A 72,089-nucleotide genomic window follows, 5' to 3' on the forward strand; every position below is an offset into this window, starting at 1 on the left:
CCGCCTGCGGGGGGGGGGGGTCCTCCTTCCCCCTCTTCTTGCCCGGTCCGCTATGCTCCATCCTTACCAATCTCCCGGATCTCCCCCCCCCCCTCCCGCTGCTGCTGGTTCCAGATGTCACCCCCCCCCCGCCACCCCTGCTCTGCTCTGCTGGCAGAGCCAGCATTTCGGTACTGACCTGAGGAGACCCAGGACAGACCTGTGCACCTTCTCTGGGCTCACAGTAACCAGGACAGCTCAAGGAAATGGTGCTGCGCAAATGTGGGTGTTGGGCACAGGTATCCGCAGCAGCAGCAGCAGCAACAGCAGCAGGACTAGCTGGCGCGGGGGCTGGTGCCCACGTGGGCACCAAGCCAGTCACGTGAACAAAGCGTCACCCTAGCTAAATCCACCCCCCCCAACTGTCACCCCACCTCGCATCCCCAGAGGATCTGGGTAGCGATGCGCAGTTGGAGGGGTATGGAGAAAGGGAGGAGTGCCCCAGGAAAGAAGGAGGGGAAGGCTTCATGACTCCAAGAACCTAACTCGCTGTCTTCTCTGAGAACCCCTGTGAGATGCCCATTCTTACCAATGGTGACAGCCTAATTAGAGGGCATAAACAGCTTTCCCAAGAACACTCAGCTCCTGAATCCTTAATGCAACAGTTCTCAGTACAGAGCCTGAGGATGGTACCCTCCATGAAGCAAGCTTTCACTTAGCGGGTTGGTGTTCTCAGGTTTCTGTCCTCAGCCTCCTAACTCTTCAGTTCACGTGGTGCTCCCACTCTCTGGATGATCTCGGTCTTATTCATTTCCCTTTAAATAGCAATTATTCGTCAACTTGCATTTCCACTGTAGTCTCTCTTCCACCTCAATCCTGCCTCAGTGACTGGCTACTAGATACCAATGCTTTGCTGACTCTTTAGAACTTTGTTCAAAGTCCATGTACTCTTTTCATTAGCTTAATTCTATCTCCTTTGATCTCGCTCCACACTGAAAATGAGCCCTCCAGTATTTGTTCTGCTTCTATTAAGAAAGAATGACACACAACTAGTACAAAAAGCATTAAAATATTTTTTGATGTAGACCTCATGTGCAACTTCAAAACCATTAGCTTCTGAGTCCTATGATCAACTTCTGTATTTCTTCTTTCCTTTCTCACATTTCTCTTTCTTTCTCTTTTTAAAGGTCTCACTATGTAGTCCTGGCTGACCTAGAACTCAAAATATGAACCAGATTGGTCTTGAACTCAGAAATTCACCTTTCTCTGTTTCTGGAGCATAAAAGCCATTTTCAAAAGACACTATCGTCCTCCTTCTTGTCCTTCTTGTCCTTCTTCTGCCATTGCCCCTGAACAAGAAGAGAGGTATGATACAGATAACGCATTTCCTACTGAACAACTCAGTTGCTTTGAGACTCTGTATTAGCTTCTGCCTGTGGCCCAAAGGAGCTGCACCAATTTATGTTTATAAAGATGAGTGTTTAGAAGGTGGCTTGATATTATTATGTTCATTTAGCAAAACATTAGCATTAGCAGTAGGTTCTGTCCTAGGGCCTAGGGCTCCCCCAGTCACAGGGTCTTGCCCAGATTTTAGGGTATGAAGTATGAATTTTGCCTCGTGGAGTTGGCCTTAAATCTAACTAGCAGGTTGTTGGCCTACCCCCTACAACCTTCATTCTACCATTGCACCTCTGGACAAATGCTGATGGGCTAGTTCTTATAGATGGCAGGATTCACAGCTGAATAAATCTATTGATCGCTGTCCTCCCAGCACCCTGCCTAACTACCACGAACATACCCAATCTCATCTTTTACTATTCTTTCATGCCCTTCAGTTTTAATCAACCCTCATCCATTTCCTCATCTCTACCACCATCCATTCCTCCCCTTATTTGAACATTTACACCTCAAATCGGTCTCTTCTGCACCTGCATTTTACCTATAGTGTAATATCCTCCCTCCTTTAAGGCAACGCCCCTCCCCCAGTTTTCGCTTTTTGGTTTCCACAGGTACTCATGTTGAGCAAAGATTTGAGACTAAGGTCTACACATAAAAGAGAGAACAGATACCCTGCAGTGAGTGTTTCTTAGATTGGGCTTGAGTTGTCCCACTCAGCATAATTTTTGAAAATTTCATACATTAGTATACTGTATTTTCACAACTTATATCTCCCCTCTCCCTCTCCATCTTGGATTTAAGACCTTTTTTTCCAATTTAATAATCATACACTCACTTAAGTAGCAAATCCCAAACAATCATAGCAATAATTGAGAAGCACAAATATGCAAAGAAACAAGGAAAAGTGAGCCACAGAGATCACAAAAAAGGAATCTACATGCACACACACGCACACAACACAACACAACACAACACACACACACATACATCTTGCTGAATTAATTTAGTGTCACTCTTATATACATGAGTTTGAGGCTGACAACCTACCTGGGATTAGGGCTCATTCCCAGAGAAAACCAATTACCCAAATCCCCAGCAACCATGGACTACCTGAAGCTCTTCATCTAGTAATGGGCTTTGTGAAATTTCTTTCATCCTCATTTGCACGTCAACTGGTGTTGTCATTTTGCAAGTTTTTCTTAGACCATTTATACTGTTGTTGATATTCATGAGTGCAGCATCACTGTCATGTATAGAAGATACTGTCTCACAGCAGGCATCTTGGTCCTCTGGCTCTGAGAATCTATCTTTTCACCCCTTGTTTTTGCTATGTTCTCTGTACCTTAGGTGTGACAGCTGTGCTGTATATGGACAAATTGGAGCTAAGAGACCCACAGTCACCTCACTGCATTTTGACCAGCTGTGTATCTTTGTAATAGTTTTGATCTGCTGCAAAAAGAAGTCTCAAGATTAGGGTAGAGATAAGAGCTATAATTATCTTTGGTGATAAGAATACATGTTTAGAATACACTTAGAGACTATATTGATTTAGGAAAAGGATAGCAGTAGTTTTTCCCTAAGACCTATGACCACTCTAGCCATTGGTAGTGATTTGGCTAGGATTACAGTACCATGGTAGGTTCAAAGTCCAATAAGACTATTGGTTCTTCCCAAAAATGTAAGTGCTACTATTGCACCATTGAAATATCTTAAATAGATGGCCATGGCAGTGGTTCCATTATTTTTAATATGGTCAGTTTTATATTGAGTTTTTTAAATTAATTTTAATTTTACCACAATTCCTAAAAATATATTCACTGTTTATCTTACACTTTTGTTGAAAATTTAGATATCCATTTTGTCTATGCTTGTATATTTGAAGGTATCCAAAATTCTCCATGTCTTTCTATATTTTATTCTGTTTTCTCTGTCATACATTTTTGAAAAAAATGTTACCTGGAATAAGAAAATTCATACTTACAGAAAGAGAAGTGGTTATTAATAGCTATAGGAAGAAGATGAATAATAAATATGTGATTTTTTTTACAAGTAAAATTTTCAGTTTCAAAAGGATGAACATTTTTGGATATAGTATTGGTATAATTTTGTAATTGTGAATATTCTTAATGATTCTGAAGTGTATGGCTAAGATGTAAATTTTTTAATTACTTGTGCTTTCCACAATAAAAATATTCACCACTTAACAGATTAAGTAGCAGCACAGTAACAGTACATCATTATACTGTGTAACTACTTTGGCCTAGTTCAGTCTAGGTCCAATATAATTGTTATTGCTCTAAAGCAAAATTTTAGCAAAACAATATCTGAATCATAAAGTAATTTCTATCTATTACCCTTTCCCCAAGGTCTCCAAAATCACCCATCTGTGTTTGAACAGGTACTACAGTTTATTGGTGCTGTTAAAATAAAATAGCTCACACTAGGTGGCTTGAATTACAGAAATAGATTTTTCCCAGTTCTGCTAACACTTTGAGTTAGCAGAAGTAGTTTGGGTTTTTCCTCTTTAAAATTTATGATAATAGCTCTCCCCACACCCGCCAAATTTGAGACTGGGTCTCATGATGCAATCTTACCTAGCCCGAAGTCACCGAGATCCATCTTCCCCTCCTCTCGAGTACTGAAAAGAAAGAGGCAGGCATACATCACCACGCCGAGCAACAGATGCTTTTGTATTCTGTTATCTCATGCTCTTATTCTCTGTGTGAACAGAGTAACATTTCTTCATCTGTAATGAACCCTTCACCAGGAAAACCCCAAAAGTCCCTGTACCTAGCTCAGTACCCATAAGCAGCACATCAGGACCCATTACAGGTGATATGGAGACTTGTGGCCACAATATAAAGAACTATATTCTGTCTAACAGAATTTCTCACTGTATGAAGCTGTCTCAAGCCACAAGGGCATCACAGAAGTATGCGGATGATTCCAGCCTGTGTCTTAATCTGCCCTCTGCCTTGTAGATACCCAAATGCCACACTGTTGCAGAATTTCTGGCTGCAGTCCAGACTACTCTAACTCCCACAAACTGAGACAATAACAGCAAGAGCCACTAGCCGCGTGCAGAAAAAACATAGAAGTCCTAAATCATTGCTTAGAAACAGCAGTATTTTCTCCAGTATGGCATTCAGCGCCAGAAAGAATGCTGTACAAGTGGCCATGGGTCAGTGATTTGTGGATAAGGTATAGGGGTCTCATTCCAGCACCAGATGTAGGCTTGCAAAGACGGACTACTTTTAAAAAGATTTTTACCAGATGTTCCTGATTAAGACATCAACTTTAAAATTGTATCAGATTTGGGCTTCAGTTATGGCCTCCAGGTTCCTGCCTTGAGTTCTTGCCTTGATTTCTCTCAGTAATGGATTGTGCCCTGAGAGTTGTAGATTGAAAGAAATCCTTTCTTCTCCAACTTGCTTTTATTAATGATGTCATCACAGCAATAGAAATACCAGCTAAGACATAAAGTAAACAAATAAAATATAAAAAAATTTTAAATACAAAATGTGGGGATATGGGAAAGAGTGAACTCCAAGTTGTGTTTTTTTTTTAAGATTTATTCATTTATTATATATAAGTACACTGTAGCTGTCTTCAGATAGACCAGAAGAGGGCATCGGATCTCTCTCTCTCCTTTTTTTAAAGATTTATTCATTTATTATATATGAGTACACTGTAGCTGTCTTCAGATACACCAGAAGAGGGCATCAGATCTCTTTACAGATGTTGTGAGCCACCATGTGGTTGCTGGGAATTGAACTCATGACCTCTGGAAGAGCAGTCGGGTGCTCTTAACCGCTGAGCCATCTCTCCAGCCCCCAAGTTGTGTTTTTAAAAATGTTTATTTTGTATTTTTCTTTTCCCTCACCCTCTCTCTTTATGAGTTCCGGGGAAGAATGGACTGCAAGGACTTTACTTTTAGTATTTTCTTCTGTTATTTTCACACCCAATGTCATTATCCTTTCAAAGTAACTTTTCTATAATGAAAAAATCTTTTTCTTAGCCTAATGCTAGTCACCCAACAAAATTTTATAATAACATCCAAATAATATTCACTGAATCAAAACCCACTAATAGGGAAGTCATTTCACTATGAGAGAAGATTGTGGAAAGGGGAGTAACTACCAAGAAAAACAACTAACAGAAAAACAGTAACAAATGTCAGTACTAAGACCTTAACTATCAATAATTAATATAAATATAAGTGGATGAAATTCTTTAACAAACATAGTAAAAGCTAATATATTAAAACAAAAATGACACTAAAATGATCTGTCTACAGGGAACTTAATGTCACTTTTAAGATGTACACATGCTGACAGTTTAGAAACGGATGTAGCTCACATTAAACCCAAATAAAAAGAGAAGTAATCGTGCTTATATGAAGTCAGCTTAACTGCTTATATTTAATGCAAACTCTTAGTCAACTTGGCTTAATTTATCTCTGGAAATGCATTCCATTTTTGGAAAATTGCAAACTTGCTACATTGAAGTTCCATAAAAGGGTGCAACCCCTACCTAGCTGACGAACCTTCTTTTCTCAAATAATTATTTTAGACAATGTCACCATGAATATGTGGACTAAATATCACCAACTGTACATCTGTGTTAAAGGCTGGAAAAAAATGAGAAGGCAGGCTGAGCAAGCCAGTAAGCAGCCATCCTCCATGGACTCTGCGTCAGTTTCTACCTCCAAGTTCCTGCTTTGAGTTCCTGCCCTCGCTTCCCTAGATGATGCGCTGCAAACTGTAAGATGAATTAAACTCTTTCTTCCTCTACCAGGTACTTTGGATCACAGCAATAGAAACCCTAAGACAAGCCTCCAACAACCATCTCAATCTTACCATCTTTCAACCTTCCTCTGGATTTGAAATATACGAGTGCCTGCTAATTCAATGGCAGTATGTGTTTTGCAATATGCTTTTTAAAAAAAATTCTACTTAATGTCTATGGGCATTTTGTTTGAGTTTTATCTGTACACCACATGTGCACAGTATAAATCTATTAGCTCTGTAACTAGAGTTGTAGATGGTTGCAAGCAAATACAAGGCCCACACAACTGGCCTCATGAACCTTGCTGTGAGACGTGGAAGATTAAGAAAGACAGACACAAGTGACAAAAGCAAAACTGGGATCAGTTAGACTGCACACTCTCTGATGGATATCTACCAGCACGCCAGAAACTTAGTGTCTTTAGTTTTGGAATGGAATTTCCCTGCATGAGTGAACAATGTTGCTTCCAGAGGACCGTGGTTTTTAAATGCAAATCACAGTGCAAGACATGGGATGCATACCTATGTTATTTGTTAGACAGTACCCAGAGGTCTCAAAAAAAACCCAAAAAACAGATTTTGTCAATTGCCTTTGGTTAATGACCATAACCATATGTAAGTTTCTATTGCTGAAGACACCAAAAATTGGCTATAGTACATAAACAAATAAATCTTGAGCAGACCTGCCAAGTTCTTCCATTATTCCAGGAGTTCATAGTATTGGAGGTGCTATGCAGGCTGATGGGAGAGAAAAGATATCAGTAGTCTTGCCTAGCACAAGAGCGTGTAAGTATATCAACCTACCTGTGAAGAGCTATTCACTTGTATAACTGTTATGGGAATCACTAACTACTTTCTGATTGGCTTCGAGGCTTACTCCACAGAAATATGTTTCATGCCTAGTACTATAATCCAAATCAAAAGACCATAGCTTAATGGAAATTGATTAGAATGCCTAGGGTAGAACTTGCTATTGTTAAGTGATCGTGTTGTCAAGTTACATTCTAAATATATATTTTTGTTCCCATAGATTTGAACTATACAGAATCTTGGGCAGATGTTCTCTTTTGCAGTGGCAGTAGTAGTAAGACTCCTAAGTGGTCTACAAGATGAGAATATGTGACTGTTAGGCACCATGTGAGAAGTTTTTATCAATATTCCCTAAGCTCTCTCACTTGAGGCTTAGTAAGCATGGCAAAAGATGAGGTAGAAAACATTAATAAGCAGAGGCTGGGGAATAGTGCTGTGAAATCTTGCCTTCAGGATGCGACACATTCATCATACCCAAAGACTCACAACTGTGGTTGTTACCTGCCCAAGACCTATACAAGATCAACTTAGCAAAAATCTGCTATGGATTGGGTAGATGGTAACTTCTGGAGGAAGGAAAACTATTTGAGATGTGGCCACTGGTAGGTTTCTGATGTTCCAGCAGATGCCTCTGGGTCATATATATATTAGCAACATTATTTCACTTAGTGGATTATATTTTTAAAAGGAAGACATGAATTTGGGAAGGGGATTATGTTGGCAAGAGTATGAGAGCAGTCCAAGTGGGAAAATAGTCAGTGAATGTTATCATATTTCATTTTACACATATGTACAACCCCCAAGAATAAAGAAAAATACCCACAAAGGCTAAAATGTTCCAAACAAAAGAGCCAACAACTACACTAAATAGAAAAAATTTAATTTGTATACATAAATATTTATTTCATATACATGATACATAACATATGAATATGCATGCCTTTAAATAAGGTAATATATCATTTGCCTGAATTTAAGCCTACTGCATTAACTTTACAAGCTATATCATTCCATGCAAGTTGTTGAAATGCTCTGCTGATAGAAGAAACTTAGAGACTGAGGCAAAATTAAATTTCCAGCCATAAATTAGAACATCGAAAGTGTCATTATGAAAAATGCATCAAGAAATTTTAAGTTTTTAAACAGGGCATATATGATTATTGACCTAAAGTTTTCAGGCAAAAGCCAAAACTCATACTGATTATGAGGAGAAAGATTCCCTGTAAAACACACAGGTTGCACGGAAACTAAAGCTTGATAAATTTTCTTTTTAGGTATGTCATCTCCTTTCCTGAACTTTTCTATATCATCTGCTCCTCCATTTTTCATATCAATGTTATCAGCCTATTTGACACATCCACTCCAAAATCCTGCGCAGGTCTCTCTGGTATATCTGCCTTGACTCCTTCTTAAATAATAATCTTCTTCATCTGAAACTGGGTTAGATTCTGTAGTTTTGTCTGATAGTCATTTATCAAGGTTATTATGTTGTGGTTTCATCTTTCTATGTGATAAGAAACAAGAAACAGAATTGAATGACTGTTTTAGAGCAGGATTCATAGTTTTCTCACAGTCTCCTAACTAAGAGACTTAAATGCTTCTTTTATGGTGCTCTGGAAGCACCTCTGCCTCAAAGTCCGCCAAAAGCTTTCTCCAGGCTACACATCTGCCCATAGTAGGGTGGGTGGGAGGTAGAGCAGCTATTAAGGGTCTAGGCCTCAACTCTGAAATTCTAATAAAATATGCACTTCAGTTCTACATACTGTTCTTGTACTCAGTCCTTCCTACATGAGTCAAAGGTTGGTTGTTTTGTTCCGATTTTCCTTGATTTCTACCATGCCTGGAAAGTTGTGGCTTTCCTGGATTCCGGTCTGGTTCCTGATCCCCTTACATGCTATGCACAGAATAGAGGCAATTTTTATCTCTTAGCCTTGAAATATGCTTAAAGAAATGCTCGCAGTGGCCAGGGTTTATCATTTGATTGATGTATAGTAATAGTGACCCCAGCTCTAGTATTGGTTTTGGCTTTTTCTACTTGATCAGATGATGAAATCTTCTGTTTTCCTCCACTCTGTCTCAAGGTTTATTTTCCCATCGTATGAGAAGAAACTTAACTTACCCAAGTAATTCTTTTTAAATTTATTCCCTTCTCCAGGCTTTTGTTTCACCACTGTTTCATCTCAATTAACAAATGACCACTTCTCTGATACAGGAGTCACCCTTTGCAATAGAGGCGTCAAGAGAGTTTGCTGATTGGATTAAAAAATCAATCTGCTTGCCAGTGCCCTGTAAAATCCGTTGCTTCCTTTAAAACCTACCCTTCTCCTGTCACTACCATCACATCAAGGTGAGTGTTAGGAACAAAAAATGTGTGGACATTGCCAACCAGTATCCAATCCAGTCTTTTCTAACCTATTCTTACCCCGCCATGCCAAAACAGTGCCTGGGTTTCCACCCATCTGCAGACATCAGAAAGAGTTTCTCATTCCCCACACCTTTTGTCAGAAGCTTCCACACAAAGGGACTTGTATCCCAGGCAGATTTCCTTTGCCTTTCCTCAACAGCAACCCCACTCTCAAATGTCTAGCCCTTTTTGGCCCCAAGTCAAGGGAGAGCGAAAAGAATATTCTGGAACTATAAATTTGGTCCTATAGGCAGAGTCTGCCTTTCCCAACTCCAGAGCTGCAGTTTCTCTGCACTGATGACTTCCTTTCCACCCCTTGTGGTCATTTGTCTCTATCAAGTATTTTCTGTTTGCCTTCCAGAAGATCCTGATTTGTTCCCTTTTTCACTATGGTGTCCTTTTGGGGCTTCTTGCTCTAAGTTAAGCATTTATGGCATCTTAGGGGTATGCCTAATGGATAAGGCAAGGAACTCGGCACTGGCCCTACTTTTGTCTGTGTTCCTTGTCACTCCCACTCTGGTTAGAGCCCACCACTCTGCTGGATTTGACCAGCATCTGTCACTTCCCTCCTCACCTGACCAGACAGCTATCCACAAATGGCTCCCAAGACCACAGTTAGGAATGGAGACTAACTCATGGAAAGATCTAGGTCTTGTAAAAGCCCAATCATGATGAGCTCAGATTCTTACCTATTTCACTTTATAGTAACGCTTAACCTTGCCTGAAAAGTGGAATAGTAGTGATATCTTCCTGTTCAGAAGAATAATTGAAGAAGCTACACTGACATACAGAAGACTGAAGCACTATACATGATCAGGAAATACAGGGACCAAGAAAAGAGAAACCCCCTATTCATTTCTAGTTCTGATTTCATCTCCAGCTGGCCGAAGTTTTCAACATAATTGAACAGAATACCCGAAGGGAGATCTGTACCCATTTCTCTGAGAACCACACAAAAGAGACCTTTTTAATGGCTACTGAACTGTATCTTAAGTCTATCCTCCCTTGACTTATGCATATAAACACGTCTTTGACTAAGGTTTTATCTCTATTTGTGCTCCCTTCTTGAGCAGCAAGCCTACGCAATGTACCTAAAAAGTTCTCCCCCTCAAGGACAGAACTCCATAGATAAGAAAAAGGAGTTGAACAGCACATACTTTAACCTCTAAACAAAGTTTCTGAATAACTAGCTTCAAAGCCTCAAATCATATATATAGCTGGTGCTAAAAATTATGGCCACAGCTGATTCTCTTTAAGTACATCTTGTCTTCCTTCTAAATCAAGAAACTCACCAACTTCACTTCACTGTAACTCATGTGTCTCCTGCACACCACACACCTCCAAACCCCGTGGCAGTCCACAGACCCAAATGCAAGTAAGTGCCTTTCTAGGATCTGAGGGAGGCTCTTCAGGTGGCGCTGCTAGCAATGTTGAGTTGCAATTTCTGGGGCTGCTGACAAAACTGCAACATTAAAACAACCCCTCACAGAATAAGTACAGAATGAATAGGGTCTGCTTGTGGGAGAGCATCAGGTGCTAGCAGCTTGCAGCCCAGCCTGATGACCCTTAGAATCCATGTGATAAAAGATTGAATGGACTCTTGAATGTTGTCTTCTGACCTCTACATGCAGGCCATGAGACACACACATGCACACGTCCATGCACACACACACACACTCTCTCTCCCTCTCTCTCTCTCTCTCTCTCTCTCTCTCTCTCACACACACACACACACACACACACACACACACACACAATAAATAAATAAATGTAATTTTCTTTAAAAATAATGAATGAGTCAAAACAGAAAATTAATCACCAGCCCAAATACTGAAAAAAGTGATGGTAAGATAGATAAAACCTCTTAAGTGAATTAGGAAATATTATACTATTGAAAAATGGTACTGAGGAAAGTGAAAAATGATAATTCGAAAAAAATTGCAAGTTGATGTCCTATACAACACATTTAAGTAAGCCACTTACTGGTTGCAAAAAACACATAAAACAGCAGAATGTATTACATGTTACTTTATATAATACCTTACAATGAGAAAATAATCTTTATAAATATTACATCAGAGATGACCATGGCCCGAAGCTAGCTGGTTCAAGTTTTTTAGAGAACTCTAAATTTTGGTGATGAATACAAAATGTGCCTCAAAATTACCCCAATTATTGATTGGAAATTGGAGTATTTATCTGAAAACATGAGGGTTTTTCTTTGGTATCTGTTACCAAGATAACTGTACAATTTCCATTACTTCCAGACTTTCTAAGACCTGGTCTAAGAAAACTCCTGAAATGGCAGAAAATAGCTCTTTGTAAAATTAGATACCATAGGTGCAATTGAAGGGTATAATAAATTATTCACAATTTACTCTAAATTACTGATATTTCCCTTCAAAACAAAGAATACACAACCAGTTAATCCTGTATTTGGATTATTTTTACTATTAGAGTAAATACCAAATGAACTTTCCTCATAACAGGGTTTGGAAATAAAAATTGGTCTTAAATTTCTGGAATTTTCACTATTGATTATGTTTTTGTTATTTATATTGGTCATAAAGTTTTTATTGTCTCAGTTTGATTTCTGTGAAGTATGGAAAGCAAGGTTCTTCATTGTTCAAAAATACTGCATATTTCTTGGTTTGTTTTATTTTTTAAATGTTTAATTCCCTTCTTGTTCGCTTTTTTCTTCTCAAAAAGAATAATTTTAATGTTTCTAAGTAATGTTTTCTGAGCCCATCACTTTATAGGTTAAGAGTACCACATACTAATAGACAAATTTATTGTAAAAAATCAGTCAGATCCAGCTATCTCAACTTAAGTTCTTTGATTCTGCTGGGCATGGTTACACACACCTATAATCCCAGCACTGAGAAGCAGAGACATGAAGATTAACCCAGGTCTGAAGCCACTTTGGGCTGCATAGTAAGTTACGTTCAATCCAGGACAATTCAGTGAGACCTTATCTCAAAACATTAAATATAACAAATAGATAATAAAAGTAAATAAATTACTTAATACTTCACAGGTAAAGCTGTGAAACTCTGTTACAGATACCAAAATAAAACAATACAAAGAAAGAAAATCCGTCATAGTTATATAAACAGTCCTACAAATGTTATGAAATAATTTTGAAATATTCAGAGTGCTGTTGAAATATATTATAAAACAAACCTCTCCACATATATCATATTTCTCAGCTACTAACATTTTGATAAATTTATTTTATATTGGTAGCTCTCTGTGTACAGTTTTTTCATTAATTAATTAATTAATTAATTAATTCCTTTTATATCCCAATCGAAGCCCACTTCCTCTACTCAGTACTACACTTGCATGGCCCCACCCCTCTTCCCCCACCTGTTCACTTCTGAGAATGGGGAGGACCCTTCCTGGGTACCAACCCACCATGGTACCTCAAATCACTGCAAGACTAGATACATTCTCTTGCACTGAGGCCTGACAAGGCAGACCAGTTAGGGGAACAGGATCTACCAGCAGGCAACAGAGTCAGGGTAAGCCCATACTCCAGTTGTATAATGACCCACATGATCTTACTATAGGACAGATCACAATGAGCATGCCTCCAGTCCTTACCACAATGGTGCTGTGTGTCAGGAAGGAATCAATGGCTACTCCTGCTTCTGTGTGCCTTAATACCAAAATAGCAAGGCGTTTTGACTTGGAAGTAAATGCATGCGTTCCTGGTCCCTGCATGAATCAGGCTAAATGCCTCAATGGGATAGGAAGATACATGTGTGTCTCTCTGCAAGTGTATTCTGATGTGAACTGTGAGCTGGAAATTGGTGACTGTGGATCCCAGCCAAGTTTACATGGTACCATGTCTCAGGGTGCTCTTGGGTTGGAGTCCTCTGGCTTCTGCTACACTATCAATACTGTAACCTCAATGGGACTCCTCTCAGATATCCCATCTTTTATCCTGTGTCATGGAGATCCTGCACCTTTGGATCTGTAGGAAGGGTGCCTTTACTCACTCCAGCTGTCCATCAATATGGTCGATGTTGGGGTATGCTAATTCAAAGCCCTGGATCTGGGCCTGGTAGATATCCAAGTTGGTCAGCCCACCAGGTCACATGCATTCATATCACCAGCTCTCCTGCTCACACACCATCACTCTCCAGCACTGCCCTGGCTAGCTCACTCAATGCTACAGTCAGCAAGGGGCAGAGCCAGCTCTCCATCTCGCATGCCCTCAGGGACAGCTCATCTGTGCCCACACCATCAGGGTCATCTCTATTGTGCTGTCCAGGCAAGGTGCAGGGTCTGTTTCCTCTCTTGTGTGCTGCAGCAGGTGAGGGGCAGGACCAGTTATCCCAACTCTGATGATCTCGGGGCTAGCCATAGGTAATGAAGGATGAGGTGGGGAGGAGGAAGAGGAGGAAGAGGAGGAAGAGGAGGAAGAAGAGGAGGAGGAGGAGGAGGAAGAGGAGGAGGAGGGTATTTTTCCCTCATCCACTCTACTTTAAGACACACAAGTTGCTGTGTCAGCTCTACTTTGCTCCCACCCTCAGGGCCGCTCGCCCACATCTCTGCCAACAGGGTCAGCTCTATTACACTGCCTAGGCAAGGTGCAGGGCCTGCTCACCCCTCCTGAATGCTGTGGCAGGTGAGGGACAGGGACAGCTCTCCTGCTCTGATGACCTCTGAGGGCCAGCTCTTCTGCCTGCTGTACGTGACAAGGGGCAAGGGCGGGGGGAGGCATCTCTCCCTTGCTCATATTGCATCTGTAGAAAAGGTGAGGACTCAAGTCTCCAATACTCATGCCCTTGGAGCTGGCTTGCCCATGCCCCTGCCACCAGGTTCAGCTCTACTCTGGTGCTGCCCAGGATAGGTACAGGGTCCAATCTCCTCTCAGGGGTGCTACAGCACATGAGGGGAAGAGACAGCTCTCTTGTTCTAATGATCCCGGGGTCAGGTCTTCTGCCTGCCACAGGTGGCAAGGAGTCGGGGTAGGAGCAGAGTACCTCCCTTTTTTCCATGGCACCACACAGAAAGCATGTGGCAGCACCAGCTCTCTCAGTATGAATTACAACTCCTACAACTAGGGACAGCTCTGCTGTGCTTCCTGGCTTCTTTCTTGATACTGCAGCTGGCTAGGAATGGGGTCAGCTCTCCTGCTCACACACCCTCAGGGCCAGCTCTCCCACGATGCCCAGGTGAAGGGTGAGCTCAGTTCTGCACAGCTGTCAGATGTCAACATGGACCTGGGTCAGGAACATCTGCCTGTCCTTTGGTGGTAACAGATCCCTGCTGCTACAGGATCACCAACTCAGACATGGTCCTCAGTGGCACTACAGGCAGGACCCTACTATACTTCCAGGTAGACTCAAGAGGCTTAGAATCAGGAGACAAGGCTTATTGTCACGGGAGGGGCAGATAGACTCAGGGGGCGTGGCTTAGACACAGGGTTATGGCAAGTAGACTAAGGAGGTGTGGCTTAGACTCACAAAGTTGTTAGACTCAGAGGGAGGGGCATATAGATGTGGCTTAGGCCAAAGGGAGGGTGTTACACTCAAAGAGAGGGGCAGGGAGACTCAGGAGGCATAGTTTAGACACAGGGGTATGGCTTAGACCTAAAAGGAGTGGCTTAGATTTATAGGCGTGGTTTAAAATCAGGGGGCGTGACAGGTAGACTCAAGAGACATGTGTAATGTGTAATATGTAATATAAACATATACATATATACACATAAACAAATTCTCAGAGATCTACCTGCCTCTGCCTCCCAAGTACCAGGATTAAAGGTGTGCAGCACCACTGCCTAGCCATATATAAATATTTTACATTCCTAAATGTGTATGTATACATATGTAAGAGCATGTGCACCCACATAAGAGTTTCTTTTTTCTTTTACTTATTTTATTTCCTTAACTTTATTTTTTGATGGTTTCATAAATTGACATAATGAATTTTAGTCGTTCTTCATTATCTTTTCTCATCCCTCTTGTCATGGGAACCCTTTTTCTTCCCAACAATTAACCCCTCTACATCTTTTTGTGCATAACCCATTAAATTTAATCAGAGTTCCTTTTACGACTATATGTGGAATGTACAAATTTCTTAAAACCAATGTTCTATGAATAAATATGGAGTATTTGTGTTTACAATAGTCCAATCTTCTATTCAATAAATACAATTTACAGTTCTTTTTCCTACTGATTCAAACTTAGATAATTTTCCTATTACAAGCATTGTTCTTGTGATCATCTTTATATATCACTTTTTTGTATTTTTTCATTTGAATAAATTTTGGGTTTTGTTTCACTTTCTATTTCTTCTTGCCCCCATCTTTATTAACTTGGGTATTTCTTATTTACATTTCAAATGATATTCCCTCTCCTGGTCAACATCCCCCTAAATCCCCCCTCCCCTTATATATGGCTTTTCCCCTCCCCATCCTCCCCGCATTACCCCCCCCAAGAATGCCGTTCACTGGGGGTCCAGCCTTGGCAGGACCAAGGGCTTCCCCTTCCACTGGTGCCCTTACTGGGCTATTCATTGCTACCTATGCAGTTGGAGGGTCAGTCCATGTATAGTCTTTGGGTAGTGGCTTATTCCCTGGAAGCTCTGGTTGGTTGGCATTGTTACTCATATGGGGTCTCAAGCCCCTTCAGCTCTTTCAGTCCTTTCTCTGATTCCTTCAACGGGGGTCCCGTTCTCAGTTCAGTGGTTTGCTGCTGGCATTCGCCTATGTATTTGCTGTATTCTGGCTGTGTCTCTCAGGAGAGATCTAAATGCAGTTCCTGTCAGCCTGCACTTCTTTGCTTCATCCATCTTATCTAGATTGGTGGCTGTATATGTATGGGCCACACGTGGGGCAGGCTCTGAATGGGTGTTCTCTCAGCCTCTGTTTTAATCTTTGCCTCTCTATTCCCTGCCAAGGGTATTCTTGCTCCCCTTTTAAAGAAGGAGTGAAGCATTCGCATTTTGATCATCTGCCTTGAGTTTCATGTGTTCTGTGCATCTAGGGTAATTCGAGCATTTGGGCTAATATCCACTTACCAATGAGTGTACACCATGTGTGTTTTTCTGTGATTGGGTTACCTCACTCAGGATGATATTTTCTAGCTCAATCCATTTGCCTATGAATTTCATGAAGTCATTGTTTTTGATAGGTGAGTAGTATTCCATTGTGTAGATATACCACATTTTCTGTATCCATTCCTCTGTTGAAGGGCTTCTGGGTTTTTCCAACTTCTGGCTATTGTAAATAAGGCTGCAATGAACATAGTGGAGCATGTGTCTTTGTTATATGTTGGGGCATCTTTTGGGTATATTCCCAAGAGAGGTATAGCTGGGTCCTCAGGTAGTTCAATGTCCAATTTTTTGAGGAACCTCCAGACTGAATGGTTGTACCAGCCTGCAATCCCACCAACAATGGAGGAGTGATCCTCTTTCTCCAAATCCTCTCCAGCATCTGCCTTCACCTGAGTTTTTGATCTTAGCTATTCTGACTGGTGTGAGGTGGAATCTCAGGGTTGTTTTGATTTGCATTTCCCTTATGACTAAAGATCTTGAACATTTCTTTAGGTGTTTCTCAGCCATTCGGCATTCCCCAGCTATGAATTCTTTGTTTAGTTCTGAACTCCATATTTTAATAGGGTTATTTGTCTCCCTGCGGTCTAACTTCGTGAGTTCTTTGTATATTTTGGATATAAACCCTCTATCAGTTGTAGGATTGGCAGAGATCTTTTCCCAATCTGTTGGTTGCCGTTTTGTCCTAACCACAGTGACCTTTGCCTTACAGAAGCTTTGCAGTTTTATGAGATCCCATTTGTTGTTTCTTGATCTTAGAGCATAAGCCATTGGTGTTTTGTTCAGGAAATTTTCTCCAGTGCCCATGTGTCCGAGATTCTTCCCCACTTTTTCTTCTATTAGTTTGAGTGTATCTGGTTTTATGTGGAGGTCCTTGATCCACTTGGACTTAAGCATTGTGTGATAAGAATGGATCGATCTGTATTCTTCTACATGCTGACCACCAGTTGAACCAGCACCATTTCCTGAAAATGCTATCTTTTTTCTATTGAATGGTTTTGGCTCCTTTGTCAAAAATCAAGTGACCATAGGTGTGTGGGTTCATTTCTAGGTCTTCAATTCTATTCCACAGGTCTATCTGTCTGTCTCTGTACCAATACCATGCAGTTTTTACCACTATTGCTCTGTAATACAGCTTGAGTTAAGAAATAGTGATTCCCCCAGAAGTCCTTTTATTGTTGAGGATAGTTTTAGCTATCCTGGGTTTTTTGTTATTCCAGATGAATTTGCAAATCATTCTGTCTAAATCTATGAAGAATTGGATTGGAATTTTGATGGGGATTGCATTGAATCTATATATTGCTTTTGGTAAAATGGCCATTTTTACTATATTAATCCTGCCAATCCATGAGCATGGGAGATCTTTCCATCTTCTGAGATCTTCTTCAATTTCTTTCTTTAGAGGCTTGAAGTCCTTTTCATACAGATCTTTCACTTGCTCAGTCGCACCGAGGTATTTGATGTTATTTGGGTCTATTATGAAGGGTGTCGTTTCACTCATTTCTTTCTCAGCTTGTTTCTTTGTGTAGAGGAAGGCTACTGATTTGTTTGAGTCAATTTTATAACCAACCACTTTGCTGAAGGTGTTTATCAGGTTTAGTAGTTTTCTAGTGGAACTTTTGGGATCACTTAAATATACTATCATATCATCTGCAAATAGTGATATTTTGACTTCTTCCTTTCCAATCTGTATCCCTTTGATCTCCTTTGGTTGTCTGATTGCTCTGGCTAGGACTTTGAGAACTACATTGAATAAGTAGGGAAAGAGTGGGCAGCCTTGTCTAGTCCCTGATTTTAGTGGGATTGCTTCAAGTTTCTCTCCATTTAGTTTAATGTTAGCAACTGGTTTGCTGTATATGGCTTTTACTATGTTTAGGTATGGGCCTTGAATTCCTATTCTTTCCAGGACTTTTATCATGAAGGGGTGTTGAATTTTGTCAAATGCTTTCTCAGCATCTAATGAAATGATCATGTGGTTTTGTTCTTTCAGTTTGTTTATATAATGGATCACGTTGATGGTTTTCCGTATATTAAACCATCCCTGCATGCCTGGGATGAAGCCTACTTGATCATGGTGGATGATTGTTTTGATGTGTTCTTGGATTCTGGTTGCCAGAATTTTATTGAGTATTTTTGCATTGATATTCATAAGGGAAATTGGTCTGAAGTTCTCTTTCTTTGTTGGGTCTTTGTGTGGTTTAGGTATAAAAGTAATTGTGGCTTCATAGAATTAATTTGGTAGTGCTCCGTCTGTTTCAATTTTGTGGAATATTTTGGATAGTATTGGTATGAGGTCTTCTATGAAGGTCTGATAGAATTCTGCACTGAACCCGTCTGGACCTGGGCTCTTTTTGGTTGGGAGACTTTTAATGACTGCTTCTATTTCTTTCGGAGTTATGGGGTTGTTTAAATGATTCATCTGTTCATGATTTAACTTCGGTACCTGATATCTGTCTAGGAAATTGTCCTTTTCCTCCAGATTTTCGAATTTTGTTGAATATAGGCTTTTGTAGTAGGATCGGATGACTTTTTTGAATTTCCTCTGATTCTGAGTTATGTCTCCCTTTTCATTTCTGATTTTGTTAATTTGGACACACTCTCTGTGTCCTCTCGTTAGTCTGGCTAAGGGTTTATCTATCTTGTTGATTTTCTCAAAGAACCAACTTTTGGTTCTGTTGATTCTTTCTATGGTCCTTTTTGTTTCTACTTGGTTGATTTCAGCTCTGAGTTTGATTATTTCCTGCCTTCTACTCCTCCTGGGTGTATTTGCTTCTTTTTGTTCTAGAGCTTTTAGGTGTGCTGTCAAGCTGGTGACATATGCTCTCTCCTGTTTCTTTCTGCAGGCACTCAGCGCTATGAACTTTCCTCTTAGCACAGCTTTCATTGTGTCCCATAAGTTTGGGTATGTTGTGCCTTCATTTTCATTAAATTCTAAGAAGTCTTTAATTTCTTTATTTCTTCCTTGACTAGGTTATCATTGAGTAGAGCATTGTTCAACTTCCATGTATATGTGGGCGTTCTTTCCTTATTGTTATTGAAGACCAGCATTAGCCCGTGGTGGTCTGATAAGACGCATGGGATTATTTCTATTTTTCTGTATCTGTTGAGGCCTATTTTGTGCCCGATTATATGATCAATTTTGGAGGAAGTACCATGAGGTGGTGAGAAGAATGTATATCCTTTTGCTTTAGGATAGAGTGTTCTACAAATATCTGTTAAATCCATTTGGTTCATAACTTCTATTAGTTTGTCTATATCTCTATTTAATTTTTGTTTCCATGATCTGACCATTGATGAGAGTGGGGTGTTGAAATCTCCTGCTATTATTGTGTGAGGTGCAATGTGTTCTTTGAGCCTCAGTAAGGTTTATTTTATGTATGTAGGTCCCCTTGTATTTGGGGCATAGATATTTAGGATTGAGAGTTCATCCTGGTGAATTTTTCCTTTGATGAATGTGGAGTGCCCTTCCTTATCTTTTTTGTTGTTTTTTGGTTGAAAATTTATTTTATTCGATATTAAAATGGCTACTCCAGCTTGCTTCTTCAGACCATTTGTTTGGAAAGTTGTTTTCCAGCCTTTCACTCTGAGGTAGTGTCTGTCTTTGTCTCTGAGGTGTATTTCCTGTAGGCAACAAAAGGCTGGGTCCTCATTACGTATCCAGTTTGTTAATCTATGTCCTTTTATTGGAGAATGAGTCCACTGATGTTGAGAGTTTTTAAGGAATAGTGATTGTTGCTTCCTGTTATCTTTGTATTTGGAGGTGAGATTTTGTTTGTGTGATTGTCTTCTCTTTGTTTTGTTGTAAAACAATCAGTTTCTTGCTTTTTCTAGGGTGTAGCTTGCCTCCTTCTGTTGGGCTTTACCATTTATTGTCCTTTATAGGGCTGTATTTATAGAAAGGTATTATGTAAATTTTGTTTTGTCATGTTATATCTTGGTTTCTCCATCTATGTTAATTGAGAGTTTTGCTGGATACAGTAACCTGGACTGGCATTTGTGTTCTCTTAGGGTCTGTATGACATCTGTCCAGGATCTTCTGGCTTTCACAGTCTCTGGTGAGAAGTCTGGTGTGATTCTGTTAGGTCTGCCTTTATATGTTACTTGACCTTTTTCCCTTACTGCTTTTAATATTCTTTCTTTGTTTTGTGCATTTGGTGTTTTGACTATTATGTGACAGGAGAAGTTTCTTTTCTGGTCCAATTTATTTGGAGTTCTGTAAGCTTCTTGTATGTTTATGGGCATCTCTTTCTTTAGGTTAGGGAAGTTTTCTTCTATGATTTTGTTGAAGATATTTACTGGTCCTTTGAGCTGGGAGTCTTCACTCTCTTTTATACTTAGGTTTGATCTTCTCATTGTGTCCTGGATTTCCTATATATTTTGGACCAGTAGCTTTTTCCTTTTTACATTATCTTTGACAGTTTTGTTGATGATTTATATGGAATCTTCTGCTCCTGAGATTCTCTCTTCAATCTCTTGTATTCTGTTGGTGATGCTTGTATCTACGGCACCTTGTCTCTTCCTTTGGTTTTCTACATCCAGGGTTGTCTCTCTGTATTCTTTCTTTATTGTTTTCTCTTTCCATTTTCAATTCCTTCACCTGTTTGATTGTGTTTTCCTGTAATTCTTTCAGAGATTTTTGTGTTTCCTCTCTAAGTTCTTTTACTTGTTTACTTGTGTTTTTCTGCACTTCTCTAAGGGAGTTCTTTATGTCTTTCTTAAAGTCCTCCATCATCATGATCAAATGTGATTTTAAATCTAGATCTTGCTTTTCTGGTGTGTTTAGATATTCAGTGTTTGCTTTGGTGGGAGAATTGGGCTCCGATGATGCCATGTAGTCTTGGTTTCTATTGTTTGGGTTCCTGCCCATCAGATTGTCTCTGGTGTTACCTTGTTCTGCTATTTCTGACAGTGGCTAGACCTTCCTATAGGCCTGTGTGTCAGGAGTGCTGTAGACCTGTTTTCCTGTTTTCTTTCAGCCAGTTATGGGAACAGAGTATTCTGCTTTCAGGCATGTAGTCATTCCTGTCCACTGGCTTTCAGCTGCTCCTGTGGGCGGGAACCAGAAGGGCCTGCCCCTGCTTCTCCTGGGTCCCTGTGCGCAGGGGCCCCAGATGTGGCTAGGCGTTTTCCTCTAGAGTCAGAATTGTGGGCAGAGAGTAGTCTCCTCTGGTTTCCCAGCTGTGTCTGCCCCTCTGAAAGGCTAGCTCTCCCTCCCATGGGATTTGGGTGCAGGGAGCTGTTTGACCTGGTCTGTTCAGATTCGGGCACAGTCTGGACCACAGGGCTCCTGCAGCTTGACTGCCCTTATCTTTCTGTGCCCAGAGGCCCTATACAGTTTCCTCTTGGGCCAGGGATGTGGGCAAAGGTGGACAGAAATGGAGGTCTCTCCTGCCCTGCAGTGTCAGAGCTGCCCACAGGTCTGGGTGATCAGTTCTCTCTCCCACTTGGTTTCACTTTCTATTTCTTGTTTCAGGATATTTTTGATGTATCATTTTCTGCCATAATTTCCCAAATAGTTCTTGGCTAGCATCATCCCCACATACATACCAAATTCACAGGTTCAGTCATTGGACATTTAATTTAGTATGTGTCAGATATGACAGTTTATATATTTAAACTGTAGCCCAGGTAAGTTTTATGATTGAGCAACTTCATGAAACATATAATTTACATTAATTTGCCAAAATATTTTAAACTCTTAATCTAGTTCAACTCTCATATTTAAAGATTCCTATATAAAAACAAAAAATAGCAAAAGAGAAGAAATAAAATCTCCACTTTTAAAAACAATTTTGTTTTTATAAATTTTGTTTATATTCTTTTTTTTTCTTTGAAAATATCTCTGGCAGGAGAGATGGATCAGCTGTTAAAGGCTAGGCTCACAACCAAAAATATAAGAGAATATCTCACTGTATTGCCATGGTGCTTGTTTTACAGACCAGGCTAACCTTGAACTTGCAGTGATCCTTCCACTTCTTTCCAAGCACCAGGATTACAAGTACGTGCCACAACAGCCAACTTGATATTGCGTTAATAAAACTGTGGGTATTTTTTTTATTATGATTAAACTTCCTATCCATTTTTTAGAAATTTTAATATATATAATACTTATATTTATATTTAGCAGGAGGAATATTTTCTTAGCTCACACAAAGATGAAATAATACTTAAAGTTGTTTAATATTGAGCATGACAAATAGCATCTAAGCAGGATAACACTTAAAAAATTGTAGCTTTAAGAGTTTCAAAGAGAATGCATTTCCCTAAATTTCCTACAGTTAGTTACTCTACACCCATGAAGCCACAAATATAAATACTTTTCATTGTACTATAATTTCTACTTTGGTTTTCATTTCACTCTTTCTGTTTTTTTTTAATGGTTAATCATTTTAGCCTTTGAGTTGTTATTTTCTAATATCAAACAACACAGTTAACCTGTTTAAAGTGTATGTCTAGACATTAGTTTCTTGGTATTTACTTACATAAAGAAAGGTATAGAGGATTTACATCATAAATATGAGTTTCTTCTTTATTGATAATACAGAATAATGATTAGCATTAAAATAAAATGTTGAAGAGAGGACTGGAGAGATGGCTCAGAGGTTAAGAGCACTGGATGCCCTTCCAGAGGACCTAGTGGTTTATTTTAAGCATCTACCTGGTGGCTCACAGTTCCAGAAGCTCCGACACCCTCTTTTGGCCTCCCCAGGCATTGTAATTACCCAGAGACAGATGTGTTCAAAACACACACATAACATAAAAATAATTATAAAAGTTAAAAAGTGTGAGAAGATATGAAGTTTTTAAGACACTGCATTCAACTCTTTCTTCTGTACTTGAAGGTATTGTTTAACACTCATCTATTTTCTTATACTTTTGATTATAATTATATCATCTCTACCTTTCCTTCCCCATTCTCTTTCAAATTCATTTCTTCCTTTATTATTAATCATTATTATATGTGTCTATGTATATGTGTATACATATAACTTTCTAATGTAACCTTCTCAGTATGGATACTGTTACTTCTTTTTATGACTTGGGGACTGTTGATTTGTTATTGGATAACAAATGGATATGCTTCAATAATTTTTTATTGAAAATACTGTACTGACTGGTTTTATGTGTCAACTTGATACAAGTTGGAGTTATCACAGAGAAAGGAGATTCCGTTGAGAAAAATACCTCCATGAGACCCAGCTGTAAGGCATTTTCTCAATTAGTGATCAAGTTGGGAGGAGGCCCTTGTGGGTGGTGACCATCCCTGGGCTGGTGGCCTTGGGTTCTATAAGAGAGCAAGCTGAGCAAGCCAGGAGAAGCAAGCCAGTAAGTAACATCCCTCCATGGCCTCTGCATCAGCTCCTGCTTCCTGACCTGTTTGAGTTCCAGTCCTGACTTCCTTTAGTGATGAACAGCAGCTTTGAAGTGTAAGCTGAGTAAACCCTCTTCTCCCCAACTTGCTTCTTGGTCATGATGGTTTGTGCAGGAATAGAAACCCTGACCAAGACAAACACATTTTTATCTAGTACTGAAAATGGTAAAACTTTTATGGTCATAATAGATTAACTTGTACTTGTATGAAATGCTTTAAAGCGTTTGAAGTATTACGAGTCAAACAACAATAATTGATTATTTTTAGACTCTCTTCTTTGCAGCACATTTTCCTGAAGTTAACATAGATTCTTCAAATGAACTTTTAGAGTCAGCTATGTTTTGACAAAAAAAAATTATTGAGATAGTTTTTCTTTTTGTGTTACACAAGAAAATGAATTTAGTATGGAATTTTAATACATACATATGTACATATCATTGCACTTTGTTCATATTTACTCCAAACATGTTTCCTTAACTCCTTTCTCATCTATTATAATTTTAATAATTCTATAAGGTAATTTAAAATACCCCTTTGCTAGTCTTACTAATATTTTGCTAACAATAGGATGTATTTAAATGTTGTTAAAGCTTAATTTTTCTAATAATATTAAGAATAATCTTTTAACATTAATATTCATCCTGTAATAGAAATAAAATTTGTTTTATGGACTTTCCAAATTTTAATGACATCTTTTCTTGTTTTACTAAAATATATTCCTAAAATAACAGAATATATAGGCACATACTCTTTTCTGAGTATCACTTGCTTCTTAAAATTGAACACTTATTTGTGCATTTTCTACACTAGTTGGTATAATAAGACCCATGTTCATTTTCATTTTTATGTATTAAATCAGCAGAAACTTAGAGTCATTAAATAACAAAGCTGATTTTCCCACACGTTTTATAGGCCAGATATGAAACACAAACTACAAAAAAAGTTCTCAACTCAAATTATCCAAAGGCTGAAATCAAGGTATTGTTGCATCTGTATTCCCACAGTGGTAACACAAGGAAAATTATTGATATCATGAACATTATGGTATTGGAAAAATTCATGTTCCACAGCAAGTAAAACTTAAGTACCGATTTCCTCTTTAGGTGTCAGCCAGGGACAAGTTTCATACATTAACTTATCCTTGAAATAAGGATAAACAGAATAAAAATATGAACATGAAAGTATTAGGAAGATTTCAAGAGGAAAAAGGGAAAATGAAGGAGGAGTACTACAGAGATACTGAAGTGAATAAAGGCTACGATTCAAATACGTCATGACTAAATATGTTGTAATTAATGCTATTATAAATAATTAATATTGATTAATGAAATGTTTAATAAGTTTAGGAGAGTTGTTCAATGAGCCAGTATTTCACAAACCTCTATAATACTTGCCATTACACATTGAATATTAACAAAATGACATTTTTATTGTTTTTATATATTAGTATTAAATGCTGATTAATCTTTACTATTAATTTCATTGTCTCTACTCTTGAGTTGTATGCAAAGTCATATATTAAAGCTTTATTTATGTACATTTATCATCTATTTGTATTTGTACACTTATATTATGTTTTACTGAAATGTAGCAAAATAAAATGTCAGAGTGCTTTATCAAGATCAACTTTATTCCCTAACTTTTCTTTGTTTCTGTTCTGCTAAGACTTGGTAGGCAGAACTGATTTATAAGAAATCTACCTCTTTTCTTCCTCTTGCCTCCCCAATTCTACAACTCCAGGTATATTGGCACAGTTCTCTGTTAATACACCAAAGTAGTAGTGCCAAATACTTATTGAAGACCATTTTCTAGAGCTGAGAAAACAGTTATAGAGTGTATGCTTAGCATGTGATCTGGGATCATTCCTAAATTTATCCTTTCAAAAATAAAAAAAAGACCATTTTCCAAAAGCAGCCCCCTGATATTTTAAGTGAAAAGTCCTTTACCTCTAAATAAACTAGTTCTCTGAGATCAAATTTTGGCCTGGTAGATCCTTGGCCAACCCAAACTTGAAACTACATTTTTTATTACTTTTTACCCAAGATTCCACTTAACATCAGGCTTCTCTTTAATCTTTTTACATTTTCTGGTGCTCCTTTTCTCCTCCAAGTGTTCATTTTGTATTTTTCCTTGCTCAGCTTGCTTCTTGTCATTATAGATCTGTGTAAGACTGGCCTCATATGCAGCTGGAGCCATGGGTCCCTCCATGTGTACTCTCTGGTTGGTGGTTTAGTCTCTTGGAGCTCTGGGGGTTCTGGTTGGTTGATATTGTTATTCTTCCTATGGGGTTGAAACCCTCCTCAATTAGTCATATCTCTAACTCCTCCATTGCCTGTGAAGCCTCGATGCACCAGTGTAGGGGAATGCCAGAGTGGGGAGGTGGGAAGGAGTGGGTGAAAGAGTAGGAGAGCACCCTCATGGAGGCAGGATGTGGGCAATGGGATGGGGGGGGGTTCCGAAGGGTAAACTGGGATAGGGGATCACATTTGAAATTTAAATAAAGAAAATATCCAATAAAAGAAAAGAAAAAAATAAAAGTAAAAATAAAAAAAATAGACTGGCCACTAATAGCCACACAACATAACCAATGTTCTGTTATTTTGAAATGTCTTGTGTAAAAGCTGTTAATCCATAATTCTTTAATTTAGCCTCAGACAGACTTTTTTGTACAAGAGCAGAAAGCAGACACATTCTGTGCCAAAATATCACAAGAACAGTCTCTAGGCCACATACAACCCTCATCTTGAAGATCCTGAGTGAGGTAACCCAAGACCCAGAAAGAAAATATGCCATCCATGTATTCTCTTGTATGTGGGTATTAGCTGTTAAGCCAATGATAACCAAGTTATAATTGGTTCTATAATTTATAGAACCAATGAGGTTAGGTATAGAGTAAGGGACTATAATAGATCGATAGCTCTCACTCAGTAAGAAAAATAGAATATATAGTTACAAATGAAGTAGGGGCAAGAATGGGTGGATTCAGTGGTTAAGGAGATGGGGGAGGGGATACTGGGAGAGACAGTGAAAATTAAGGGCTGTTTGAGAGTAAGTGTAGACACCAAATATAGTAAAAGACACCAAATATAGTAAAATATAAACATATACGAAGTTGATTTAGGTGAAATTGCCAAATGTTGGGGACAGAGAGACCAATTGGCCATCTCTTGTCACCAAATGAAGCTTCCAGTACTAGGATTGGGTTACATCTCATGTAGTTGTTGGCCAAGAGCAGGCCCCAAACAGACTTTTGCCAAGACTGTGGGCTGTTCTTTACAAACCTGTAGCAAGGCCACATTACTGAAAACATCATGTATACAATTCATTGACCATGAAGAAGTTGCACCAGTGCCTACATTCAGCCTTCACCCATACACTTTATTGTCTTTGGTACAGGAATATACTCTTTAGACTATCAATAGAGAATCAAAAACACTAAGGCATCCACAAAACCTTTGATCTATGATGGTGTCTTGCCTGGGAGATATGTTAAGGCAATGGCAGCACGAAGCTTGTGGGAATAACCAGACAATGTCTGATTTAACTTAAGACCTATTCCCTGAGACAGAACCCATACCTGACACTGATTTAGTAGCGAAAAACCTAAGGCTAGAGAGATCCAAAGGAACTGGGGTCAAACCAAATACTACTGGTTTACTAAAATAACAACAATGACTGCTAATAACATTCTGCAATGCTCATAGACAAGCATCATCACAGACGTTTCCTCCTGCAGCAGGTTGTAACAAATACAGAGACCCGCAGCCAGAAATTCTGCAGAAAGTAAGAAGCCTTGTTACAAGTACTCAGCCCTAAATGGGATGTCTTCATTAATCCCTCCCTCGCTGGTCTCAGGGAACCCATTGGAAAAAGAAGCAGCAATAATGTAAGGGCCAGAGAGGATGAAGAACACCAGAAGAACAAGGTCCTCTAAATCAATATGATCAACATGAACTCATGGAGACCATGGCAAAATAGCATGATCTGTCCTTTGTGTATATATTGTGGTTTTTCAGTTTAATGGGGTTTTTGTATATTTTGTGTGTTTTTAATGAGATTCCTGATTGTCCACATGAGTGGGATTCTGAATCTTGTGCCTTCTCTTAAATTCCTTTCCTTCTGTTTCTTTATCTTGCCCAACTCTGATGTGTTTTGTCTTATTACATATTATTTTGTTGTGTTTAGTTGTTATCTCTTAAAGTTTGTTTTGTTTCTAATTAAAAAAAGATAAAGGAGTGGATCTGGGTGGGAGGGAAGTGGGGGAGAAATTTGGAGGAGTAGACGGATGAGACAACATCTTCAGGATATATTAAGTGAGAAAAATCTATTTTCAACAAAAGGAAAAATATAAACCACAAACCACACAATATAAGACTTTGGTAGATGAGATCAGTAATAAATGTGGCAAAAGACATCATTGGTGAACTTGTAGATACAGCAGTAGAATTTCCTGAATGTAAGTAAGCAAGAGAAAATACAATGAAAACCTCAGCGTCAGGGATTTACAGAAAGATAATAAAATGGCTGGGGTTATAGTGTTATTTGCTGAAGTGAACTGAGAAGATGAATGTGGTTTTAAAATACTATTATTTAAGTGCAAGCACAAAGAATGGAAAGTTAAGAAAACAAAACTATTCCTATTTTCAGATGACATATCTGCAACGTTCAGTATTTCAACAATTCTATAAAAATATGCTTAGTTTAAAAAAACAACTTTAGAAAACAAGACAAAAGAAATCAGTTTCTTGAATGATGCTAGCAATGTAAATGTAAAAATTATAATAGGAAAAGCATTTGAAAATTCATAAATATAATTGTTAGGGCTTAACCTGAGAAAATATACATAGTATCTACAATAGGGATGTTTAAATACACAAAATGGAAGAAACTGGAGACCTAAATCAGAGACATAGCATAATGTGACCCCAGATTGGAAGACAACACTGGAAAAATATTAATCATTGCAAAAATTTTCTAAAATTTTAATGCAATGTTTAGTAAATATAGGTATTCTTATTCTGTATTTTAATGGAAATACACAAACCCTACCAGAGCTAAAATACATTTGGCAAAAATAATACAATGTAATGTCATTCTATGTGATATTTTATACACATAATACAGAAATTGAGACAATGGCATGGATATTGACATATAACACTCTGAAAAAGCATGTGCAAATGCATTCATATACATCTTCTTGCTGCAGTTTGAGAAGGCTACAAAACAATTTTCTATACAAAAGAAAGAAATTTAGACAAATATTGGTTAAAAACAATTGGGTATACACAGTGGGGAAGGTACAAAATACCTTTCTTTACAAACCATATAAAATTTAGCTCAAAGTAGGTCAGAGCTCTCAGTGTAAAAGGTAAAAGTATACTGCTTCTTGAAAATACCCTAGTAGAAAAATCTTTGGAATCTAGGCCTAGGAAGAGTTATTTGACTTGACTTCAAAAATTACTTCGCTAATAGTACAACAAACTAGATTTCACTGAAATAAAAATATTTTGCTCTGCGAAAGGCTCCATGATATAGATAAAAATATAAACTGCACACTGGGAAAGACATTTGCATAACAGCTTGCACATATGAACTCTTAGCCGGACTGGTAAGAGACCATTTGAAAATTTATAAGACCTGTACAAATTCAGTGATAAACTAAATTTCAGAATGGAGTGGGAGGTAGTCACAAAATCCCACTGTTAGCAGAGGAATATTGGCAAATGATAAGTGCAGAGAGCCAGAGAGTCCATTTTCTTTAAAGATGTCCCTTGGTAGATCAACTGTGCTCCCATGGAAGACCACAAATCCAGCAAAAATTGTATTTGGTGGATTCGAATATAATGTGTACAAAGGTGGTTGTGCAGGAAAAATGGGATGGATCTTTAAGTATTTGGAAAGTGTGATATTTGGTCAAAATACATTGTACAAAGTTGACTGAGGATTAATTTAAAAATTAATTAAAAATCTAAAGATCCAGATTAAAAATAGGTATCCCTCACTATAAATACTTTAATTTAAAATAATCCCTCACAGGTGTACCCAGCTGATTGAGTTTTAGTTAATTTTATAAATAGTCAAGTTGACAACCAAGAATAGCCATCATGTCAGTTAAGACAGTTGTTGGCCACTTCTTTTTCGCTATGTTTGCTGCATCGAAGTATACAGAAAAGTATATTGAAATAATGTAACATCATATAAACATGATCTGATCTCTCAATTTTTTTCTATTGAAGGCTTCTCTGGGCAATAAGTGATGTTAGGTTTATCTAATGTGCTTTCTTTTAAGAAAGGGAGAGCAGGCTAGCTAGTCATCCCTCCTCGACTTTAGTTTGTTTCTGGAGTTTCTATGGACAACTTAATACTTCAACTATCTTGTACCCGTTTAAGAAGTGACAGTGTCTGTACGGTTATTTGATGATATAATATGTATCATTCCTGGGATTCTGGTAGTTACATTGACAGACAGTGCCATGCTGTTTTGGGGGTTTTGTAGGTTGAGTATGGCCACTTGAAAAAAATCGCAAGTATTCTTCAACAAATAGATAGCAGTTGTGGTGCCACTTGTCTTAGATTCCAGCACTCATGTTGTAATAGGGCCCCAGAACTTAGTAGGGCCCCACAAATGATTTCATGAAATTATCATACAGGCCATAAAACTCATCACATAGCACTACTAGACAAAATAAAAACAAAGAGCTCATCTATCAAAGCCCATAGTTATAGGAAAGTAACTATGCTAATCTTGCTTTTTGCCTCTGTAATTCTGATTCTGACTAACTGTTCTCATTAGCTGAACTGTCAACCCATTGGGAACAAGCAAAAGAAACTTGTCAAAGTCCTGCCATTTTGTTTTCAGACTCCATTTTAATCATAAGGTAAAATTAAGTTCTAGTCCCCAGGCCCTAGAGGAAGTGGGTACTCCCCAATAGCTGACTAGCTTCCATTGTTCATATTTTGTTCCACAACACATAATAACTGTTCCTGAAGACAGCTTCCAATATTAATTTTGTTCCCCAAAACATAATGTCTGTTCTAAAACATAGTGACTGTTTCTAACCATAGCTTCCATCATTCATCTTTTGTTCCTGACCAGAAAAGAACAAATGGATTTGATTGGTTAGACTGTAAAACCTAAATTCTAGAGTGGTTGACATAGATCAACTGCATATGGAAAGCCCTTAACCCTAAATCCTGATTGGTGGAAATGTAACTAATTTGTCACAGATGTTTGTGCTTTTCAAGCTTAAAAGTTTTGTAACATTGTTTGCAGTGGTCAGGGTATTCAGCTCCCGAGTCTGTTCCATAGACCTGATCAATCAGTGGTGGCTTGCTTACAATAAATTTTGTCATTTGTTGAACTGGTGTTTGGGTTCTGTTGGACCCTATAACATTTGGTGTATTGGCCAGGAATCCTGTAACACTACCCAGGTCCCTAGTTTGTAATTCTCTGCATTCAAGGACTTCTGTTTTCTGGCTGGTGCCTGTCTGGAACCCAAGAAAGGAGAAACTGGATGCAGTACTGCTCCTAGTGTGAGAGGAGGCCAGGAGATATCCTGTGCCCTCCCTTTGAGGGAAAGCCTGGATCTGGTTCTGTGTCCTACTAATGAAACATCGTAATCTCACTGGTGGGACACCTGGTTCTCTTCCCTCACCTTCCCAACTCCATTATTTGTCCTTGGTGTGCCAGTCTGTCTGTGTGTGTCAGTTTGTGTCTGTAGTTCCCTTTAGTTACTTGATTGCTGCTCTGTGTTTCATATGTAGAGAAACAGGACAAACTTCATCTGATGGTTGTTCATCCCATGACTTTGTTTTAACTCATTTCAAGGATTTCCAGAAAAAAAGCAGCTGAATTGGGACAACAGAAATTGGAAAACTGGACCTGTCCTTGGAGCACTGCACCCTTAGCTAGGAGCCCAGTACCATTAATTAGTACATGTTGTCTTTAATGTTTGAGTTTACTATGTTCTATATGTTTTGGTTATATATTATGATTCATAAATTATTGGGTATGGTTAAAATATTTAACATTTGTAATAAAACATTAGCTTAAAATTCATAACTCAGAGTTAGAGCCGTTCTAGGCAACAATATGTGTCATGAGAGGATCAATGAAACAGGTCTCTAAAGATACTTTTAAATTGGGATAAGATTTTTCTATAAGCACTGTCTTGAATTTAAAAAGGTTTGTAAAAGATAGGATCCAAAACAATGCTTGTTTAATGAGTTATTGAAGCTGTACCTTCATACATTTGTATACAAGAACATAACTTGCCAGCAACTAAACTTTGTAACATCAAAGTAGTCCACTTGGTAATGATTTTAGAGACACTAAATTGTTTATACTGATAAAACGTGCTTTCATCTTCTAAAAGTTAAGGTTATGCTCTGTGTCCTCACTCTTTTAAAAAAGTACTTTATTTTGATATTATAATAACACACAATTGAGAGATTTTAAAACTTCTTTAAAGAAAGTTTTGGAGTTTTACAAGAAATAAAGAAACCAGTTGTTTTTAAAAACAGTTCTTAAAATATTTAAATTTATAAGACTATGGGGCATTTTTAAGTTTATCAGTAGTTTATTATAATGTCTTTATTAATTCCTGGCTTGATAAATTGGTAACTAAAAGATTAGAAATTAAGGCCACACCTAAACACCAGGAACTAAAGAATTCCTATCTTATGATACAATAAGACAATGACTTTAAGCAGTCTGACAAAGAACTTGGAACAATTTCTTATAACCCTTTGGGGGTTAAATGATAATTTATAGGCATAGCTTAGGATAGCTTACACATCAGATGCTTATTTTATGATTGGGGTCATAATAACATAAAAATATATTTAAGCCCTATGGCATTAAAAATTTACAATCACTAGCTTAAAATATGTCTCTCCTTAAGGTCTCAAGATCTACTCAGACTAACAGGGACTGAATTAAAGTTGTATGTCTAAACTGCATCTATTTTTGTAAACTGAATCATACAATGTTCTGTTATGATTCATACAATGAACTGTTATGTTCTATAATGGTATACCATGTGAGGATCAATAAAATTCCCAGTCTTTATGTTTAAAAGTCTTATCTTGATGCTGAAAGAGCTTCACATTCAGAAATTTTCATTTTTATTTTAGAATGTTAAGGATAATTTGAAAAATACAAGTTAATAGTAAGTCACCTTATAAATGGTCAAATTATTTAGCATGTTCAGAACTATATTTGTAGACATGCTAAGTACTAATGTAATTAATTATAGGAATAAGCCATATTTAGTATTCTGTTTTATATGTTCAAGGTATAGCCTAAAACAAATAACTAAAAACAGGAAAGGATTGTTTAATTCAGATATACTTGTTAGATACTAGCCCTCAAACCTGTCAAAGATCTGCTGAATATGGCATTTAAGGTGTTTAACCCTTTATATGACAGACTCTCATATTGTAGTAACGACCCTTACAAGAATTTTAATCCAGCAAGATGGCTTATCTAGCAAGGAATTACATCCAAAGATCTGATCAGGCTAGAATTCATGCATGTTGTATACATTTAATCCCTATGGCTGGAATACAGACTAGCCTTAATCCTTTAAACCCCATAGAAGGTTTCTAATTGAGGGGAAGACAAAGTGACAGAAAGAGTCAGAGATAGAATATGCCCAACTCATAGAAGAACAGACAGGAAGGAGCACTGAGTGAGTAGAGTAAGGTTCAATGCAGTGCAGTGCAGTTTATGGAGTTGAGAGGCAGAGCTATCCAGTCAGAAGCTGAGAGAAGCTAGATTGAATCAGTCAGTTTGGAGAGGAGTTTGAACCAAAACCTCTGAGTTGAAACAGTCAGCCAGAGGTTAGAAAGAGCTAGAACGAATGAGTTTATTCAAACAGTCTAGGCCTAGGTTAGCAGATAGATGCTGGAAAGTGAAGTCTTCATAGTCCAAGCTTACAGAGGATTAGATTCTACTGAGGCTAGAAGCTTCTAGGCATAGGCATAGGCATAGATAGAACAGAGAAGGAAATGCTCTGGGCTCAGCCCAAGCCTTCTATTCCTAAATATTAAGTATGGCTCTCATCTCTTCATCTGAGAAAATAAAAGCGACATTTACATTTACAATGACCCCCAGGGTCTCCAAGTAGCTAATGGATACAGTAACAAAGGACAATACCTGGACTGTGGTAATCCTAACCACTGAGAAAGACTGCCCCAATGCCTTGCCTGCTGCTAAGGCACACCTGAACTAGGACAAGCAGGTCACTGGTGAATTGATTACTCCACTGGGCCTACACAAAGTAAGGTCAGTCTCTCCTATGTTCTTCCTCCACAGAAAAGCCTCTTGTCTTCTGGACCTGGCAGCCAAAAACTGCCTCTACCCCCCACGCCATGGAGAACACAGGGGGATGGGATGACTATCTAGGTAATGGACTATGGACTAGTGACTGCCATTTTTATTCACACATAGGATATTTATATTATGCTTCTTACTATAATTTATCCTTCTCAGATCTCTGGTAGAATTTATAGCTAAACTACCAGCTACTTCTCCCAAGGCTGCAGTCACCTTATTAGTCTATTTCATATGCAAAAATCAAGCCTTGCTTTTTAAAGATCTACTAGGTCTCCTGTTAAAAAAGACAATCAGGTTTGTCTTGCTAACAGGTTTTCTATTAAAATATAAAATATAAATGTTTCTAATGTAACATTTTACTGTTAAAAGAACTTGATCTTCAATGACTGTTTTCAATAACTGCCCATGATTATGATAAATGAGTAGACAAGAAGAAAAGGGTTTAAAATCTACAAAAGTTCTGAAGGTTAAAGACAGTGTTCTAAGATGTATACAAGTCTGAGAATGTGAAAGATTAAATTTCAGGGGGTCTAAGAAAATGTTCTAAGTTATATAAATGTCTGAGGATATGAAAGATTAAATAAGTTCTGAGAGTCTAAGAAAATTATTTAAGATATATAAACGCAAATTGCAGAGGTATACTGATATATATTTTTGTGCTTAAAAAATGAACTGAGAAAACCTTGGGTCTCCTCAGGAATCCTCAACACCCACTGTAGTTGGCCAGGTAATTATGACTTTTTATTAGCTCAAACCCATGTTCAAGCAGTATTCTCTAGTGATACCCCAGAACAATATTACAGACCTTGAAAGTCAGTTCATAGGCAGAAACATTTGCAAAATAGGAACAAAGACCTAATCCACCAAACTCCATAATTTTGGGTAAGTCCCTAAATGTACTAACTGTTTTTTCGCTTCTGCAGTTCTGATTCTGGCTAACTATTCTTACAAAGTGGTGTTAACCTAGGATATAATTTTGTGCTTAAAAACTCCCCCTGAAAAAGGCTCAGAACTGCAGTGGGATTCTGAACTCCCAGGGTAGTCGACACCTGTCTTATAAAGACTTCCTAATGTCATGAACACGCGTCTGAGTAGTCTACTCTGGTGGATACCTCACAGCAATCAGAATGCAAAGGCAGAGGCAGGAGCAGAGGCTCTAATTCGATGCCAGCCTGGTCTGCATAGATATGAATCAAGAAAATTGATAGACGAAGGATTTTACAAGAAAAGAGTGCCATATAAGGTTGGTGAGACAACCAGAGGAAGCAAAAAGATGCTCATATAGCAAGAAAAAACACAATGTATCCTTTCAATACCCATTTATCCCTTAGCTAAGCTCTGCTATAGTCACTTATATTAATGAAGCATTGGCAAACATTTCTATACTAAATTTTACATTTTTTTATGGGAGACACAATAAAATGTCAAATAACATATGAAAAAACTGCATTTTAGTTAAATGAATGATAGTATAGAAAAGATTAAAAATAGAGAGGTGGAGAATCTGTAGTATGGGTTAACAGTTGAACCTGATTGCTGGAAAGACAGCCCAGCAGTTAAGGTCCTGTAATGCTTTCACAGAGGACCTACATTTGGTTCCCAGAACACAGATTTCTAGCATCCAAATCAGTTAGTTCATAACCATTTTGGACTTCCTGGTAACTCTAGAAGAGGCAGCTTCACCCATTTTGGTGGAGCCTCCTAGCATAGGACAAGCAGAAAGAGCTACTGTAGTCAGCTGACCCCAAATGAGCCAATTGGAGTCCAGTACCGACTTTAAGTCTTATATGTAACAGTTGACAGGCACCTAGAAGCCGGACAGAATTTGTTTGTTTGTTTGTTTGTTTGTTTGTTTGTTTGTTTTTCCCACAAGCTTCACGCTTCGTGCTTCCTGATTTTCACTGGAAAGGGGAGGTTGCTACTGTCGAAACTCCAGGGGAAAAAATCAATAAACTCCCCCCTCTCAGTTAAGTAAGTTTAAACAGTTTTCTTTTTGAAAGTGGAATCTTTGACCCTTAAATTAACTCAAGTCATAGTTTGAAGATTGGTGTGTGATCTAGCTGGATCTCTCAAAATGTCACCAAATGCTGCTGGTTTGAGGCATTGTTTATCCTGAGGTTGTTAGCTGCGGTTGTGTGACTGACTACCCACAGTATTTGACATTCTGAAAGATCTACTCTGTTCTTCAAAACATTATGTTCTTCAGCCTGGTGAGGTATTACGGGCCTGTAATCCTTCATTTCCAAGACTGAAGTAAGGTGTTGTTGGGTTCTGGGACAGCCTTGTCCCTACATAGTGAAACCTTGCAACAAATGAAACAAAATGAAAGCAAATAACCATTTTACCCCTCCTTTCCACTTAGATTGTTACGTTTTTTATATGTAAGCTTTGTAGAATAGCAAGGACTGAACTGCCCTGACTTAACTATTTCTATTTTTACTGTATTTCTTTTTTTTTACTTTTAAAAATATGCTTTTGATGTCTGAAGGGCAAATCCAAACATTACTTTCTTCCTCCTCTGCTTTTAGTGTTCTTTAAGTATCTTTTAAAGAACGTTACTTTAGCATTCATAATCTGTTTTACTTTGTGTTTATCTTTCAAAGTATTCATTGTTCCACAGGTTTTTCTCTTCCCCACCCCACCACTGGGTTTTAAAAGACAGCTTTACTAGAATAATATTGCTGGAAATTTACCTACTTTTAATAATTAAAATATGGGGGTGGTGGTGAGAGATGGCCCAGCTGTTAAGAGTACTGTCTGCTCTTCCAGAGGTTCTGAGTTCAATTCCCAGCAACCACATGGTGGCTCACAACCATCTGTAATGGGATCCAATGCCTGCCCACTTGTGGTGTGCATAAAAATAGACTACTCACATGCATTAAATAAATATTTTAAAAATAATTTAAAATTATGCTTTCATATATCATCCTGCATTTTCAAATTTCTGCCAAGAAGTCTGATGTTATATTCTGATGGGCTTGGTTTTAAAGCGTATTGACATTTTTCTCTTACAGTTTTTTTTTTAATTTTTGTCTTTGTGTCTGCATCGAATGTTATGTTTCCATAGCCTTACATTTTACTTTTAATCTATCTTAGATAAGTTGGGTTTTTTTTGGTTGTGTGTATTTTGAATTCTAAATATCTTGTGTACTTAGGTGTCCATTTATTTTCCTACATTTTGGAACTTTTCTGAGACAATTTCACTGGCTAGGTTTTCTATGCCTTTAGTTTTTATATCATCTCTCTCTACACCTTGGGTTCTTGAATGTTTCTGAAGTTTTGAAAGTCATAGTCATGCTTGTTAGTTTGTTTTTGTTTATGGATGATTAAATGTGCTTTTCTTGAGCTTTCCTTCCAACCCTACCCTAACCTTTCTTTAGCTTGATCTGGAATATTAATAAAGCTTTGTGATTTTACTGTTTGCTTTCTAAATCTTGGTGTTTTTGCTCACTTGCATGTTTACATTCTGAATTGGTTTCCTTGTTTGTATCTTTGACGTCATCAGTCATTTTTCCAGTAGACTTTTGAAAAAACATTTCCCTAACATTTCAAGTTTCAGTATCTTGGATTCAGTATTTAAGGAGTAATGATGTGTATGCTTTATGTTTCATGTTTTTGTATTGTGACTTTTGCTTCGCATGTAATTTACATCTCACCCAGGTTTACTGAGAGATTGTCTTAGGCAGTAGCTTTCAATCAAAGTATTGAGGATAAAGGAAACCACTGTAAAAGTATAATGTCACATTTAACCATGTGTATAAATAAACATAAAATTGATTAAAGCCAACTAGTACAGAGCCAATATAGAACAGAAAATAGCAAAAAAAAATGTATAGCAAGCTATGACGTTAAAAACCATTTGAGTGAAAGTATAATAATTGCATAATTAGCAAAACTGTGAGCAAAATTAGATAAATTTATAAAGAACACAACTGATATGTTTAAAAAATAAACAAAAACGACTAGAAGTATATTAGAAAGAAAGGACAACAGCAAAAAGGCAAAAAATATGAAATTTGAAAACTATCAAAGTACTGAGGCAGCTTCTTTGCAGGTCTTCTAATAGAGCCTGCCACAGGATGGTAGCCTATGGATGAACTGTAATTGGATTGTCCTATTTTTATATTTGAGGACTGTTAGATTCAATCTTCAAGGACCAGATGTCCTACAGGGATGCCTTTGTTAGGAGCCCCCAAACTGTGTGTCTCAGGAGCCTCTCCTATCTGTCTATTACTTTGCTGTCTGCATAATGGGCAGCTTTTTGCCTTTCTTCAGAAACTCACCAATTCAGAAACTCTGGGGTGGCTAATGTCTACGACAATGTGTGTCTATCTCTTAAGAGTGTGTTAGAATAGAAGAAATAGCACTGGGATTTTTGTTGGAGGATCAATCTTTACATTCCTATCCCACCCTACAGGAATGCTATGCGACAGGGAGGGGACTGTAGAAGCCTAGTGCTGTTGTGGGTTCGACACTCAGAGTTAGTATTCTCACAAGTCATAAATTATATGTTAGAAAGATGGCTCTAGATCTCAAACTGAATGCGGATCCTAGATTGGTATTATTAGTGTCATCAGTAAATCCTTAGGTTATGGAATGTGCTGCTTGCCACTGCGCCATTCATTGCATGAGTAGCTGTCAACTGAAGTGAAAATTTCCTTGTCTAATTTTCACCTTCCTGGCTGTCACTCACATAGAGACACTAGCAGTGTGTCCCTCGCCATGATTCTGTGATTACTTCTTTTTGACCCTGTTTTCAGAGTAGCAAATAGCAAGCCCTTCTGAAGATGGCACCTTTCCAAATCACTTCAGTATATGAAGAAGGCCCAAATGAATTCCATTTTTAGCTAATTGATTCTTTGTGACTTTCATATCAGTCACTGCAGTCCTGCTCATCTCCCCATTCCCTCATATCTACCCTTCACCCTTGCAACCTCTCCCTCAAAATAAAACACACACAGACACACACCAGCAGCAGCATCAACAACAATGACAACAACAACAACAATAACAACAACAACAACGACAACAACAAAAACCCAAAGCATAGAAAATCATCTCATAGTGGAAGCTGTAATATGTCACAGTGTGTCCCATAGTATATCCCTCTGTCTATTCACCTTGAAAATATTCATTGCAACAAATCATTGGTTTGGTTCAAGATCTGTGGCTTCTGTGATACCATCAGTCCTCATTAGGACTCCTCCAAGTCATCCTGTTGTCCGGTGTCTCCAAGATCTTACAGAATCTCATGTATCTCAACTGTTCCACATGTGGTATAGGTTTTGGGGTGGGCCATCTCAGAGCTCTGGATCTGGGCCTGGGTGGTAGCAGAAATGATCAGCCCACTGGATCTCCCTTATACACAACGTCAGTGTGAGCTCTGAAGCACTGCTCTAGTTAGGTCACCCACTGCTGCCATCAACAGGAGGCAGGGTCAGTTCTGCTCTAATGCCCTTGAGGCCAGGGCTGACTTACCTGCACCCACATCTCCAGAATTAGCTCCACTAGTGCTGCCCAGTCATGACTCCAGGCTCATACTCCCAAGTACTGCAGCCTGTGTGGAGCTGGGCCAGCTCTCCTACTCTCTCATCCCTGGGGCTGTCTCACCCTTGTCTTCTAGAGACATCAGGGCCAGCTCCACTATTAAAATGGATTTCTTTTCCAATGTTGTTTTTGTTTTTCACTGCTCTTAACTTTCAAGACAGGGTTTCTCTGTGTAGCCCTGGCTATCTTGGAACTTGCTCTGTAGACAAGGCTTGCTTCGAACTCAGAGACTAGTCTCTCTCTAACGCATGAGAGCTGGGATTAAAGGCATGCACTGCCCCTGTCAGGCTCTTTTCCAATGTTAACTTGTCATGCAAGTGGGATCACTATCAGCTCAAACTTCCCAACTTGATTTAAGGTGTATGAGAACTGTGGGCCTGTTCTTCGGGGGACAGTGCTACCAGTCTCTTCAGAATTGTGTGCCTTTTCGAAGAAGCTGCTACTTCATCTTCCTCACCATGAAGCTGCTGCTAGAACCTTGAGTACACGCTGCGTTTGACTGCATAACCCTCTTTTTATGTGCTTTTGACAGGTCCTGTAACTAATTCTGTTAATTTTTATACTCTTTCAGTCTCTCTCTGTGTACCCGAGTCTATCATTTCTTGCCTTGACTTTCCTCATCCACTACATGCCATCAGAGACCCATTCTTATTTGCCATTTTCCTCTAGAATTTTATATTTTCTTGTGATGAGATTGAAATTATGCGTCTATGAAAAGACCCATGCTTTCCTCCTTTCCCATTCGCCTTATTGCCTGCAGAAGATTCCCACCAGTGCTTTGGGAGTGGCTCAGTATATGCTACCTGACAGTAAACAGATGAAATCCATAGACTCGAAGGAAAAATGCTTCCAGTCTAGGAGGGGAGCACACTCACTACATTGAGAGCAGGACTGGACTGCGTCACATTCTGGAAGAAAGCGCACAAAAAAAGGCTGTGGAACATTCTTGGTCGTATCAAGAGAAGGGAATGGCCTTCATTTAATAGGAGAATGATTGTTCTGTGCAATACTGTGACTAACAATCTGCTGCTCTGGAAGAGGCAGTCATTGTGTTGCCAACAACAAGATAAGAAGGAGGAGATAAAGACGATACTTTGGCTCGGGAGTTTTCTCATGGGAACATAACAGGGAGGGCAACGAACTGTAAAGCTGAAACCTGCGTCATTTTCCATGGATGGCAAAGGGCACATAATTTGATCTTTAATTTTAAGATTCAGATAGCAGTATTAGATGAAATCTTGGATTAGTGATGACATTTACCTTAAGAACTTTAGTCAGCAGCAGTGGTGATGTTGCTCCACTATAATGCTACCTTTGGCCTTTGTTAATAGCAAATATGGTGTAGGAAAACAGTTTAAGATTGAAAAAAAAAAAACCCTACTTCTTCTCAGAATTAACTCTCTCCTGGGAATTAGCCCGCTATGAATATCTTGATATGAATCATGATCTTCTGGTTTCTATGGGCATATTAAAATTATCTGTTGGAATTTTTCTTTAAGAAGTAGGTACCATCTATATTTTAATAATTTTTCATCAGTATGGTTTCATAAAATAATAATAAGCTATATAATTTAATCCGTTTGCAAGATTATTTTGTTTCTTGAATTCTGGAATCTCCTTTTTAGTTAGTTCACCTCTCACTTTATCTCTCTCTCCTTTCCTTTCTGGTTTTCAAGACAGAGTTTCTCTGTATAGCCCTGGTTGTCTTGGAAGCCACTCTGTAGATCAGAGATCCACCTGCCTCTGAGTCCTGACTGCTGGGATGAAAGGCATGTGCCACCACTGCCTGGCCATTGATTTCTCAACATAGGGATGTCCTGCTGTGTATACTCGTTTTCTGACACTGTAGTCATTTCAAAATCAAATTCATCTTTTGAATTGTTTCCATCATGCCCCTGAATTGAAGTCACTTGCCCACGGATTTCTGAGTTCTTTTCTTGGAAAATGACATTTCTGAGGGGCCTGAGGCTGCTGCTAGCTGCACAAAGAGCAGCACAAAGAAAAAAGAAAAAGTCCCAGAAGGCGGCGGAGGAGGATTAGAATGGACCTGCTTGGTGGGAGGGGCATACTTTACGGTGGGAGCTCCTCCTGCCCATGATAAACCTCAGTAAAACACACAAAAAAGAAAATGACATTTAGATATTCCATACTAATGGGCTTTTGCTCTTAGTAGGTTCTGTCTAAGGACAGATGTAAGATATATATTGTATGCATGTGCCCATGCTTATACACACACACACACACACACACACACACACACACACACACACACACACACACACACACACTCACGGAGAGCGGAGAGAACACAAGGTTGTTCCCCTAGTGATGCTTCTGATTCTGGTCCATTCAAACTTTACCTCTAAATTCTTTCCTTCACCTGCCTTTTATTATCAATGATATAGTTACTCATTCATTCATTCCTAGTCAGTGTACTTATTAGTGTCCGAATTACTAACTATACCTGATAGAAATATTTAAAAACTTGTATCTGTGTGCTGTTCTTTCTGTTTAACATTGTTTAATAAACTTAAAGCTTTCTCAAAACAAATATTTTGTTATTTCTCCAGTGTGTTTACAATATTTATGTGAATATTTACAATATTAATATAAAATGCAGTTATTTAGTTTACTGGTTTGAGGCCATCTTCCTTTCTACATGATGGGTAATTTCAGTTGTTTATTCTTGGCTCTTGTATCTATAGGGTATTGATTTTAGTACATCCATAATGAATTTTCATTCACACTCTATGAACACTCAAGTTTCTTATATAATATTTTCATAAAAGGTGCATATATTCTCCCTTCTACTTATACTTAATTCTAGATGACTTATACCTAATGCAGTGTAAACTCATGTGAATTTTTCCTATATTATGGAGAGAATGCTGGCACAATGAAATCCTGTACATGTTCAGTACTGACAAGGTTTTTCTGGATATTTTATAGCAGCAATGATTGAATTTGTACATCCAGGTCAATGTTTCCCATTTAAAAAATACAATTATTAAGAATATTCAAGCTTTACCAAAGTGCATTTTTGTATAAGTGTCCTATTTTCTTATCTTCTACCATGCCTTTATTTCCCATTCTTTACCTGTGAGTTTCTGCCCTAATTTGTTCTGTTTAAGGAGAAAATATATTTTTATGTTGCTTTCATACATGAAACATACCATGCTTATAATTTCCTTTGTACTTAGTGTGATTTTTATAAGTTTCATTCTGTTTTTCCTTTAACAATTTATTTACATATATAGTCAATTTATTTACATATATAGTCAATTTATTTACATATATAGTCAATCTATTTACATATATAGTCAATCTATTTACATATATAGTCAATCTATTTACATATATAGTCAATCTATTTACATATATAGTCAATCTATTTACATATATAGTCAATCTATTTACATATATAGTCAATCTATTTACATATATAGTCAATCTATTTACATATATAGTCAATCTATTTACATATATAGTCAATCTATTTACATATATAGTCAATCTATTTACATATATAGTCAATCTATTTACATATATAGTCAATCTATTTACATGTATAGTCAATCTATTTACATGTATAGTCAATCTATTTACATGTATAGTCAATCTATTTACATATATAGTCAATTTATTTACATATATAGTCAATTTATTTACATATATAGTCAATTTATTTACATATATAGTATACTCTGCTTACCCGAATCACACTGTCACACTCCATTTTATCTGAATGCCTCCAGCACCTTTTAACCCTTTTCCCACAAATCCTTTTCTACCACGTCTTTTATGTGAATTATCAGTGAGTATTATTCTTCCATTTCTATACCAGACTTTCAATCCTTTGTCTCTAAACCTTAGTTAGATATATAGTCTATTATCCAAATGTCTCAATATGTGTTATGAATACATCATCCCATTTTGTCATCTGATTTACATATGATTCATATTTTGAAATCCTTTTATTTTAATATGATTAGATTATCAGTCATTCCCATTACTTCTAAAATGTGAATTGCATTTAGAAATCTTGCTCCTTATAGTGCTGTTAAAGAAGAATTTTGCGTGTTTTCTTCAAAATATTATATGGCTTAATTATTAGGCTTTTATCCTCAATTAATCTTCAGTTATTCTGTTTGTGGCATGTATCTTGGATTTATTCACTTTTTTTCTAAATTTCTTATTTGCTCTAGCTCCATACATTGCATGTCCATATTTGTTCCAGTGGTTTTTCCACAGCACATTTAAAGTATACTAATTTCCTTGGCATAGAACTCTATTCCCAGACTTTCTAAGCTGTTCCAATGGGCTGTTGGTCTGTTTTTCATCACCACTATGGTGCTGTAATTAGATTTCTATAGTATTCTCTCATCTGGCATCATAACTCCCTTCTCATGGATCTTTCTTTCCATGTATTCTTAACTGGTCATGTATATTCTTTAATGTGAACTTTATCATTAACTCATAATATTCCATAAAATGTTTACAGATAGTTTTGAAGTTACATTAAAATATATAGATTGGTTTAGGAGAACTGATATCATCTTAATGTTAAGAATTGTCAAGGAAAAATCAAATTACAGTATTATTGCTTTGGGGCCCTCAAAGGGAAATCTGTGGGGTACGGTTAAACCAGACTTTAATCACAACCAAGAACTTTGAGAAAAACTCCCTGAACATTTACATATACACCCAGGAACATGCTGACCTTGTAAACTGTCATGAGCTTCAAATTCTGGAACAAATTTCACCAGCATTTGTAACAATTTGTGAAACCGTCCTCAGCTAAAAAAAAAAAAAAAAAAAAAAAAAAAAAAAAAAAAAAAAAAAACAAACAATTTTTGAAACCACCCTTTGGTTCCACAATCTAGCAAATCCCTCCTTTTTGAAAGACAGTTTTGACTTTTGTTGAACATAAACTTACCACAGTTCTTGACCAAGAGGATGGAGGATGCAATCAGCCGTTCTTGTACGTTTAAGCTATAAAAGAAACCTATCTTTTTAAAGCTTGGTATATATTTTCAGGATTTCTTAAGTGTTGTATATACTGGGATAATAGTTCTAAGAAGCTTCAAGTAAATGGAATTCTTTGCTTTTGAGTAGGATGACTTTATCTTAGTCGACAAGGTACTCTATTGAAGAACAGTGTTTAGTTTGTACGGGCTTCTATAATACGGAACAAAGACTAGGTAAGTGAAAAACTGAAATACTATTAACTAGTAGTTTTAATGTTTGCTCTTGTAGTTCTTCTTCACTTTGATTATTGTGTTGCATACATAAAAGTAATGTTTAATTGTGTTGCTTGCTGTCACTCCAAACTTTTCCAACTTTTTAACTATGTCTTTTTGTTTGGGTATTCTGATTCATTATTTCTTTTATCATTCTAGACCCTTAATTTCCCTTCTTTGCTTATTTGCCCACGTTTTCCAAAGTGCCTAGCAATGATTTTCTGGTCCTTACTCTTACGGTTCCCTAGAAGCTTTGTGTTTCAAAGACTTCAGTTTTGAATCATCATATTTCTTATTTCATGCCCATGTTTATTTGTTAACAAATTTACATTGTAATATTACCTTAAAGATATAGTATTTTTTTTCTTTTTTCTTTTTTTTTTTTTTTTTGGAGCTGGGGACCGAACCCAGGGCCTTGAGCTTGGTAGGCAAGCGCTCTACCACTGAGCTAAATCCCCAACACAAGATATAGTATTCTTAATTTGGGTTTATTTTGGATGCGATCTTTGTGCCTGTTGTATTAGATCAACTTGAAGCCCCATACCATCACTTTTGAAGTGTATCTTTTGAAATTTTGATCTCTCTTCACCTGCCAGAAAGTATAGTTATGATGAGTTGCTGGGGTTTCATTCCATCTCTTTTAATTGCAGTTAATTTTTATGGTTTAGTTTTTTTCTTCCATAAAAATGAAGACATTACTTTTATGTATGTTCACATTTCTACTTCTTGTTGTTTTATATTCTTTGCAGAGGAAATATTACAAAGTAGGTAACTACATAATATTGCCTTCTAACCCATTTCTGATTCCAAATGTCACTTTAACATGTTAATTATAATTTATATACTCACCAATGTCTATCCTGTGACAATAGCAGAGATGTCTAGAAGTCATGGTCTGACTCATACATTTACTCTATAGTTTTCTACATCGTTAGCACCGGGTCAAAACTGAACATTTTTTTGTCGTCCTGATATAGGTTTATAAAGATGGACCTCAAGGACCCAGCCTCACTGTTAGATCTTGCTATGCAGTGTCTACTCAAGAACGAGCCTATAATAATCCAGTCACTTGAGGAGATCCCGAGAGAACTTCTCATCCCATTGTTCTGTGCTGCCTTCTTGGGTGGGCATAAGAAGACACTGACCGCAATCGTGAAGGTTTGGCCTTTTTTCTGTCTCCACGTCGGAAAATTAAGATCACATGAAACACACAGTGCACTCTTAAAAGCCATGATTGACGGTCTTCAAGTTCTTCCTGCCCCCAACTCTGCTTCTCGGTAAGACTCTGTATGATGGTGACATGGTAAGACAACAACAGGTTAAACTTCAGGCTGTAGCAGCAGAGAAATAAGGCACACTAGAGACAGTTAATGGCGAGTGCCCACAGTTAATGGGGGGAGTATTTGTTCTAACTGTTGAGGTTTGGTTTTGTTTTTATTTTTTCTTTTATTAAAATTAGATTTTTTTCATATCCTAATATGGCCTCCCCTCCCTCTATTCCTCCTAGTCCCTCCCCACCTTCTTTCTCACTTTTTTTTTTTGTCTCTTCTTAGAAAGCAAACAGAATTCTAAGGGAAAATAAAATAAAACTAACAAATCAGAATAGGACAGAACAAGCAAAGAGAAGGAAAAGAGCCGAGGAGGAGTCACAAAAAAAGATACAGAAGCATAGACCCACTCTATTGCTCAGTTAAGAAATCCATAAACACACAAAACTAAAAACCATAATACATATGCAAAGGACCTGTAGGGTAAAAAAGATGAAACATTGAATATATAAACAAAATTTAAAAATAGAAATGAAAAATTCCTGGCATAACATTATGAGACAAGGAACCCCCAAAGGTGCCACTGAGTTGGTTTCCTGTTATCCATCTTCTGCTGAGCATCTAGTCTACCTTTGGATGTGGAGTAGTTTCCCCAGTGTGACTCCATTGGAAGAAATACAATTGTCCTTTGTAAATGGTTATCAATTGGATTTAACTTCGGGATAAGGGGTAGGATCATGTGTGTTCGGTTCTCCTTTCAGCTCTTGGGCCCCATCTGGTGCAGACTTGCAGGCCCTGTTCATACTGTCTCAGTCTCTGTGCATTTAAATATGCAGTGATTCTGTTGTTTTAGAGGGTCTGGTTTCCTTGGTGTTCTCTACCCTCTCTGGCTCTTTCACTCTTTATGCTTCCTCAGCTGAAGTCATTTAAAAGAATACAGTGTCTTAGAGAGGTTTTAATTATGTAGAAGATGTGAGTGAGTGAGGATACAAATGTTTGGTTTACATGATGAATATTACATAGAAGATAAACTGAAATGGGTTAGTAGTAACGTAAAATACAGGCCAGAAAATACTATATGCTGTATTTTCATAGGAAATGCTTGCTACTGTTTGCTTTACGGAATGAAGAATGAGAGGGTTCCCCGCCCCCATATGTCATCATTAATGCTCTTGGATTATATTAAAATGTGCTAACTCTCGTATGTGTTATCTCCTCTTTCCCCTACAGAGGCTCCAAACTGAAGATCCTGGATTTGAGGCAGGATGCTAACTGCAGAACCACGTGCTTTCCAATCAGGACCAAATCTCCTTTCTGTTTTCACTCTTGTTCTTACACTCAAACCTCTTCCCGCAAAAGAAAAGGAAAACATAGCACTGTAAATTTAGGATCTGAGGTTCAGTTGTCCAGATATCCTACTGAATTACTAGTTGACCTTTCCCTTGACGGTACCTTGAGAACAAGCACATTTTTGTCTTTGCTTCTGAGTAAAGTTGAACAGAGCTCTGGGGCCTTACACCTCTGCTGCCGTGATTTGCAAGTTGATAAACTGTCTGACTACAACAATACCCTGAAACTTCTGAATCTGTTGTGTATTGATCACCTGGCAGTTGATCAGGCTTCCTTGAATGATATCAACACCCTTTTGTCTCAGATGGTTCACCTGGACAGTCTTAGTTTGTCTAAAATCACCCTCACATCTCTGAATGCGAAGATATTCAAAAGTTTCCTCACACAACTTGAGCGAATGGACAACCTTCAGGAGCTAAACTTGTCTTTTTTCTGCCTAACAAATCGTCTACACAAATTGCTCAGGTAAGAATTGGAGGGGAGGGGTTGGGGATTTAGCTCAGTGGTAGAGCGCTTGCCTAGAAAGCGCAAGGCCCTGGGTTCGGTCCCCAGCTCCGAAAAAAAAGAACCAAAAAAAAAAAAAAAAAAAAAAAAGAATTGGAGGGGAGGTTCTGGGTTTCCTAGACACTCTGTTGTTCAGAAAGGGATGAATTCTATAGCATTCCCAAGACACTTTGGGATCCGTTGTGATGAGAATGTCGGCAGTATCGCTAATGGAAATTTGAAACTGTCCAGTAGAGCACTTTATTTCTAATAAGGGAAAAGGTAGGTTTATCAAAATTAGTTGCATCCATTCATTTATTCAGCCAACCACACTCACACTCACACCATACAGGGTCCAAAATAGATTAATGAAAAAGGCATAGCCTTTCTCCAGCAATCTAGAGATGAACTTGGAAGCGCAGTGGTGGAAGAAGTTATTCTGCAATGCTTACAGATGCACCATCAAATGATCTCCATTTCATAATGTCAGATCATTTTTGTTCATGTGTTATGCTCAAGAATTAGGCCTAGAATTTTGTGATTTAGAGACATGAATTTGGCTGTTATTTCTGACCTTATTCTACCAAAGAGTAGAATTGGTTCCCCATGGATTGTAAGTACCAGGTAGGTTAATTTTTTTCACTTACTGTTTCACAGAACTGAGCATAACACTACTTTGTACATGTTCTGAAGATTACAAATCTGAGAGTGGAGAAGTACAGTTCTTAAAGCCATATACCTATTAAGTGAATTAAAGTCCACGCTGTTGTTGCTGCGGCAATGTATGTGCAAAGTAGTTTGGTCTAGATTCGCAGCTACAGCTCTCCTCACCAATTCCTTATTCTTCAGCAGTGCTTCTCTGTTTTCTCCTACAGAGTCCTGCCACATGATCTGGATTATTTGAATTTGCCTTTCTGTGAGCTTTCTTACCGTGACTTCAGATTTCTGTCCCAGTGTCCTCAGGCTGCCCACCTCAAGCTGCTGAATCTCAGTAACAACCCAATATCGTGGGAAGATTGTGAGCCTTTACAAACGCTTATGGAGAATGTCTCTGGTACCCTGCAGCATCTAGAGATAAATCACTGTCTTATAACAGATTCTACAATATTTTCTCTTCTCCCTGCCCTCAGCCACTGTTCCCACCTCCGTGTGCTTAGTTTTGCTTCTAACCCCATTACAATGTCCATGCTCATGAGAGTCCTGGAAAACTTACTACCACTAATGGAGCTGAAATACGTGATTTACCCTATCCCTGTGCATTGCTATGAACGCTGGTATTTTCAGGGTACTTTAGACCGACAGAAGCTTGCTGATGTGCAGGTCCAACTGAAGGCGATGCTACAGGCCGCACAGCGGGGTGACATGAACTGGATTACTTTTTCAGAGTGAATTGCACAGTCCAACCAATTTTCCACACTGATATGTGCCCTTTGAGCACTCAGTGTTCTTTCATGAATTCTACAGATTTCACATGTAAGATTCTTATATTGTAGGAACTATAGTCAGGAAATATAGACATGTAACTGACCTTTATAAAGAATCACCCTAACTAAAAATGGAAGAGCTGAGAGTTCCTTTGAGTCTTTTGTCCATTGTCATTAATAACCTTCTTACTGACAAATATGATATGGATCAGCAGGTCATGATAGCTTATACCCATATCCTCACTGAGATTTTCTTTTAGGAACTTGGCACCAACAGGGTCAATATAACTTTCCCTGGATGTATTTGGGAAGGCCAGGTGATTATAGAAGCCAATACTTTTATCCCTTAAGTTGTATTAAACTTTCACATTTAAGGCTATCTTTAGTTTCTTACAGGAAATCTTCTGTATTTAACAGTGGGAAAAAGAATTTATAATCACTAACTATTAATGTCTTCAACTGTAAGTGGTTACCTCCTCTCCTTTCCTCAGACTGCAGTGCCTCAGTTCTTTACTTCATACTCATTGGACAAGGATTAGTTTCGGATATTATTGTAGGCAGCAGAATGAAAAGACAAGTTCCTGCCTGAAGCCATTCAGAGGCTGGGCATGTCTCTGTTTTATCTGTTGTCAGTGAACCTAGAAAGTTGTTTTATGTGCTTGGACCCCACGCTTCATCTTCCTCATTCTTGACACATATTCTCTTCAATGCAAAGTGGACTTCATGATGTTGGATCTCTTCCGCAGAATTCAAGGACTCGATGTTATCATCTTGGAGGTATTCTTACATCTCTTTGATGTCTCTCTTCTGTCATTGTGCAAAATGCCTGCAATAAGAGACTGGTAAGGAAGAGAACTTTGCTTCCTTGTTTTAGACTTTCACTAAGGTTTTTTTGCTCTGGGACTTTGGCAAGACAGAACATGATAAAGAACTTTGGCAGAGGGAGATCCTTTCAACTCATAAGGCCAGGGAGCAGAGAGGAGAAACACAGAGAGAGCAGAGAGTCCTAACACAGCCTTCAGGAGTTTGATTTCACTGATTTGCAGCCTTCAACTAGTCTGCTATAAAGTTTCTATCAGCTACTCTGGAGCCGTTCTTGAACTAGTCTGCTCACAACTTTCAACTGCCTGCCTTGGAACCATCAGCTTGAGACCAGTATGAACTGGGAAGGACATTTAGGAGCCCAGTCACAACACTGACTGCTATTCATTTACACAGAGCCATTTTGTCTTACTGTACCATGTAGGTTTCCTAGTATACATTGTTCTCTTTGAATTTCTTGCTGCTTCCTTTCTATTATAGTTGCTCTGTTCATTGTGCTTTATTTCAGCCAAATATGTATATTGAGTCCTAAATATTTGGTCAATCCAAAATGTTGTGTGCCATAAATTGAAATGCCACATAGTATATATAAATTGTGGTAAGAAACAAAGGATTAATGATTGTAATGTTGATGTATTTATAAAGGTAACTAGCATACTAGGTTCCTTGGAAATTAGAATTTAGTTGTTAATCACATGTTGAAATGTTAACATTACTAACACTCAATAACTTAGTAACCAAACAACTGAAAATACACTTGTTCCTGCTCAGTGTTTTATTGTTGCAATAAAATGGACTGCGTTTTAAATACGTAGTAAGGAAGAAAAAATGAGCATGATGTGTTTCTACTCTGAAAAGTTAACATTCTGGATTTCAGAGCAACTCAATAAAATCATTGTTAAAATTAATTGGATTTTAGGCCATTGGGATTGTGCAAAAAGAACAATTGCTAAATTTGAGTACTTGAATGCCATGGTGGAAAGTAAGAACCTATTTCTAAGGCTTGTTCTCCAACTTTCACATGCATTCCATGGGTTTGATGTGACTCAATAATCACATACACACTTCACGTGCACATACACACACACACACACACACACACATACACAGACCACCACCCCACCACCACCACCACCACTACCACCACACATACACAATACATACATGATGTACATGATGCACACAGATATACACAATAATAATAAATTATAATGAAAAATAAACTGAACTTTATTCATAATACTCACTGAAATAATAAACAAGAACACCAGCAAAAATTAAGTTGCAAAGTAGTAAAAAACCATTCACATTAATTCTGGTTTAGGTAATAAGAAATTCCATTTTCTTGTTAGGAAGAAAAATGATAAAACATAATTCATGTATAGTTTCTTTTATAACATGGCATTTAATACATTGAATAAAAATGTAAATTAATGACTTATTCATTTCCCTCCTATTATTTATATAGACTGTGAAAAGTATTAAAATGTCAGTATAACAAGTAATAGCTTTATATGGATTTCTTGTTATTAGATTACTTTTAGCATTTTATATTAAAAAATGTTATTAAATAAAAATCCTGGAAGGGGGGACAAGAAAGGGGTAACATCTGGAATATAAATAAATAAAATAATTACTAATTAAAAAAGATGAAGTTCATTTTGAGTTTACTCATTGCAATGTCACACTTAGCATGCACTCTCTGCACAGGAAAAGTTTTGTCACATAGCACTCACTCGTGTTGGAAGTAGTGGCAGAAGCATGGTGAATTAGTTACAGGCATTCTCAATCCAATCGTGAAGAGTAGAAAGGGGCAGATGTTACAAACTTTGACCAGTCTTGAAGTCCAACCAGACCCAGTTCAACTTGAAGATATGTGGTGTATTTTGTAGTGAAGCTTTTCTTCTATTTCTTTTTGAGGTGCTACTCTTTAGGTATAAGGGTATTTTCAGGATCATTCGTGCATTCCTTGAAGACAGTATATATGTTTCAAGTGGAATTTTTCTATTATATCATCTTATATCAATTGACTTTGTATATGGTTTAAGAAATTAGAATCCTGAAAAGAATTGTATGCTCTTAGAAAGTGGGGCTAATTATTTTTTACTTGACTATAATGAGTTTGAAAGAAAGTAAGAAGTGGTATTTGAGAGAGTTTGGATGGAGAAAAATATAGGGGGAAATGTAATTGCTGTGGGGTATCCACCAGAAAAGACTGTCCAGACATGGGTATAAACCAATAGAAAGTCTTTAATGTCCTCTGTCAATGGGCAAAGAGACATCTTGTAAGTGATGTTGTTCTTATTTATGTTCTTCCTAGCTTGATGCCTGGCCTAGTGTCCAAAGCTGTTTTATGCCTAGAACATAAAAAAATTAAGTCAAGTCCAGGTAGTGCACTGCAGGATGTGGAAGACAGATAGATACTTGCATTCTGCCGTGCTAAGCCCTGTAGGCAAGTGGGGATGCCCGCGGACCTGTCCTCCACTACACGGCGCCAGCAGGCTATAGACACACAGAGCCTCACCTGCTACCACACAGTGAAGTGCTGTAGGAAGAGCACATACAGAGACCCTTGGCCATATGACACATACAGACCTGCCCTCTGGTGCATGGCACAGGTAGGCTGTAGATACCCCCTGAAGATGTCACCCAGGAGCTTGCCAGTCCCGTAGCTAACCTGCAGCAAGAGCCACCACAATGTGAGTATGTGGTGGACACATGAGAGAGAGAGAGATTAGAGCAGCGTGAGCATTATGAAGAAGAGAGAGGGAACTGGAGAATCGGGTTAGAGAGGAGTAGCCTTTGTGAGTGGCCAGGCCTGCTACCTGGAGTCCTAGTGAGGTCCCAGCCAGAGATGCCTCTGAGAGCCATATCTAGGGTGAGACTATACAGCATCAGGAGTTGGTATTGATGTTTATGGTTGGTATTACTGCTAGAGAACTTGGGAACGTCTGCGGACAGGGAAGCTGGTTATGACCATATGGATGTTCCAGGGCTGTTCAAAAATGTTCTCTCTCTCTCTCTCTCTCTCTCTCTCTCTCTCTCTCTCTCTCTCTCTCTCTCTCTCTCTCACACACACACACACACACACACACACACACACACACACACACACACACACACACACACACATTGGCTGAGGTGCTCCGGAGAACTGGCCTTATGTCTCACTGGCAGCAGCACCCTGGAAAGCAGGTCCTATGCCTCACCTATGCAGCATAGTGGAGCTGACTCTAGTAAGGGATGTGGATGTGCCAGACTTGTTGGCAGGAGGGTGAGAGAGCTGGCCCTGCCATTCATCTGCAATGAGGCGGCATGAGTGCAGGGGTGATGCCCTTCCCCCTCCTCCTTTGCCACCTATGGTAGTTAAAGGAGCTGACCACAAGGTCATAAGAGTAGAAGAGCTAGCCCTACTCCCTAGCCTGGACAACGGAGTGGAACTGGACCTGATAGTGCCAAAAGGCATGGGTGAGCCAGCTTAGAGGGTGTGAGAACGGAACAGCTGGCCCACTTCCACACAGGATCGTGCACTCGGGAAAGTAGACCTCACACTTTGATTGGGCAGTTCAATGCTGGCTCTGGAGGCTTGTGTGGGAATGAGCAGGGTCCCAAGAGCTTGAGAGCAGGACAGCTGACCTTGCCTCCTGCCAATGGCAGCATTGGGCGGCCTAGCCAGAGCAGTGCTGGAAAGATTGCCCTTGTGATGCAGATAAGGGAGACCAGTGTACTGACCAGCTCAGCTACCCCCCAGGCCCAGATGCAGGGTTCTGAATGGTCCCAGCACAGCATCTATATCATCTGCAAACCGCTGGGGTGAGTAAAAGGATCAGTCCTGCTCTTCCAAAGCTCCAGAATCCCCATGGCCCAGGACAACAACAGGATAACTGGCAGGAGTCTCATTGAGGATCCAATATAGATGGCATCACAGAAGAGAGAGATCTCAAACCAGGCCAGTGACTCATTGCAATGAACCTTTGCAAGTGAAGATGTGTGGACCAATGGGTATACTGTGGGACACATGGTAGCATACTACAGCTTCCACGATGTGTGTGTGTGTGTGTGTGTGTGTGTGTGTGTGTGTGTGTGTGTGTGTGTGTGTTACTTTGGAGGAAAGGTTGCAAGGGTGAAGGGTGGATATAAGAGGATGGAGAGATGACTGGGACTGGAGTCCATGATGTGAAACTCACAAAGAATCAATAAAAAGTTTTTTAAAATTAGCCAGTCTATGCTCAGGATCCCAGTGTATCCCTGGACCCTTTTTAGGGTTAGCTTTTAAGCACAAAACCTATGCCCTGGATGGACATATTTCAGTTAACAAGAACAGTTATCCAGAAGGCAATGTGAGTACATGTAGAGACTTTCCCAGAACTATGGATTTTGATGGATTAAACCTTTGTTTTTGTTTTGACTGGTGGTGCTGTCTACATGCTGAGTTTTGTGGCCTGAAATGTACATCCAACATGGAGTCAGTTGTGCTAAGTTATAGGGTCCCACTAAGGTTTGAGGCCCTGTTACATTCCCCACATGTCTTAGTGAATATGGACTCATCCTGCTCTAAAGAAGTGTAGTTGATCCTAAGGAGCATTAATTTTATTGGACATAATGGGTCATATATTTTAAGATGCAGAGCCCTGTCAATAATCGAATTAGAATAAGAATTAAAGGTCCAGCCAATGCTGATATCAGAGTAGCTAGCATGGGTGCCAAGAAAACCGAGACTGGTACCAATTTTATATTTATGTCTTTGTCTCTTTCTCTTTTTCAGGTTTTCCTCAACTATGGCAAGCTTTTCTTTTATTACTCATGATCAATTAGCATATAAACAACAGGTTTCTCCCAAAGCTGCACACAATTTTCTTTATCATTTTTGTAAAGTTATCTGTTGTTTTAATTAAAAAATGTAAGCTTTTAGTATCTCGAGGTCCTAATCAACCTGTAAGGGCAGGAAGTGGGAGGGCCCATGGCCTGATGAAACCTTAATGGGTCCATGACTTTTATTTTCTTGACATGTGTATGATAGAGTCATATATTCCAGCACCTTCACAGTCATAAAAGTGGAGAGAATCACAAAGTAGAGTATTTCCCAGGTTGGTTGCAGAGCCCCATGGCTACCTGCTTAACCCAAATGGTACCACTGGATTCAAACAAGGGGAAACTAGTGATGAACTCACAGGTCAGCTGGGTCTCTCTGAGTCCAATTAATAGCCTGTATGGAGAACAAGAAATCCTGTAGCAACTTGAGAAAGGAATGGTTAGAGAGTTCCACTTACTTCTGGTCTCCAAGCCTGGAAACAGTTGGGGAGATCTTCTAAATATGATATCATAAGGGGTGAATCCTCCTTATACAGGGTGCGGTAGGTCCAACATTTCACTGGATTCTAATGGGAGTTTGGTTCAAGTTTCTTTGAGCATCCTGTTTATTCTTTCTAGTCGCACAGAACTCTGAGGTGTATACTATATATGCACCATGAAGTTTTCAATCTATGTCTAAAACTTCAACTATTAATTGAGAGATTTTAGATATGAAAGCCAGGCCTTTGTCAGACTTCATTATTGGGAGCAGTCCAAATCGAGGGACTAGTACCTAGAGGAGCTTTTGAGCATTTTTAGTCCTGGAGGGAGAAAAATTTTACCTATCCAGAAAACTAAAAACTAGCAGGCACTTTTATCCTCCATGGCAAGCCTATTATTTGGACCCTTTCCTGCATGAAGGTTTTCTGTTTTGAATTTATTTGAGCACAAAACTGGCATCAAGATGAGATATCCCACACGATGCTGTCCAGTTAATGTAAACATACCTTGGTTTGAGCAGCTCAGAAAGATTTGTGGACCCTATATGAGTAGTCGTGTGAAGGTCAGTTACCAGAGTCCTGTCAGCTGTTTCTGGGAGAATGATATTTTCCTCTTGTGTCCTTCACCAACCTGTGGGTTTAAGCTGTCCATATCTTCTCTACCACAGGGTCTCAGGCAGCACAAGGTCAAGGTATATCATCAGAACATCAATAGGTCCCACTGGTCTGAGGACCATTTTTCAGACTGCCACTTCAATGTCCCAGCATTTGAGTACAGCAATTTGTAGGGGGAGCCAAGTAGACTCTAGGAATGCCAAGATCTTTTTCTTAGTTTTTAATGTTCTTCCTCCCATTCCCATGGTGAAAAACTCTCTTTTTTTATATATCGTACCATGGACACACAATAGTAAAATCATACCAACTTTTAGGGTATATGGTGGAAGAATTTTCTTTCCCCCATTTTAAAGCTTTGGTCAGATCAATTTTGTTTTTTGGGCTGAGGAACCTGTCTTGGGCCCAAATCTTTGTGGATAAAGTAAGCACTGCAGCTCTCACACACCTGCTTTCATCTTTCCTCTTGTGACAGTCATGGCTGAGCACCTGCAGGTTGTCATCGGGCAAGAAGGTAGCAATATTAATAGTGGAGAGTTTCTCCAATTAGATTCTAGGGTAGGCAAAGAGTAGGCTATGATACGAGATTAAACAATCATTAGACAGCTACTGTTCTGGTGCCACTTGAAGCGGGGCTTCAGACACATGGTGGGGTCCTATGAGTATAAGATTCTGACTCAGCTCTTTGGACCAATCCAAGCTGCCCAGAGCAGCCTGCTATTCCAAGGGGACCTCCATTCTCCTTCCTCATCTCCCCCTACCTCCACCAGACTTGAGACTCCTGAACCACACAAGTTAGCTTCCCTTTCCCCACCTAATTTCCCTGTCAGCTGAGCCCTCTGGGCCAAGCCAAGCTGCCTTGAACAACCTGTTATCCCAAGGGGAACTCCACTCTCCTACTACTTTTCCTCCACCTTCATCTGCCTCCTGAATCACACAGGTAAGCGTCACTTTCCCCACCCATCTTTCCTGCTGGCAGAGTCCTCTTGGCCAAGCCAAGCTTCCTTGAGTAGCCTGCTAGCCCAGGGAGACCTCCATTCTCTTTTGGCCTCTCTTCGCCCACCTTCATTAAACGTGAGGCTCCTGAACCATACAAAACTGCAGGTCCAGAAACATACAGCCCAAGGATATCCATCAGAGGCTTGCCATACCAGAACCGTCAAGAATCACCCCCAGCCAATACAAACAAGAACATCCGGAGACTAGAGCCATCTAGATGGCTAAAGTCTCGGGAAAGAACACAATCAACAAAAGCCAGGGCAATATTATACCTCCAAAGCACAGCTACCCTACTACAGCAAGCCCTGGATATTCAAAAACAACTGAAACACAAGAAAATTATCTTAAATCTAATCTTATAAAGATGATAGAAGCATTTGAAAAGGAAATGAATGAATCCCTTAAAAAAGTACAAAGAAATACAATCAAACAGGTAGAGGTATTTAAAGAGGAAACAAATAAATCCCTTAACAGGGATATACAGGAAAATACCATTAAACAGGTGAAGGAAATAAATAAAACTGTGCCAGACTTGAAAGTGGAACAGAAGCAATAAAGAAAACACAAACTGAGGAAATCCTGGAGGTGGAGAATCTAGGAGGGAACAAGAACAACAGATGCAAGCATCACCAACAGAACACAGGAGATGGAAGGGGGACTCTCAGGCATAGAAGATACAATAGAAGATATTGATACATGAATCAAAGAAAATGTTAAAGCGAAGAAACTCCTGACACAAAATGTCCAGGATATTTGGAATACCATGAAAAGACCTAACCTAAGCATGATAGCAGTAGAAGAAGATAGAGTACCAGCACCAAGTCCCAGAAAATAGTCTCAAAAAATCTTAAAAGAAAACATACCGAACCTAAAGAAAGAGATGCCTACAATCATACAAGAAGTTTATAGAACACCAATTAGATTGGGCCCAGAAAAGAAAATCCTCCAGACACACAATAATGAAAACACAAAATCTAGAGAACAAAGAAAGAATATTAAAAGCATCAAGGCCAGCAAGGGAAAAGGCCAGGTAACATACACAGGCAGACCTATCAGAATTCCACCCAAGTTCTCAACAGAGACTCCAAAAGCTAAAAGTGCCTGGTAAGATATTTTGCAACCTATAAAAAACCATAGGTGTCAACCTAGACTAATATATCCAGCAAAACTCTCCATCACCATACCTGGATAAATAACAAGATTTTTCAAGATGATCTAGATTACTATTTCTAGCAAAATTCTCCAACATCATACATAGATAAAACAAGATATTTTAAGACCAGTCCATATCCAAACTATATCCATTCACAAATCCAAGCAAATGGACCCAAGAAGAAAGCAGGAAGTTAAACACCAACAACTCAATAACCCAATAAAAAATGGCACAGGAGTGTTCCTCTTTCTCTACATCCACATCAGCATCTAATGTCACCAGAGTTTTTGATCTTAGCCATTCTCACTGGTGTGAGGTAGAACCTCAGGGTTGTTTTGATTTGTATTTCCCTAATGACTAAGGATGTTGAACATTTCTTTAGGTGCTTCTCAGCCATTTGATATTTCTCAGTTGAGAATTCTTGTTTAGCTCTGTACCCCATTTTTAGTAGGGTTTTTTTAGTTCTCTGGAGTCTAACTTCTTGAGTTGTATATATTGATTATTAACCCTGTGTCTAATGTAGGATTGGTAAAGACCTTTTTTTCAAAGTGCTGATTGACGTTTTGTCCTAATGACAGTGACAAATGCTTTCTCAGCATCTGACAAGATGATCATATGTTTTTTCTTTGAGTTTGTTTACATAGTGGATTATATTGATGGATTTCCATAAATTGAACCATCCCTGCACCCCTGATTTAACTTTGGTACCAGGTATCTGTTAGGGCCAATGTTAGGGCTTAAATCTCAGCTCACTCCCGGACAGAGCACACCAAGCCAACATGGTTCCACGTGTTGAGGTTTAATGAGAGAAGAAGAGTAGAAGAGAGGAAAGGCCGACCCTGGGCACATGGAGGAAAGGGCGTATGGGGAGAGAAGGGACAGGGACAAAGAGGGCACAAGTGCAGAGGAGAGTAAGAGTAAGAGAGGGAGGAGGGTCCAAGCAGCCCCTTCTATAGTCAGGCATACCTGGCTGTTGCCAGGCAACTGTGGGGTGGAGCATACCTGGCTATTGACAGGCAGCTGTGGGAGTGGAGCTTAGACAGAATACCAACATTCCCCCATTTTGGTTTAATTAAAAAAGAAAAATCAGAAAGGCGATGGTGGAGTAGGAATAGGGTCCTTGTGATCTCTGACTACTTCTTGCTTGTGTCTCTGGGGAACTTAGAAAAATGAGTATGGGATATTTGTCCAGTCTTAGAGTTGGCTATTTCAATGTTGTCCAGGGTCTGTGGAACCATCTGAGGATAGGTCAGAAGGAACAGGTCCAAAAGAGTCATCTGTGTCTGTGAGAATAGATTGGAACATATGGAGGTTACTTCTCTGGAGCTGTCCTGGGTTTAGTAAGCACCTGGGCTTGACAAGATATATATATATATATATATATATATATATATATATATATATATATATATATGTGTGTGTGTGTGTGTGTGTGTGTGTGTGTGTGTGTGTGTGTGTATATATATTAGGTAGAGAATAACATTAAGCGTGTGCGTGTTTGGGAAAAATGAAAAAATTTTTTTTTCTTTTTCTTAGATGTACATTTGAAACCCAGAGGAATTCCACCCTTTGGAATAGATAGTAAGTGGGAACTGTAGACAGACATACTTATCTGGGTGGAGTCTATTTGGTCCATAAGAGGTAGGTCTGAGGGGTTTTCCTGTAGCTTATAAGTTTACAAAAGAGATAATAACATGAGTTAACAACATGAAAATTCTTTAAGATAAGCTTTTGTGGAGCAGAAGGAAGAATTTGTCCTAAAGAATGTGTCCTGGATGTCTAAAAGAGTTTGCCACAACAAAAAGACAGATAGAGAAAGCAGTTTCCATTTTCTATTTAGAAATCTGTTTGGCAACAGAGGGAGAACTCCCAGACTCAGGGGTCTACCTGAGAAGCTGGTAAAGGAAGCAACATGTCTGTGTTAGTAGGTAGGCTGGTTAGAAGAAGCAGAGTAGTTGCAGGCAGGCTTGAGTTTGGGCAAATGGTTGGAGCAAAATAGATGCTCCCAACTTAGCTGGAAGATTCCTTCCCAATAAGGGGACGGGACAGGGCATGTTGGCACTACCAAAAAAGAATGGGTGAGAGGTACAAAAAATGCAGCTAAATGGTGGGGTTTGGTGAGGAAGGTTAGGTTACCCCCTACCCCAACAATGGGGAAATGGAAGAGAGATGTGGGTCCCCAAAACTCCATCAGAACTGAATAAGTGGCCCCAGTGTCCAAGAGGAAGAAGATGGGCTATCCACCTACCATGATGTTTACCCAGGGCTCTGCTAGTGATGAAAGTGGCCAGGTCCAGGGAGCTCAGGCCCCTTCAGTCTTCCATAGCCAAGCCTAGGAGATCTACTGGAGGGTTATCTGGAGTGATGTTCCTCTGTCCTGTGCAACATGAGGGCAACCGGCAGCCCATTGTCCCTCGTGATGGCATCTAGGACATAGCCCCTTGACTTGTGGCAGTTAGGGAAAGCCTTCACCGTGACCTTGTTGATCACATCTGTAGCAGGAACCTGGTGGTCTCTTAGCCTTAGAACACCATGAGTTCCGGGCAGTGTCTGGGACTGGTTGGACAGTCATTGGCAGCATATGGTACTTTTGCCTGTTAGCCTTCTTATCACTTCCATGGCACACCTTAAAGGCCAGCGCCAAAACTTCTGCTTGTGGAGTTAGGGTTTCCCTCTGTAGCGTTATAAATTTGTCTTTTAAGTTGGGGTAGCTCTGGAAAAAGAAATAGGTTATCAGAAGTTGCTTACCTTCTGAATTTTCAGGGTTCAGATTAGTGTATTGTAATAAAGCCTCTGTGAGGCATTCTAAAATGAGGGATAGGTTTTCTTGTTTTTCCTGGATGACTTCCTGTAGTTTTTCAAAATTGACAGGTTTTAAGACTGTCCTGCTCCGAAACCCGCCGGCATTCCTCCGGAAGTAATTTATTAGTAAGGATCATATGTATATCATGGAAAGTCAAGCTATAAGACTGGGTAATGTACTGGAACTCTTTAATAAAGATGGATGAGTTAGAGGTGTAGGAACCCAGTCTGCTTTCTATTTGAGAAAGTTCATTCAGCGAAAAAGGGACATGTACAAGACCAGCCCATCTACACTGCCTCCCCTCTCAACAGAAGGACCAGTGCTGGGTCAGGCATCTCTGGCAATGAGGGGTTTGGGGGTTTGGCTATGGTCTTGGAGTGAGTAAGAGGAGGGGTGAAAGTGGGTGCCAGTGTAGGGAAATTGGAGCATCCTGCAGCTGGCACAGGAGGGGAGGTGTCTGGAGAGGTTGATCGGGGAGACTCAGGGGTAACCTGGTGAGGAGAAACTGAGGCAGTGGCTTGGGATTTTGGAAGTATGGAAACAGGCCTGTGGTTTAGAGGAGGCGGTTCATTAGCTGGGTCAAGAGTAGTACTGTTATCTGGTGCCTGTTTCATAGCTAAGAGGAGTTGGGTGGGGCTACAAGAGGAACACAGAGAGGGATTAGAGCAAAGATATATGCATGTTGGACATAAAGAATCTCTTTCCATTTACTATACTGCTGACAGTAATTGTGAGGATCCTGTAAAATTGAGGAATTTAGCGTGCTGTTATGTGGACATTTTGAACCATTATCTAATGAATATTGGGTCTAAACATTACTGCAAGGGTCTATCAGTTTTGATGTCATCCTAATGGTGAATTTGGGGGTATGGTTTGAAGACCACAAATAGCTCATTTAGGGAAGTCACCAATTAATTTGCACCGGCATCCCAGGAGGAACTAATGGTAATGGAAGTACTCTGCCAGGCCAGGTGTCTGAGTCATCACTTAGACTCCTGGAGGCTATAAATGATGGGTCCCGGACCCGACAGAAAGCATTCCTACCCAGGCCTGGGATTTTGTGTCTGCTACAAGAGCCCAGAGTGAGAGGGGAGCAAAGAACCGCTTTTGAGGGAAACTCCGCCCAAAGACCGAGGTCCTATCAAGTATGTTAGCTAAGGAAATTACTGTAATCTCAGAAAAGCTGGCCAGGCTTTATCGGAGAAATCGGGGTCCTCCTTGCCAACTGGAATAGACCAACCAATCTGCTGGTGTTTTTGCGGAAGTTGTAGCTGCAGTCTGGTAGCAGGAAAAGTGGAAATGTGGTTGGGGAGGGCCTGTCTAAGCGACAAGAGCTGGCACCACGTGGTGAACCACAGAGGGCAGAAGTTCACAAACAAGTATGAATGTGAGTTAGCTGAAGCAGAAACTCACGTGGTGGAAGCCTTGAGTTCCACAGCAGCCAGCACGTGGTGGTGGTGGTCGGATGGCATAGATGACATAGCAGAGGCAGCAGCTGCAATTGAATTAGGGTGGTGCGCGCACGGAAGCAGTGGTGGATATAAAGGCAAGACACAATGGCGGGATGCACGAAGCAGTGGTGGATATAAAGGCAAGACACAATGGCGGGATGCACGGTGTTGATCGGGTAGCATGGGGCAGCAGCAGGGCGTGTCTCCATTCCTCCTTGCCACAGGCTGCATGAGAGTAGCCCAAGCCAAGCGACTGCGGGCCGGGGGCCAGCGGGTGCTAAGGTGGGAGTGGTGGGTGCGTGCAGAAACAGTGACCATCTCCGACACAAGAGGCTCATACCGAGCAACCAAGACTGATGTGGGTCCAGGCGGCACTGCAGCAGGGCATAAGGCTCCATCCCTCTCCACCGCAGCACCTTGTGACAACGTGGCCCGTGGCAAGCAACCAGGAGTCGCAGGAAGATCAAAAACCATATGAGCCACCACTGTTGGTGTGTAAATCTCAGCTTGTGTCCAGATAGAACACACCAAACCAACATGGTTCCACATGGAAAGGTTTAATGAGAGAAGAAAAGTAGGAGAGGGGATAAGTAAAGGAGGCTGGCCATGGGAACATGGAGGGAAGGGGGTATGGAGAAAGAAGGGACAGGGAAGAGGGTAAGAGAAGAGGAAGAGGAAGAGTGAGAGCGAGAGGGAGAGAGAGAGAGAGAGAGAGAGAGAGAGAGAGAGAGAGAGAGGGAGGGAGAGAGAGAGGAGGGGTTAAGTTAAGCAGCCCTCTTTATAGTCAGGCAACTGTGGGGCAGAGCATACCTGGCTGTTCCCAGGTAGCTGTGGGAGTGGAGCTTAGACAGAATACCAACAGTATCTGACAAGAAACTTTCAATTTCATACAAATTTCAACACCCCTTCATGGTAAAAGTCTGTCTTGGAAACACCAGGAATTCAAGGCCCATATCTAAACATAGTAAAAGCAATATAGAGCAAACCAGTAACCAACATCAAACTAAATGGAGAGAAACTTGAAGCAATCCCACTAAAATCAGGGACTAGACAAGGCTGCCCACTCTCTCCCTACCTATGCAATATAGTTCTTGAAGTCCTAGCCAAAGCAATCAGACAACAAAAGGAGATCAAAGGGATACAGATTGGAAAAGAAGAAGTCAAAATATCACCTTTTGCAGATGATATGATAGTATACTTAAGCGACCCCAAAAGTTCCACCAGAGAACTCCTACACCTAATAAACAACTTCAGAAAAGTGGCTGGATGTAAAATTAACTCAAACAAATCAGTAACCTTCCTCTATTCAAAGGATAAATGGGCTGAGATAGAAATTAGGGAAATGACACCCTTCACAATAGTCACAAATAACATAAAATACCTCGGTGTGACTCTAACCAAGTAAGTGAAAAATCTGTATGACAAGAACTTTAAGTCCCTGAAGAAAGAAATTGAGGAAGATCTCAGAAGATAGAAAGATCTCCCATGCTCATGGATAGGTGGTATTAACATAATAAATGACCATCTTACCAAAAACAATCTACAGATTCAATGCAATCCCTATCAAAATCCCAACACACAATTCTTTACAGACATAGAAAGATCAGTTCTCAACTTCATATGGAAAGACAAAATTCCAACTCACTTCTTCATAGAATTAGAAAGAGAAATTTGCAAATTCTTCTAAAATAACACAAAACCCAGGATAGCGAAAACTTCTCAACAATAAAAGAACTTCTGGGGAAATCACCACCCCTGACTTCAAGCTGTACTATAAAGCAATAGTGATGAAAAAAACCTCATGGGTATTGGTACAGAAACAGGCAGGTAGATAAATGGAATAGAATTGAAGACCCAGAAGTAAACGCACACACCTATGGTCACTTGATCTTTGACAAAGAAGCCAAAAACATATAGTGAAAAAAGAAAACATCTTCAATAAATATGCTAGTATAACTGCTAGTCTCTCTCTCTCTCTCTCTCTCTCTCTCTATATATATATATATATATATATATATATGTATACATATACATATATATACACATATACATATATATACATATATATGTAATAGATACATATTTATCACCTTGCACAAAGCTAAAATCTAAGTGGATCAAGAACTTCAATATAAAATCGGATACACTAAATCTAGTAGAAGGTAAATTTGGAAAGAGCCTCGAACACATTGGCACGGGGGTAATTTAATGAACAGAACACATATGGTTCAGGTTCTAAGATCATCAAGTGCTAAATGGAATCTCACGAAATTGAAAAGCTTCTGTAAGGCAAAAGATACCACATCATCAATGGGACAAATTGGCAACATACACACTGGGGGAAACATCTTCTCTAACCTTACATTCAATAAAGAGCTAATAGTCAAAGTATATAAATTACTCAAGAATCTAACCTCCAAAAAAACCAAATAAACCAATTTAAAAAATGGGGTACAGAGCTAAACAGAGAATTCACAGCAGAAGACTCTCCATTGGCAGAGAAGCACATAGAAAAATATTCAATGTCCTTAGTCATCAGAGAAATGCAAATCAAAACGACCCTGAGATCCCACCTCACACCAGTCAGAACGGCTAAGATCAAAAACTCAGGTGACAACAGATGCTGGCAAGGATGTGGAGAAAGAGGAACACTCCTCCATTGTTGGTGGGATTGCAAGCTGGTACAACCACTCTGGAAATCAGTCTGGAGGTTCCTCAGAAAATTGGAAATAGTTCTACCTGAAGATACAGCTATACCACTCTTAGGCATATATACCTGAAAGATGCCCCACCATACTCCAAAATCACATGCTCAACATAGCAGTCTTTTTCGTAATGGCCAGAAGCTGGAAAGAACCCAGATATCCCACAACAGAAGAGTGGATAAAAAAATATGTGGTTCACTTACACATTGGAATACTATTCAGCGATTAAAAATGAGGTTATCATGAATTTTGCAGGCAAATGAATGGAACTAGGAAATATCCTGAGTGAAGTAACTCAGACCACAAAAGACATGCATGGTGTGTACTCACTGATAAGTGGATATTAGCCAAAATGTACAGAACACCTAGGACACAACCTACAGACGATAAGAAGTGTAACAAGCAGAAAGGCTTGATGCTTCAATCCCACTTAGAAGGAAGAAGGAAATAATCACAGGAGCCAAAGGGAGGGTCCTGGGTGAGAGAGTGGAGGGGAAAGGGAAAGGAATAACAGAATCAGGTATGCGGAGGAGGAAAAGGAGAGAAGCCCAGAGGGCCAGGAAAATGAATGGAAATAAGCAGCTTTCAGGGGTGTGAGGTGGTGGGATCCTCTAGAAAGTACCAGAGACTCCGGAGGTGAGAGATTCTCAGGACTCAGTGGGGTGATCTTAGCCAAAATGCCCAACAGTGGGGAGAGGGAACTTGAAGAATACACTTCCAGTAGATAGACAGGGCCTAAAGTGAAGGGACTGGATTACTAACACAGAGTCAAAATTTCTGACTCAGAATTGTTCCTTTATTAAAGAACCGCAAGCACAAAAATGGAGAAGAGACTGAAAGAAAGGTAGTCCAATGACTGGTCCAACTTGGGATCCATCTCATTGGGGGGGTGGTCACTAAGACCTGACACTATTATGGATGCTCTCTTGTGCTTATAGACAGGAGCCTAGCATGGCTGTCCTCTGAGAGGCCCTGCCAGCAGCTGACTGAGACAGACACAAATACACCCAAGCCTTGGACTGAAGTTGAGGATGGATGAATTAGGGGTAGGTTTGAAGAAGCTGAAGCAAAGGAAGACCAGAAATCTCACCTAACTCAGACCCCAGGGAGCTCCCAGAGACGGAGCCACCAGTCAGGAGCATACAGGGGCTGGGCCTTGGCCCCTGACACATATATAGCAGCAGGCTGCCTCGTGTGGCCTCAGTGGGAGATGTGCTTAATCCTCAAGAGACTTGAAGCCCCAGGGAATGGTGGTATTGCTGTGGGAAGTGCCCTTTCAGAGGCAAGGGAGAGGAGAAATGGGATGAGGAACTGTGGGAAGGGGGATGGTGGAACCAACTGGAATGTAAATAAATAAAATAATTAAAATTAAAATTAAATGGCTATGAACTACTATGTGTGGTCAATTCAATGAAGGCAGTATGGCTTCTTTCAATCCTCTTTTCTACACCTGTTCTGGATAAAGCTAGCTGATAATGTTTTATGAACATTCAAGTAGCTCTTAGAGTGACATGGCAAGGAATAAAGGCCAGAGTTCTTAAGTCTGAACAATGTTACTGTTAACCATTATTAAGCAAATGATGTTTGTGCTACTGCATACACAGATGGTCCTTTGCTTTGCAAAAATTCTTAGTTTCCCAACCTGCTCTTTCCTCCTGAGTCTTAACCTCTTACCTGTAACTCTTTATATAAAAGCTGATCATAATCCCATACAGGTTATAAGCATTATGAAACGTATGATAGCCAGTTCTCTTCAGCAGGTACTTAGACCCCTGTCAGTGAACCACATTCTTCAATAATCATAAACTTCCTTGGCTTTTAAAAAACATTTTAACCTGTCTGGCTGCTGACAGGAATTTTAATTTATCTGAATGCACAGTAGAGTTAGCCTGTAAATAATGAGATACCGACATAGCTATCACAGACTCCAAAGTTCACTGGGATCTTGGTAATGAACTGAGTTCTGAATTCATAAAAGACTTTTAGGATTTGTGATTATAAAAAAAAACTAAGAGAAAGAAACACATAGATATGTTGGGAAATCTTAAGTATTGGCTACTATGTGGGTTACTTCCCATTCTATTCCTTATCAGTATAGTGTGGCAAATTTAACCTCAAATACTTAATTGTAGAGTCAGTGGATACAGGTATATCAATTAGAATAAGAAGATTATATAGGGTTCTGTCATAAGTTAAGCCCTCATGCTCTTCCTGTGGCTCTACTTGTACTATAGATTCCTGAAAATTCTTGAAATGTTATTCAAAAATTTTTTCACACATCTTAAAACTTAGCAGAACTTAGCTGAAACTGAACAGATATGAAAAATTGCTTCTGGTCCCCTATCTATCATTCTACTCACTATGCCAAACATAGTTGAACCATAACATTGGGTCAGTTAAATTGCCACTCTCATACACCCCATCTACCACAGGGCCTCACAAGTATAACTGGATCCAGAATTCTACTTAAAGAACCCTCAACCCCACTTTCTTAGCCAATGTTGATTCAACCACCACTGATGGGCCCTGGCACTGCATGTATCCTGGTCCAGAACTATAGATAGAGACCTATGAGCCAAATCCCTTCCTACTCACTTGGTCATCTGTCAGTCATCCCATTTACCTCACTAAGCTGCATTAGGATAGCTAGAAGTCAGACTCAGAATCTAAATCAAAACTTCAGGTTGGAATCCAAGGGCAACTCAGCACATTCCCTTCCAAAACTGTCAGCCACTTCACTCAACATACTAATCTGGGACAGCATGAAATACAAACATGGACTCAAACCTGAAACCCCCTGATCCAGCTTCCCATCATACCAGGCAGTGTCTGAACCTTGGAACTGTGTCAAGTTCAATCCAGAAACTCAGTTGGAGACACTCAAAGCCACTCCACTCTCTATTTCCCTTCTTATCTCTTAGTTTTGAATGAGAAACGTCTTCAATAGTCACAAATACTTGATCCCAAGCAGATGATACTGTTTTGAGAAGATGAATGGGTATAATTTCATTGAAGGAAGTGTTCTGGTGAGTTTGGGCACTTTGGTTCTCAGTCAATCATATGCATACCCGCTCAGGAGCTACTTGAATTCACAAATGGAACAACCCACACACACACACACACAGGCTAGTTAATTTTAAAATGTCTTGGCTACTTCAAACTGGACACTCTTAAATCTCCCCTTGTTACCCCATGGCCAATTGAGGAAATGGCCAATGGCCACTTACCTGAATTTTTACATGGCTCATTGGCTTTATTTCTTGCAGCTCCTATATCCATCCATATCCCACCACTACATGCCAATTTCTCCTTCTCCTCCCCATCTGTGCAACTCCAAGGGTTCCATCCCATCTCCTTTTGCCCAGCCATTGACCACTGGAATCTTTATTGATTGATCAAAAACTAATTAGGGACAAGGACCTTTAGCATTTGGATATGCAGATTCCTGATTGAATCAAAGCATTAGAACCAATTTCCCACAGGAGATATCCCATTGGAGTCAGGCTTTATGAGTTTAAGAATTTTCACCATTTAGAATTCACTCTGTTTTATGTTTGCAGTTTAAGATACGAACATTCAGTTTTCAACTTCAGCTGCCAAGCCTTCATTGTCCCATCATGGATTCATGTCCCTCTGGGATGATAAGCCCAAATAAACTATTTTATAAGTTGTATTTGTCACAGTATTTTATCATAGCAATATAAAAGTAAGTAATACATAGACCTGCATATACAATACAAAGCTGGAATCATTTGCAGTCTGAAACTAGAACTCTAGAGTAGCCAAAGACTGAAAACCAAGGGTCACTCAGCTGGTTGACAACTAACAAGTGAAATAACAACAAGTATCCAAACACACTCTCAAAAAAGATGAGACTAAACATATGGACCAAGAAATACCATAAATATCCCAACTCTAAATATGGAAATCACATTGCTAAACACCAACTACATTAATAGCCAAGACAACACACATTTTCCGAAAATCAGCACTTTACAGAATAATACTCCAAGCAACTTAGCTGATACATAAGAATTTCAAAATGGCAATTGTCAACATTTTCAAGGAACTCAAAGATGATATAAAAAAATCTGAATGCAAACAATGAGTACAAAACACTTAAATAAGATAATGAAAAATTCAACACATGAAAAATTTTAATTAAGAGATAGAAACCTATAGGAAAACTCAACCTGAAATAAAATAAAAAAATAAAAATATCAGAAAGTTAAGCAAAAAGTCCACAAAGCAGAATATATCAGGGTAGAAAAAATTCATTACTTAATCAAAGAAAAATGTTTAAACACACACACACACACACACACACACACACACACACACACACACACACACACCAAAAAATAAACAAACAAAACAAAACAAAAAATACCCCAAACCATCAGAACACCAGGAACAAAGCAACCAGTAAATCTGGAGCACAATGAAAAGATATAGCTATGGAAAATAGTAGCAAAGGAAGAAAAAATATGGTCAAAGCTATAGAAAATATTTTCCAAAACCTCATAGATGAATAGATAGATGGTCTTATGAAATCTCAGAGATTCACAAAATATGGCATTTAATTTTTTTTATTAACTGAAGGCCTATTTGACATGTCAGCTCCTGGCAGCACCCCATTCCATTTCAAAGAAGATAATGAGCATGAAGAGCCTCCCTATGGAGTTCACCTCAACTGGGCAGATAGGTGCCCATGCTTCAACTACAGATAAAATATTTTCCAGGGAAGTTGATTGCCAAGCCCTGCCGATACAGGGTAAGTAAGTACTTCATGATTCCTGCTTCACAAAAATGTCTGCCATATATACTAGGCCAGGAGGCTGAAGGCGGAAGCTCCAGTTTTATACAGACAATTCTGTGGAGATACTCCAGGAGCCAATCCTCTGTCATTGCTATGGTTAGAAGCTGCTTGTCTGTACGTCCTACTTACTCAAATAATATTTAGTCCTTCTCAGGTCTCTGATGGGATTGAAGACTAGATAGTTATAGTCTCACAATTAAGCTTAAGTTGTTTTGGATTTAAAGGTTTTTTTTTAATCTAGAGGATGTCTTTAGGTCTAAGAAAAATATTTTTAGGCTAACAATGCAAGCTATGATAAAAATTATTTAGATATAGAACTCTGAACTCACCAAGATAGGGTAGATGATAAAACATTCTCCTAAGTTGCCAAATACAAATGGACTGGACATTGTAAGTATAATTATTGCACCATAGATTTTTTAATTGTGCCTACTGTGTATTGTTTATTATTATAAGATAAAGAACATTTTTATCCAGACAAAATGTGGAAATGTAGTGGGTTGGTCTGGTGCTGGTATTTATTCAAATGCTAAATAATGACCCCTAAGATCTGGTTTGCCCCCCAATGAGAAAATTCTCATGTATACCAGGTTTTGTTGTGTGAATCTTGCACCCCAAGTTAATTGGTCAATAAAAGGCTAAAGCCTATTATTGGGCAATAGATGGAGCCCAATTACCTGGCTGGGTTCACAGAGAAAGAGAGGCAGGAAAAGAAAGGAGACCAAGGGAAGAGGAAGCTGCCGGAAGAAGGGATGAACCATGGGCAGCACATGGCCAGGAGAAACAGCAAGTATCAAGGGACATATGGCTAGAGTGTAATTTAGAATAGCACCAAAATCTGCCCAACCAAGGCTTAGGATTTGTAAATAAAATACCCATAAAATACCTGGATTGTGTGTAAAAATTACCTCTATTATACAGGCTAGCTAGAATTTATAATTCCTTTACAGAAAATTCTCAAGTCTAAACAAAAATGTGATCTTCAAATTGTTTAAAAGTCTAAAATCCAATGTTGTCTTTTTTTTTTGAGGCTCAAAAAATCTCTATAAAGTAATATCCTAAAAAATCAAAAATGAAACTACATATTTCTAACATACAATAGTAGAGAATATATATTACCAAACTATAACAGGAGTGGCCTCTAACTCAGTCAATAAATTATTACTCTCTGAAACCTCTTGAGCTGAACCTCCATAGTCTACAATGCTTGGAGCATTTTTTCTTTCTTTTTTGGGATATAAACCATAAAGTAGATAATAAAAATATGACAAAATAGAATGACAATGTGAAAAATAAAACATAGAGAAGCATAAAATTAGCATTATAGAATAAAAGTTGGATATTAAGTAATTACGTAATTAAGTAATTAAGTAATTAATTCTTTGATGGTAATATTTTAAGATGAGTAGATATCCTCTCCTTGAAATATCAACATAAATATTATAATGGTTTCTCTGCACAGAAATCAAAACATGTATTTTTAATCCTTGTTTATTTCTACTGTCTGTTGTTCTTGGTGGTTTTCCTTTGGAAAACATTTTGTCTCTTTGCTTTTCAGTTTTGTCTTAAATAAGAAGAGATCGTCTCTCCAGCATCTGAAAGTTTGTGACTACAGGCACTTTGGCAAGTTTTTTGTCAAGAGAAATTAGCGCGCTAAGGTAAAAATTTCCAATAAATAATCCTTCAGTTTAACTGAAAAACTTTTGCTACTGTGTCCACTAATTCTGAAGGCTCATTATCTCAACTTGAGAGCTAGCTTGGTATAATCTGTGACGAGGTAGTGGTTATGTCTCACTCGTATATTTATTTAAGTTTTAGGGTAAATATTTTTTTAAATCTAAAACTATCTAGGCAGTTGGATGGACACATACTCTGAACCTAGTGGCAATACTGCGGCCGGAGCAGTTTAGCGGAAGGATCTAGAGACAAGTCAGCTGACTCTGAGTAGCCAATGAGAATTCTCCA

The 72,089-nt window shown here is 38.9% G+C and overlaps 2 protein-coding genes across 3 annotated transcripts in view; one reads left to right on the forward strand and one right to left on the reverse strand.

Annotated features, from left to right (window-relative positions):
* The window catches only part of Tceal6 (transcription elongation factor A like 6), a 1,930-nt gene extending 1,646 nt beyond the window's left edge, over positions 1–284 (reverse strand). The window contains exon 1 of one of the 2 annotated variants that reach the window (XM_017591229.3): positions 1–6. This exon is cut by the window's left edge and continues 149 nt beyond it. The gene's annotated coding sequence lies outside the window, so the exon portion shown is untranslated. Of the gene's footprint in view, positions 7–178 lie in introns of those variants that run through there. The other variant, NM_001408868.1, reaches the window with a different exon arrangement.
* A 44,264-nt stretch (positions 285–44,548) lies between these two features.
* On the forward strand, positions 44,549–51,940 carry Pramex2 (PRAME like, X-linked 2). Its single transcript, XM_006232169.5, has 4 exons — positions 44,549–44,905; positions 45,922–46,221; positions 47,443–48,027; positions 48,921–51,940. Exons 2-4 carry the CDS (start codon positions 45,932–45,934, stop codon positions 49,432–49,434), a joined length of 1,389 nt encoding a protein of 462 aa, XP_006232231.1. The 5' UTR covers positions 44,549–44,905; positions 45,922–45,931; the 3' UTR covers positions 49,435–51,940.
* Positions 51,941–72,089: the final 20,149 nt, after the last annotated feature.

This window comes from Rattus norvegicus, chromosome X, assembly GCF_036323735.1.
Source record: "Rattus norvegicus strain BN/NHsdMcwi chromosome X, GRCr8, whole genome shotgun sequence".
Classification (NCBI taxonomy): Eukaryota; Metazoa; Chordata; class Mammalia; order Rodentia; family Muridae; genus Rattus; species Rattus norvegicus.

Excerpts from the sequence above, each read along its gene's own strand:
- Pramex2 (XM_006232169.5), top strand. The coding sequence starts at position 45,932 with ATGGACCTCAAGGACCCAGCCTCACTGTTAGATCTTGCTATGCAGTGT. Across the intron at positions 46,222-47,442 it reads GCCCCCAACTCTGCTTCTCG|AGGCTCCAAACTGAAGATCC; the intron begins GTAAGACTCTGT and ends TTTCCCCTACAG. Across the intron at positions 48,028-48,920 it reads CGTCTACACAAATTGCTCAG|AGTCCTGCCACATGATCTGG; the intron begins GTAAGAATTGGA and ends TTTCTCCTACAG.